The sequence below is a fragment of the Poecilia formosa genome, unplaced genomic scaffold, assembly GCF_000485575.1.
Source record: "Poecilia formosa unplaced genomic scaffold, Poecilia_formosa-5.1.2 Scaffold29, whole genome shotgun sequence".
Taxonomy (NCBI): domain Eukaryota; kingdom Metazoa; phylum Chordata; class Actinopteri; order Cyprinodontiformes; family Poeciliidae; genus Poecilia; species Poecilia formosa.
Window position 1 is genome coordinate 3562489 of NW_006799968.1, and position 71695 is coordinate 3634183.

The 71695-nt window shown below is 38.3% G+C and overlaps 2 protein-coding genes and 1 pseudogene across 6 annotated transcripts in view; 1 reads left to right on the forward strand and 2 right to left on the reverse strand.

Moving 5' to 3' along the window:
- Nucleotides 1-7162: 7162 nt before the first annotated feature.
- Nucleotides 7163-7637, forward strand: LOC103136028 (high choriolytic enzyme 1-like; annotated as a pseudogene).
- A 5453-nt stretch (nucleotides 7638-13090) lies between these two features.
- mctp2b (multiple C2 domains, transmembrane 2b) lies at nucleotides 13091-60136 on the reverse strand. Of its 3 annotated transcripts, XM_007549092.2 has the most exons (22): nucleotides 59939-60136; nucleotides 46124-46657; nucleotides 39731-39848; nucleotides 36943-37085; nucleotides 36583-36659; nucleotides 35636-35750; nucleotides 35142-35168; nucleotides 32821-32988; nucleotides 32511-32641; nucleotides 31636-31822; nucleotides 28962-29055; nucleotides 28777-28879; nucleotides 28585-28687; nucleotides 28307-28408; nucleotides 28126-28200; nucleotides 25245-25364; nucleotides 19628-19741; nucleotides 17734-17775; nucleotides 15832-15941; nucleotides 15627-15736; nucleotides 14728-14825; nucleotides 13091-13853 (listed from the first exon to the last, which is right to left on the reverse strand). In XM_007549092.2, exons 2-22 carry the CDS (start codon nucleotides 46646-46648, stop codon nucleotides 13806-13808), a joined length of 2610 nt encoding a protein of 869 aa, XP_007549154.1. In that variant the 5' UTR covers nucleotides 46649-46657; nucleotides 59939-60136; the 3' UTR covers nucleotides 13091-13805. The 3 variants fall into 3 exon arrangements, with proteins under 3 accessions (XP_007549154.1, XP_007549156.1, XP_016525521.1); XM_007549094.2 differs by lacking the exon at nucleotides 35142-35168; XM_016670035.1 differs by lacking the exons at nucleotides 46124-46657; nucleotides 59939-60136 and adding an exon at nucleotides 42786-42921.
- Nucleotides 60137-63597: 3461 nt separating this feature from the next.
- LOC103136021 (myocyte-specific enhancer factor 2A-like) overlaps nucleotides 63598-71695 on the reverse strand; it is a 49736-nt gene continuing 41638 nt past the window's right edge. For all 3 annotated transcript variants that reach the window (XM_007549096.2, XM_007549097.2, XM_016669932.1), the window contains 5 exons: nucleotides 70970-71023; nucleotides 69260-69405; nucleotides 66416-66548; nucleotides 65798-65900; nucleotides 63598-64519 (listed from right to left, as the gene is read on the reverse strand). In XM_007549096.2, the coding sequence (XP_007549158.1) occupies nucleotides 64165-64519; nucleotides 65798-65900; nucleotides 66416-66548; nucleotides 69260-69405; nucleotides 70970-71023 (791 nt within the window). In that variant the 3' untranslated portion in view covers nucleotides 63598-64164. The remainder of the gene's footprint in view (nucleotides 64520-65797; nucleotides 65901-66415; nucleotides 66549-69259; nucleotides 69406-70969; nucleotides 71024-71695) is intronic.

Consider the following 71695-nt stretch of genomic DNA (forward strand, 5'->3'; position numbering starts at 1 on the left):
CTATCACGCTCTGCCGCGAGTTTCCTCCTCATGCTAACTCTCCCCCCGGCAAAATGGTACGGAGCCGTCACTCTCACTGTTGTCTTTACTTTGTAGGAAAGAAACAGCGAGATACAGAAATGACCGAAAACTACTTTATTTAGCAGATATTCCGGCTTTGTAAGCAGTACGACTTTTTTTTTATGGATAAAATTTATCATATCTAAAACAAATACCTGCGCTATAATTCTACAAATGTATGAAAAACTGTCAGTATTCTGCTAATGTCGAAAAAACACAATCTTCTTATTGCGGTATTAATTGAAAAACGTAATTAAAATCACACTTGAAAATGTTCGTTCACTTGATTGATAAGTCATTATAAAACAAGCCGCTGTCACTGTCTCATTCTCCTACCACTTCCTGTCATCTTCTTCTTTGTTGTTCCAGCGGCAACATCCGGTTGTTGATCTCGTGACTCGTCTGATGCGGAAAGATCATTTCCATTACAGTTTTGCGAAATAAACAAATTCCAATACAGCCAAAATAAATAAATAAATAAATAAATAAATAAATAAATAAATAAATAAATAAAAAAGCAAGATACTGCCTCAACCTAGCACCATAACTAAGTATTGAAACATTTGTTTTTTCATGTTTCGATTAAGCAAATTTATTTTCCATATATGTCAAATTGCGCAATGTCATATTCCTGGAAGATGCAGCCAGTTATAGGGATAAAGGACAAATCGGCATCAACATCGGTATCGTTCCATGTTACTCGTTTTCTAACAAATCGTATTGGCCCAATAACTAAAACTTTCAATAGGGGGTTGGGATATTTGCTTGGTCACGTGATGCAGGTCATGTGATGCAGCGCAGTTGGAGGTAGGGGGGTTCACGGAATGAGGGAGGCAATCTAGGCTTTCTGATCATTTATTCAGTGTCAAAATGGTATGGAAATATTAAATATGATATTGGTAAATATTGATTGTCATTTTATATAATTGTTTTGTTTAAATAAACGCTAAATGGACTAAACTTCTAAAGCACTTTTCTAGTCGATGATAGAAGCTGCTCATCCAGAATCAGTTTTGTTGGTCAGGTTTGTGAACACAAGCAGGAATTTTCACTTTGGTTCCACTTTGCGTCATTTTAAATAAAAATGCATGAAATTTGGTGGGAAATAGTGTTACCTTTTTTTGGTAACACTTTATTTGAACTGGTGTGTATAAGACTGACATGACACTGCCATAAACATGATATAACATCTGTTATAAACAAGAAGGAGTCTTTATGAATATTTATGACTGTTGTCATGAAGTATTATCCCTTAAATAATGACACTTTAAATACAAAGTTGGATTAAAAGCGTCAACTTAGCATTATTTGGTAAATAATTACATTTTTATGAAAAGTTACATTACAATTAAAAGAGTCAACTTTGCTTTAAAAAAGTGTCACTATTTTTCGAATGACACTTAATGACAGTCGTAAATATTCATGAAGACTCCTTAATGTTTATAACAGAGTCATGTCAGTCTTATGCACATGCCTTCAAATAAAGTGTTACCAAAAAAAGGATTTTGTTCTTGTATGTGTGAATTTTTTAACAGATGAAGAGCTAATGATTAGATTAGTGTAAATATGCATGATATAAATCCCGGCTCACTCTGCTATATGTTCAGCAGTGAGAAATCCTGGTGGAAGAAACTCCTCATGATGAAGGCAGAACGGCTGTAACAAGTGTTAACCGGGTCTCTGCAAAGACAAAAAACCAACAACATTCAACATTAATAGGTTTTAATTTTGCATTATTGTTTTTCTTAGAATATGAATACCTATTTATTTTTCTAACAGGGTAAATATTACATATGATCAATTGTCAAAATAATAGAAACCAGCCTTTTAGCAGGTTTTTCCAATGTTAGATCGTATTCATATTAATTAAAATATATTTCTGTTAATGGATTTTAAAACTCATTAACAGAAATGAATTTTCTGTTAATGAAAATTGTAAGTTAGACAATTTTTACATGTGCATGTTGTAATGTAGACCTAAGGCTGACTGTAAATGTTTGTGATCCTAAACTATTTAGGGTCAGAGGTGACCTAAATGTTGTGTATTTGATAAGCAACTGATCATTTCTGTAGTTTCAGACTTAAATGTTAATCGGTGGAGAGAAACATGAGTCTGGACAGCTTTAAACAGCTGACTTATAAATAACTATCAATAAAAATCAAATATTTGATCGGTTTTATCACGTCTCACCTGCATATTTCTTTAAAATTGTGTGTTGATTGTTCATTGAGTGTATTTTTTTGTCTAGTTTGTGCATGAATTGTGCTGTGTAAATGAACTGGTGTTCGACATTCAGAAAAAATCTTTACCTTTTCTAATCCGTGGTATGTTCCTCTGCTTAATTGGAAGAAAATATGCACCATGAAATACAAAGTTATAGTTATTTTTAAAGGTTAGTTCTCCAATTTTATATCATATCTGGGGTTTTTTCCCCATAAGCTGTATTTTCTTTTACATGAGTGCGTGATTCTGTCTTTTTTTTCCCCTGAGGCTGTAAAAGAAGCAGAAAAAGAAAACTGATAAAGAGGTCTGCCCATAGCAACACACACACACACACGCACACGCGCGCCCGCCCGCACACACACACACACACACTTCACTTCCTCCAGCTCTTAAAATTCAATTTAGATAAGACTCGTTCTCGTCTTGGACAGACGTTTCCAAAGAGGTAATGCCGATGCTTTAGTTGGCTCAGGTATGATTTTCTCTTAAGGCTTAATTTCTACGACTATCAGATCGCTCCAGCCAGTTGTGCCGTCGTGTTGCTGTCTGAATAGTTGAAAAATATAAAAATGAAAGGGGAGGGAAAAAAAGATGACGCTTCTGCTGAATGGAAGTGTTTAAAAGCTCAACATGAAGCGCCTTACAGGAGTATTTTACGGAGTCAAGTCAAATAAAAGCTGCGTTAACAACGTCAGAGCTCAATAGATGTCCTGTTTTCTTCTTCTCTTTGAGTCTGGTGAATATCAGCTCTCTCTGTTATTTTCCATGGAGTTGCCTTATGGCTTTAACCGTTTCTGACTCTTCACTCAATACTGTTCAAAGAAATGTTGGTATAGACTGAGATTACACGCCTTCATGTTTGGTTGGCAACATATGTCTGGTGTATATTTATTGCCCCTCTTATGTTTCTGTGGAAATATTTGAATAAAATCAGGTGGCATCGTGTTATTTGATCTAAACATGATTGGTGAAGAAGTCATTAAACTTTAATGTTTATGATTATAAGTTTGGAAACGTAATGTCCTATCTTTATTACTTGGTTTTGGAGTGCAAGTAACATAACCTACACATGGTGGCTTTACATGTGTCAACAGAGTAAGTTAGATACAGGAATGTGAAATATCAACACAGTAAAAAACATGAATAATTTTTTTCCCACTTCACAATTATTATAATTCACAATTATTCTCTTCTGTTTGTCTCAGACATATGACATACATACAGTAAGAAACAGGAGCTTGTTTTAAGTCAATAATTCCTCAATATTGATGAAAAGGTTCTAGCTCCATTGGTAGGTTATTTCACTTATAACAAGACAGTTTCATCATAAGTGGAATAATCTACCAGTGGAACAACTAGTGCTTTTCCTTCAATATAAAGGAATTATTGACTAAAACAAGCTCCAATATTTTGCTGAAAAGTCACTTGTAAGTTAGTTTTGTCTTATTCCCAGTCAACGTAGATATTTGCACTGAAAACTAGACCAAAAATACTTGGTGAGATTTTATGTTTTTGCAGTTGCAATGTAGCAAAATTTATTCTGTGTGTTTTCTATGAATCAAATGCCTCCATGTAAAGATTTTGTCATTAATTTAACAATATGGACGCACAGATAAAACATTGCCATCATTGGATCACTATCAATGAACCAAAACGAGAGACTTTACGCAACTATTTTATTCTATTTTTAAAGGCTACAATATAAATGAAAGAAATGCATAGATCAGCTGTAACGCTAATAAACATTTTTCCACTGAAGATCAATCATTTTCTACATGTTATTTTGATATAAAGATGGAAATAAGAAATAAAAGTCACACTCCTTGTATTGTTTTTTTGTATTCGTATGAATGCATTTTTGTGATTTATAGATTTTCCTCCCATCCACTAAGAGAAATGTGCTTTCTTGTTTCAGTGAAACTATTTTGATACAACAAAGCATTCAAAGTAAACGGATGACGTCAGCTGAGTGAATGCTTTGACGTATTCCAACAATGCAAAATTTTCAGCACATTTTTAGCATGATACATGTGAAATATGAATAAATTCAAGAAGCACAAACGTGCCAAGCAGAAAGTGCTACACATGTACTTTGCTCTGTCATTTGTCATGAGACTGTCATGAAGTTTATCCCTCTGTGTTTTTGAACAATCTACAGAATTAACCAAAGGAAACAGTTTCCACGCCTCTGTTTGCCTCCCTGTGTTAAACAGCCTTAAGCCAAACACACATGTTGCATGTAGAGTAAGTTTACATCTTCACCATGCACCTGAAAAGTGATAAGAAATGTTATTTTTCAATATTATCACTAATCTACCTGCCCCAGTTGAACAATTTATTGTGTACATGCAGCTACAGGTCACTTTGAGCCTTCACCAGTTTCATTTAATTCCTTTTTACACTCATTTCTTACCTTTAAACAAAATGTCATACAAACACATTTTTTGTGTGCCAGTTTATTTCATATTACGGCAAAGAACTTTATTTAGTTATCAGCACCAGAATAAAAAGCTGAAATGTCATGTGTAAATATGTATCTGTATATAATTTTCTGTCTTCTTTCATTCCGGTTCTGACCCAGGCTTGAGGCCCGATGACTCAGATGAAATATGAGAGTTTGACCTCGTGGGAAAACTAAAATAACTTTGGGGTGCGTCTTGCAGCGAGATGTTTATTAGTGTCACATTACCGCATTTCCATAAAGGAGACGATTAATAGAAAATAGAAGACTGGTTATGAAAGAGGGTAAGAAGAATCTGGTACAAACTGATGGTCGGTCAATGCCAAATACCTCAGGCAGGCGACTTCATTTCGTATCTCACAAAACGACTGAAACGCAAAAGGATGACGTGACAAGCGTTCTTGCTGAATGAGGTGAATCTAACTGTGCTCTCTGTTCACGCATTATATTGAATTCGCCCACCCCCCTCCCTGAATGCAGCTTTTGTTAGAGTTTGAGATTTGTGAGAGGCGAGATCTTCTTCTGCAAACATGCAAACACTTGTTCTCCATGGAATTCCTTCGGCGGCCGACACCGAGCGGTGTTTCGAGACGACGTGGACTGACGCGGTCTGCAGGGGGGCCTGCAAGTGGAAAGATGCTGTCCATTAGCTGTCAACAATGACCAGTGGGTTTACCCTCCCATGGGACTAGTAACCAAGGCATCGTCTCATCCCGAGTCTGGCTTAGAGATCACACAGGCCCCCATTGTCTCAAGCAGCCTGGGGTCTTATTGTAGCGGCGCCTCTGGGAAAGGACGAGCCTTCACGTCCGCGATCCGGTAAAGAAAGGCCTTTCTCCTTGCCGAGGGCTGGATAACTGTATAGAGATGAACTTGGGGGAACGCGGTGAGGCCACGGACTGGATTTGGAAAGGGGCTCTCCATCGTCCAAACCTCCCTCTCCCTCCTCCCGGGTTGACCTCCCTTCTCCACCTCTGTTTAATAAAGCTTGGGCCTTGGTCATTATTTTGGGCAGATGGAGATGGGGGCAACCCGTGAAAGGAGTTGGTGTCACTCCTGAGGAGAGGATGGTAGGGATGACAGAGAAGAAAAAGCAAATCAGAGAAAAGATCAAAAGCAGAAGCTCGCCTTTCACTCGCCTGAAAGCATTTAAGAGGATAAGGAGCGATCGGGCCTGGGGTCTCCTGTCCTCACTGGCAATTAGACTCAGCTGATGGAGAGAATGGCATGAATGGCAGGGTTCAAGGCCCTCTCTAGGACTCCCACAACGGGAAGGAGTTTTTTCCCCGACGCCTCCTTTATCTTCCTCTCCTTTCAGAGTGTCAGAAATGCAGCTGAAATATCTCTCCAAAAAGACGGCACAATCCCCAATGCCAAACCTTAATCACAGTGGCTGATGAGATTGAGAGGGGGAGGGGCGCATTGGAGGAAAAAAAAACCCACACACACACACACACACACACACACACACACGCATTCTTTTCACGATTCATCTTTATACTTTTATGTGAGCCCAAGATTCAAGGGCGGCATGTTAGGTTTATATGTGCTAATTAAATTGTACAAATAGGGGTTTATACTTTAATGGCAGAAAGACACACGTTAAGTCATTGGCACGATGTTTAATTACCTGTATCTCATTGAAAATACAGAAATAGTCAGAGCTATACAAAAGCCAAACAAACTGGAAGCCCTTTCTATTTCAACATTCCCAACTAAGTATGGAAATTTCAAACTCAAAAGTATCACGCAAAACAGACGCCTGAGTCTTTTAAGTAGCACACATGCACTCAAACATATCTGGTGATTGTGGGAGGCACAATGGGTATGGTACAATGGCTTGGACCGCTTTATTGAATTTAAAATTCATTTTTGAGGGCTACAGCCACAGCAACCTGTCCCACAGGAACCTATTACCATCCTCTGCATATGCAGGAGTATCAAAAGGCCGTCGATCAACCTCACAAAGGGACTCGATGCTTTTGATACAACTTCAACAGCTTGTCAAATGAAACACATGGGGGATTTTCATTATGCAGGTCATGAAGAAGAAGAACGTTTTGAGAGGATGGGGAGTTCACCCAAATTTGATCAGAGAAGGGTGCGAGAAAGTCATTTGTAAATTAAAGGAACATGAAAAAGGCCAAGGTTATCAGAGCTAACTAGCAATCGAAAACAAATATTGGACAAAATGGACAAAAGACCCTTAGACGACATGTTTAAAGACTAGGTTTGTTTGCGGAGTCCTTCCTTTACAGGTTTACTTTAGGCCTAGTAGAGCAGACCACCACCCATCCTCCTCCTGCAGACACACCTGTACAGGACGGTATAAATGTCCTGGACTGAACAGAAGCAGACATCAAGCTTCAAGGAGTCTCTCCACAGCAGTTCTCTCCAGAAGCTCCTGAGTTTCCACATCGACCCTGAAGATGACTCCCTCCACCAGCCTCCTGCTGCTGCTGCTCCTGTTCAGCCTCTCTCAGGCTTTTCCTCTAGAGGAGGGAGGAGAGCAGGAAGAGAAGAAAGTAACTGTGGACATCACCACCAAGATTCTGACCACCAACACCGGCTCAGACGAAATGCTGCTGGAGGGAGACAGTGCTTCCTAAAAACAGAAATGCCATGAAGTGCTGGTACAACAGCTCTACGTGGTGGTTCCTTATGTGATTGGTCGAGAGTTCACCAGCTATGAGAGGCAGACCATCGAGACCATGCATGAGGGCCTTCGCCAGCAGTACCTGCGTTCGCTTCCAGCAACGTACCAACAAGCGAGACTTCATCAGCGTTGTGAGCAAACAGGGACGCTGGTCTGAATTGGGCAAAACGGGAGGCATGCAGGAGCTGACTTCTAGGGAGCAGCAGCAACTTCTGATTTGGTTGAAGGAAAAGTAGACGGGTATATGATTCAGTTGGAAGATAAAACATCTCCGATGTGAAAGGGAAGCTGTGGGTTAAAGGAGGGTTGGATGTCAGTTTGGATGTGGCCGGAGTGACGGATGAAGACCATGTTCCTGAACTGAACCTATTGAAAGAATGTGTTCGGTTCGTTTGCTCTGTCCAGGCTTCCAAATATCTGATCCTCCTTTGGCTTGAAACCTGTGATCATCTTCATCTCTGTCCACTCTCTGATATTGCTCCTGTTTGCTCTCCAGATTCTTTCTGTACTTCTCTCCTTGCTCTCTCTAATTTTTGCTTCTGTATACTCTTTAATAACTCCCCGTCTCATTCCTGAATACTTTTTTCTTGTCTAGTAGGTCCTTTAAGTCACTGATGATCAAGTTTGTTATTAAGGAAACATCTCCTAAAAAGGAGAAGATCTAAAAAAAAAAGAAAAGTAGTTTACATAGTCAGTCCTCTCCATGTGGCTGGCACAGAGCAATCCACTCTGTAGCCTCAAAACAATCCTACAAGACTTCCTGTGACGCCTTTCTCACAGCTCCATTATTTACAGGTTGCTTCTGAACAATTAATTCAGAGGGGATAAAAAAATAAGATGAATCTAATTTTCCAAGAGGAGGTCTTGCTTTGGAAATGCATAAATCCTTGACATTTGCATAAAACAGTCAACATTTTGTTTCCTTTGGTAGAGCAGCTGACAAACTGTTGAAACATTGGCAGAGAGCGGAGCATGATTAAAAATCACCAGATACAGAGTCTGTGGGTTAGAAACAACTGAACTGATGACTTTACATGTTGGTCGCTGCCAAAATATCACTGGTGAACTCTCTTGGTAATAACATGGACAGAAACGTACAGTTCAATATCTGGGCTCCAGAGACGACACTTCACAGCAACGTGTCCGACATAACGGCATCTGTTGTTGACAAGCACTGCTAATCCACGTCCTTTACTTTTTCTACTTTCTTATAAACACTTGTTTTTTTTATTACGTTCACATCTGGGTCTCGCAAAACAAATCGGAGAGACTCTGCAACATTGTTGGGGAGGCTAATTCAAAACAAAAGCAGAGACAGCCACGAGGCTTTTGTAAGATGACTGAGCTCACTTATTGAGATTGTTTTGTATCTCCCCTGTCAGTCAGAGCTGCTGGCGGCTCACCGCCTCAGGCTCTTCTGGGTGGAGGACTTTGATGTCGGCCTGCTGCAGGACAACACAGTCATCCCACAGGCTCCGGGCAGCAGCACAGCCGGCACACATTGCGGCTGTAATTTGCCTGGACCCAGAGACTCCTCGTGGAATTTTTGACACTGTGGGTTTGAGGCGGCGGGGGGCAGGAACGAAGGGGATCCACACGATCAAAACCAGGCTCATTACTACAAGCAACTAATGACTGATGAGTGGATAAAAGGTGAAAGAAAAAAGAGAGGTTCAGCTAAAAGTCAGGATCTATTCTGGAAAAATATCCAAGCTGAATGACTGATTGGCAGCAGCGATCTCTTGTTAGCAACCGATTGTTTGAACCAAAGTGATTTTACAGATTTGAATTTCCAATTTCCAGAAGGCTTGTGATATGTGCAAGTTCTTCCGTTGTTGCTCAGAGTCTTCCATGCATAAAAATCAGTCATTTGTAGAAGTTTATGTTGTAAAAAGTAAAAAAAAAAAAAAGGAACATAACCACAGATTCTTGTTTGGAGAGTAAAAATGACAAAACAAATAGAAGGTACAGGCAATCTAAAGAAATATTTAACTATTAAGAAGCTACTCATCAAATAGACTCTCTGAAATACTTTAGTGTGCGATGGGCAGCTGCTATGGGCACCAACTCAAAAACCAAAGAACCCCACATAAAATTCTAACATGTTTATCAATGCTACTGTGAAAAATTCTTTCTCCCCCTTTGGATGTTCTCCTTTTCTTCACATTTATGTCTCACATCATCAGATAAATCTAAATATCATTGAAAGATAACCTGAGTAAATTCAAAGTGCAGTTTTCAAATGATGGTTTAAGTTTTTAGAGGGAAGAAGCTATACAAGCTGTTCCTAAGTGAAATGTAATTTCTTCCACTTTTAAATCAGGAATTATTGCAATTAGCACAACTGTTGTGGCATTATTTCACTAGCTTGATCCAGGAGTAAGAATCATTAAATCTTTTACATGGCAACATGAAGTCGGCCAAAAAAAATCTCAAAAGCAACACAAAATGCTGGAGTTGACTTTGGTTTAGGAACGGAGTCAACTTCAGCCAATCACAGTGACGTTGGTAAAAAGTGGTTTTCCTGTCGACATTTCTCCACATTCATTGACATTTGCAGCTTGCCGAGTAGCAAGCAGTTCCCTTAAACCGAACTGCATCAGTAGTTTACCATTTGGTTCAAGTATTTCTCTCTGTGGTCTCTACATTTCCCATGACTGAAATATTCATTTCGAAGTATTTTAGTCTTCTGCCACCTGACTGGATAACATGGCAAAGCAAAGCAAAGTGTAGATCTAATTCAAACCAGATCACACCTGGTGTCTGTGCTTTGATAATCTGGTCTCAGGTTTTTATTTGTGTTTGAGAATGCTGAGGGTCAAACGACCTTTATATTGAAGCTGTTAAGGATCCTAATTACTCAGTTTTTCCCTCAAAGCACAAAATTGACATCTCTGTGTGGATCACGGTCTCTGTTCCGCTGTAAGGTGAACCATCCATCGTCCATCAACTCTGACCTGCTTTTTTGTCGCTTTTGAAGGAAAACAGAACGACGCTTCCCCCACCGTCGTTCACAGACGTGGACGGTCTGTCAAAGGTGATGTGCAGCTATAGTTCTCCATCACACATGGCTTCCTCTTACAGCTGCGACACCGAGTTTAATAATGGCTGCCAAACAGGAACCATTTTTTCCTCTCAACTCCTGGTGTGTTAGCGGATAGAATGGGGGTCAAAGGTTCATGGTTTTTTCCATCAATGAAGCGCTTTGGTGTCGTCAAAACTTACAGATGTCTAACAACGGTAACACACCCAGATTTTTCCAACTTTATCTTCTTTCTTGGGAGCCGGCTTGCATGAAAGCTGGTCAGGTTTACGTCAACGCCTCATTTTAATCAAGTTTTAGGCTTAACATAAAAATAAACACATGAATGGTTTGGCAGTCGTTTGCAAGAGGTCAGCAGCAATAACGATGATGGTAATAGCTCTTATTATCCACACAATTATGCTATAATTACATATCTCTTGTGATGAGTGGCGATGTTACGGAAGAGGAATACATGATTGGACAGCTGCGATCCGCTCGGCTAAACTGCGTCGCAAAATTCTTACATGCATTCGAGTTGGAATTATGTGAATTTAAATGTGCATTATAGTTTCTTGATACACGCTACATGACCCTGCTAGTGTTCATAAAAGTGACAAAGAGCTAGTTTGAAAGGGTTGAGAGAAACTAAGCACCAAGCTCACCAGACAGCAACGTGAAAACCACTATGAGTAGTTTCTACTCATTTCACTTGGTTTGTACTGAGGAGGCACAGGTCAGTTACCAGGACCAGGATACACCAAGTATTGAAAATGTGAAAAATGCTGCACTTTTCAGTCATATCTACAGTTTATTATCCTGGCAGTTTTTTTCCCTCTGGCATAAGAAAAAAACTGAAACTTGAACATAATTTAAAATGATGTTTGGTTACTTATACTTTGTCCAGCATCTCACAAGTTTACTTTGTCTGCATACAATATAAAGTAACGCAGCAGGTGTTGCTGAGCACTGCTGGTCATCTGGATGAAAGAAGGCTACTACATGTTTCATTTGCTAAGGGCACTAGCCCAGGGCCCCAACTACTTGGGGGACACCAAAGATTTTTTTTAAACAATGTACTGTATTATGTATTATATAACTGTATTATGTATATTATATAACTGTATTATGTATAAATACATACCATGCAATATTAAAGTAATTGAAAATTGTGAAGTTATAGTAGATTGACTTTGGACACAACCTGTAGCTACTGACCAGGGAAGGTATTAAACTAAAACTACACATCAATTCACACCTGTTCATATACAGGACAACCTATTAATGTAGTAATTTATATTAGTGAAATAATTGTTCTGTAGTTACACAACTCCAAATAAGGGCCCCACATCCTCGTAAATCTGGCCCCATCTGTGTCACTTTACCATTTTACACCCACATGGTTGCAGGTTGCAACATAATGTGAACGTTTGGTTTGAAGAAGTTTGGGGGATAAAAAGGTCATATCATTATCAATTTTATTTATTTATTTATTTCAAACATGCAAAAAGTAATAAGAAAAAAATAAAATAAAAATTAAAACAAATTTAATGGTCAATAAAGTATTTTTGAAGTGAATGTGAATTTTCATTTGTGTATGTAATAGCGTTTTGCACATACGCATAGGAATATGCAAGTCCTACTGCATCTGAAAACTTTGTCTTGCATTCAGTTGGAGGTGAAACTATTAGATTATGTTATACCTCTTTTTTTTAAATCTTTGTGGAAACACTGTGGTGTTTTTTAATTTTTTACTCCATATGATTTAAGTATCCGGGTAATAGCTAATGTGTATTCAGTCTCTGTATGGTTTCCTCTGCAGCGCTCCTCTCGGCTGAATCTTCTCCCACCTTATAGAACATCACAGTAAGTCTACGGAGACCAATCAGCCGCTGGTTGTGCGGCTCATCGTAACGCCTGTGCCACATCACATTAGTCTCCGTGTGTGAACCATGATTTCACTTGGCAATTCAGAGGCGTCTCGCTGCCTATACATATTCATGCCGAGCCTATAAGTGGCAGATTGAGATGTCCTTCCGGTGTCCGTGACAGCAGGTTATTAATATTGAACACCTAAGTCAACATTATAACTAGACAAAGCGACACGCGGGTCACCGTGTGACACGAGCCGTCTTCCAGGAAGTTGGACAAATTTATGGCTATCTTTGGGGGGGATTTTTGAGGAATTAATTTATGAATATACTGTGATTTATTTAAATTGTTGCTGATTTTATTTGTTTTTTGTCGTCTTAAAAAAAAGTAGTTATTACCAAGCAAAACCTTGAAACACCTGAGCCACTTTCTCTGAGCGAGAGGGTCCTCCTCCAGGAACCTGGAGTTTCGCCTCGTCTGCTGCGCTTGATGGGACGCAGGCTGCAGGCGTCTCGTCACGGCAGCTGAGAAGGGGTCGCCGGGGTCCTCCCGCTTGTGGCGACGCCCAAGGGCCGTCGGCTCAGCGGGGATCCCGGGGTGCCAGCGAGGTCTCGCGCAGAGCTGCGCTTCGCTTCATGAAAGCCTAATGAAGAGTTGGAGGGAGGAAGGGGAGCACTTGGGGGAGGAGGAAAAAGAGGTGGGCTTCTGAAAGTGAGCCACTAGACGCCCACAATCCTGCAACACAGGAGAAACGAGAAACGGCAAGCAGGAAGCACTTTCAGAGAAACACACAGCTCTGATGCATGCATTTATTGCTACTGTAACCAGAAGGACACAGCGTGTTTATGAGTATTACTGGTAATAAATAAGGTGCTGCAGCACAGAATCGAAGGACAAAACAAAGAGTGACAGAAACCGTAAACTGAACGCAGGCACTTTTCTTTGCATGCAAAACATTCATATTGACACAATTAAATAAACTTTAGTGATTACATTTTTGCATTAAATGTAAAGATCTAATACATAACTGCTGACTTCTATATAAAAACTATGATTTAGAAAATGACTTATTCTTTTCTAAAACACAAAGACATTCACATTCGTCCCAAAAGTTGCATAGTTTTGTGTTTTTCTTCCCAGATAGAGAAAAAAAAAACTTACAAGTGTCATAATGCACCTACAATGAAACATACAGCAGTCACTAACTGATCAGTATTTAAAAGTAAAACTGTACACATGGTAAAACACCTAGATTCATGACAAGTATGACCATAAACTGCTTGAGAAATGCACAAACGGGTGCATTTATTAATTCAACTTTCTTTGGTAGAGAAACGCCGGCCGAGTTGAGCTGGGGAGATCAACGAACAACCTGCGAGCAAGACGAAAGGTGAGCCTCCCTTCTTTTATTTTCTCAGACGGAGACACAATCCTTCGTATGGTGGCTTTCTGCACGACGACACCTGGCAACGGCAGCATCAGGACCGCCATGGAAAATGACCTTCTTCTTCTATAGGATCTTCTTCTTCCGAGTAGTTTTCAGCTCACTGTACTGAACCTGCAGGAAGTCGGAACATAAATTATCTTTAGTTATGTGTTAAATGAACAAAACAAGCAAAGAAAAAAAAAAGCACCAGAGACATGAGTAAATAGATTCAAAGCTGTAATGAATTCAAAGCGGTTCTCCTGAGTTCAGCCGTAACCTGAGGGGAAATATTACCAAAGCAGGGAAAGTATTCATCATTTCCATGAATGCTAATTAAAAACACGAAGCTTCTTTCTTCTTGAAACTGAGTAGCACAATATATATATTTCTTACTCAGCAATGCAGGGCGATATAAAAGCATTCTGATGTTATTACAAAAAAAGTAAGCAAGCTTGCTCAATGAGGAACGGCATTGCTAATGAGCGAGACGCCCATCATGGTTGTATGCGCGCACAATGACACTGGAGCATCTCTTTGCTACATAGAGTGTCTCTTTCACTCAACTATGTGACCCAAGGGCGGCGAGGAAGGAGACAAACAGAGTTTAACAGCTTAGAGGGAAGGAGCAAGAGAAAAACAGAGAGCAGAGAGGATAAAAGTCCAGAAATAAAAAATAAAATAGAAGCCTGTATGTTTCTCGTGAGCAGTAAATGAATAAAAAGTGATAATATTGCTTTCGCACGGCTAACCGGGACCTTGAGTCGCTCACAGCTAACTTGTGCGGCTAAAAGCGCGAGCAGGGTTTACAGCAGAAGACCGCCACCAGGGATGTATCGCGACCAAAACACGGGTGAAATTACACAGGGCCGCATAATTACACAGAAACAGAGCTAATTATACAGACAAGAGGGGGAAAGGAAAAGCCTGGGAGTCGTCGTGCTTGGAGGGAGAGCCGGCAGCCTCTGGGATTTCAGGCTTCCTGGCTGGCTGATCCCGCCGAGCTTACCTTCTGCACATCTGAAGGCACCCTCGACAGGAAATCAAGCAGCTCATTGTTGTCGATGCAGTACGGGTTCCGCAGCTTCTTGGTGAATTTATTGATACCTAAAACAAAAAGTCACACCAGCATATCATTAGGACTAGTCTCTGGTGGCTGTGCGCTTTGTTTCCACACAAACAGAAAACGCTCGGAGGAGAGGCCGTCCAAGAACTGCTGCTCTCAGCGCCGCATGAACACTGTTTTTTTATTTTTATTTTTTTTTACTGGGGATGCGCTCGCTTTAGGACGGCAAGATTTCCAAAGTTTCAGACAATTAAAATAAGTAAATTATTTATTCTTTTGAGTCATAATATTTAAATGATAGAAAACAAGCAGAGAAAGACTCAAATGGAACTTAAATGGGAAATAAAAGTGACAAGAGAATGAATTTAATTTGTCTGTGCAGTTTAAAGTGAGAATGCTCACCAAAAATACAAACAACTTTTAGAGTTTTTACAGTTTTCAGGTTATAATCATATATAATCATATATAATCGTATTTTATTTGGGTTAAACAACAGAACAACATATATATAACAGGAAGCAAACCAAAAACAAAAATCTGAGAACTGTTGCTTCCATTTGTTTTACACTCTGCATAACCAGGATTCACTGCAACTACAGCTAGAGATTCTTAGGTCTGGACTTTGACTGGGCCATTTTAAACACTGCTGCTTCAGTCTTGGCTCTGGCTGTATGTCTGTCCAGTGTTGATCATAATAACATACACTGAAGGTTGTGGTTGGAAAATGATGAAATGGGAAAAAGGTTAAGGGATATGAATACTTCTGTAAAACCCTGGACAGACGTTCTGTAAAACGAGAGGAAAAGCCATGATAAAGATGCATCAACACATCTGAAACTTACCCCATAACAGGACTATGTAGCGAATGGGGACGAAGTATGTGATGACTGCAGCGGTGATGAAGACCACGAGAGCCAGGCCAGACAGGAACGGCACTGACCAGTTAAACGTGCTGAAAGTTGAAGTTAAAATGATTTTTAAAATTAAAAGCACTACAGAAAATTCACAGCAGCGTTGCAAATTCTGACGGATCTGAGAACTTCTTACTTTTTAATCCTCTCTCCCAGGCAGGCGACCTCATCCAGCACGGTCTGGACCGTGATGATGATGTCTTGGACCATGTGGATTTTATCCAGTAGCCCCTTCTTCTCCGACTCCTGTGGTAGAAAACAACACCATGCTTAAAAAAGGTCAAGAAATAAAACTGTAATGAAAACTGAACAAAGGCTCCAAGACTTGTTATTATGATGTTACTGATGATAATTAACTTTAAAAAAGGTTTTGATTTGCTTTCTTTTAATTCATTTTACGATACATGTGTTAAAATTAACTCCCCAACTAAAGAGCTAACAACGTTCAATCCAGAATTTACAAAATTTTGAGTAAAACACGAGCAGGAAGAAATCACATAAGCTGCTTCTCTCATATTACACTTTGAGAAAATAGAGTTTTCTTACATGAAGGTCAAAAACAACCTAAAGTAAAATAGCCTAAAACATGTTTTTTTTAAATCAAAAATATTCATCCATTAGGTCATAACAGGTTTGTTATCAGTCATCACAAAGGAACTGTATTGTTTTCATCTGTAAAACTAAATAAATGTAAGTTTTTTTGATTAAAAAGATTAGGTCCCGACTCTGAGCCTGGTGGAACGCCACATTTAATTTCTTTAATATTGGAGTTAAGCTGTTTTTGTTTTCCAAATAACCACTAAGGAACAGCACTTCCAACAATAAGGTTATAATGTCAAAATGATTAATTGTATCCCAAAGCCTCTCAAATGATTCTCTGCACTGCCTTCTTTCTAATCTTCTGTAGCCTCTTCAATATATTTGAGTAGCAAAAGTAATAGAAATTAAAGCTGAATACATTCAGAGCTAAACAATGAGTTTAAATCTGAACCAAGAATGAAACTGATGTAAAAGTATTTTCCATGCCTCTTTAAATGTTGATGCAAACTGAACTGCTTCCAAAGTCTAAAATAATGCCACATCCTAACACAATTAAAGTAATATTGGTTGTAAATGAAGATGATTTATTTAAGCTTTAGCTTTCAGGGTGATATGTGATCCGTGCGAGTAGGTTTGAAGGTGTAGCCTCTCCAGAGCGCAGGAGGACACTGAATTACGAAAAGAGATGAAGTATTGTCGAGAAGCCACTCCACACTCTGAAGAACGGTTTCAAAGTAAACAGGAGAGACGGGGCTCTTGGAAGATCTTTGTTCGGACCGAAACATGTCCACATCAAAAGCAATGAGACTAACAGATGGTTAAACATCTAAAGAAAGGACATGGGCCGACGCAGGAAGGATGTTCTCCAAAAACCACAAGTTAAGACAAACGGCGCTTTGCCTCAGCAAAATATCCGTCAGCGCACTGAAACGCTCAGGCCGCTTCAGGGTCGGGTTCCCAGTGGAATCCTGATGAGAACCGCCATGAATCAGAGCCACGCAGGCCATTCACAACATCAACAATAAACCGCTGTCACTCTGAAGACATATTCCACCGCCTAAAAGCATTTCAGCACAGTCAACACTAACTTTCAGAAAGAGCTCTATAGAGGCATGTCTAAGTGCTGTCATTAGTTCTATATTGATGGTATTATGTAGTTTGTTAAGCTCAGGGACTTTCCCAAATGCAGCAGACCTTTTCCCCCGCCCCTCCATTTCCATATGAATGTGTTGTGACAAGTGGAAACAGGTTGGTGAGATCTTCATTAGGCCTAAACGTCTTTTGGTTTCAAAAGGAGTACAACTGGTGGTTGGCAGGAATCAAAACGCCGCGGAAGATTTAGTGCCGAATAAAAAGCTTAGCAACACACAGCCATAGATCAGAGAGGGAGATACCTCTGTCAACATGGGGTGGGGGGAGAAAATCATAATTCTTTTCTATTCATACACAAGTCGATGCTGAGCTGCTAAAAATACACCCGACTCAAAAGGTACGATACCTTTTCATCATCCTCGTCCTCATCCGCCAAATCCATGCCGTCCTGGAAGACAAAACAAACACTGAAAGGTGAGATTCAAAGGATTCATAGATCAGGATAAAAAAAAAACAACAACAAAACTAACATGGTGTTGGTGTAACACTGGAAGCCTGGACTAACTCCTGCAGCTGAGCGCTGACCCTGAGATTAGCCCCCTGAAACGCTGGGCCCTGCGGGGTCGTCGACCGACGGGACGCGCTGGATTTTTCTCAGGCTCAGCCTCACATACCAGAATATATCAACAACCCATAATCATGGTTTTAACATCAGCGCTGCTCATAAAATTCAATCCATTAACTGAACTGAACCAATGGATTTTAGGTTAAAACTAAAACAGGGACCTGACAGTGCATCAGAAAGTGCATCAGAACGTGGAGAAAAATGGTTCTCAGCCAAAAGCTTCTAAAAAACGTTCTGAGAATGTATGAATATATAAATGATCAAAATAAAACAGCTGTGACAGATTACGTATGATTGGAATAAATTATATTTCACTTAAAAGGATGTGAGTGATGACTTCTAAAGCAGATTAATGGGTAACTTCTGCTTTTCTCAATGAATATTTCAGAATGATTTTGTTGTGATGGTGACCAATCATACGTCTCGATCTCATTCTGATTTAACATTATAATAATAATACAAAAAAAACAATAAAGAAAAGTCAATTGAACATCTGCCAATAGCAGTGATTTAATACTTTTTGTTGAGAAACTTTAAAATTAATTACAGGTTACAGTTAATTAATGTCAAGATAGAAATTCAGAGCAATGTTCACCAAAGTGGTGTCTACAGACAGCTTACTTCCTGTTTTATGAAACATGGAGTCTGACTGCGTTAGGTGAGCTCACATCTGTCACATCTGGTGGGAAGAGGAACAGCAGCACGTATCCAGTTGGTTTTCTGTGACTTTACTGCCAGATGTCATTGTTCTTTCAAAGCCAATTAAAATAATACGCCTCAGTGAAGTCAAATAATTTTTAAAAATGATACGTTTCCACCATAGTTTCTGTAGTTAAACTCTTCTCCTAGCTGAGTCACATTTAGCCAAAATTCTTTTAGATATTCTATTATTTTCATATTTTTGATCAGAAAAGATTAACTCCTTAATGAGAGATGGATTGTTGTAACTGTTTTGCTTTGATATGTATAGAAAAATTAAGTAAATACAAACAAAACACATTAGCTGACAAAGTATTTACTTAATTTGTAATAATTTTTGTATTTCTTGGTCAGAAAACTAAATTAAAGATGCTACGTTATTCATTGACTATTTTCTTACATGGAATATTTACAAACCCTATTTAGCTTCAAAATCGTAAACATTTTTACAAGTCACAGTTAATCACAGTGAGAACATCCTTTTCTGACTTGTGACTCAATAGTTTTTCCTGCTGTCTCTGGACTCGCATCAGTGAAACTGAGAGATCCAAATCCAGAAAAAACAAAAAACAAAATAAAAACACACAACCCTCTCTTTTTGCCAAGCTGACTTTCCAAAACAAAAGCTGAGCTGCAGTCCAATTACAGCGAACCAGAGGAAGGACAAAAACTCGGGACAGGGAAAGACGAGTTAGTAAAGGGCAAGCTCTGTAAATGAGCTTTGACTATAATGCGCTGTTATATTAGCCTATTTAGTCGGATTTCTAAGCTTTTGTACTCTGTTATTTTTTTTATTAAGACTCGGAAAGCCATATTCAAACTGTTGCTATGGCAACGTATGAGCTTCTAATTACGAGCACAAAACACGGTTTGGGTGGCCTTTTTTTTTTGCACATAATGAAGAAAAAAAAAAAGAGAGCAGAGAAAAGAAGTCATCAGGCTCTCCCTCTTTCTCTCTACATATGTACTGACTCACCACATCTTGACTGAGTCGTCCGGAGCGAACCTGGAAGTAGTTCCAGGTGATGAGCAGAACCAGGAAGAAGGGCAGCATGTAAAAATCCCAGTACCACACCGTGATGAGAAAAATCTGCAGGAGGAACCAAACGTTAGCGGAGGCACAGAGAAGGGGGAGGAATCTGGATGTGACACCCAGAAGCCAACGGCTGATCTGACCCGCTCCGGTCCCACTGATAAAGAGCATTCTGGTATTACCTCAGCCCCGACGTTCATGTGGTGCTCAGTTGGACCAACTCAACCCCTCGCTTACGCATTGACCATAGATATATAAACCTAATTGCTGTTACTCATCCTGAGCACAATCGAGCACATTGAAGGAAATCGCTTCAGAGCAGCCATGGGGAAGCTGCGTGGAAATGTCAATACCATCCATTATGTCATCCAGAACATAGATATGGGCAATTTATGATATACACCAACACAAAGTAGAGTACAGTGGAAGGGAAATATATCATGGCTTTCACAATTATTTACGAATAAGAACCTAAGAGAATGTACTGAACTTCTTCTACAGTGATACTCCTAGATTCAAACCAATGGTAAATCAATTACCTGCAGAAACCACCTGATTGATAAGCAAATAGCAAGATGTTTTATACCCACAGCAAACACAAGTGAATCTGTTTACAGGGCAACTTGTGATCTATTTGGAAGAGTGGCAAGAGCACTTAAACATACAGCTTTAGTTTAGATCAGAGGACAGGCATGTGTTACAAGTGTCCTAGCCAAAGTCCAGAGAACTTTAAGAAAGAGAAAAAAAAATCTATAAATTCAAATTAAATTCAATTGAAAATTTGGGGCAAGACTTAAAAATGTTTACACACTGCAAAAATAAAAAAGGGTCAATTTTACACATTACTGACTCTGGAAAACAGAATGCTCTTGTTTTTCTTTTAGCAAAAGCTCCAACAAACTTGTTTGGTTTCCCTTCCTCCCCACAGACGAGCAACACTTTGTGATTCATCACATAAAATCTCCCTCAAACTCCACTGAAGTCTGTAGTGGCCAAGTGTTGCAAGGAACTGTGTGAAGCAGATAAAATGATAACAATGTAATCTGGATGTTATTGTTTGAGTTGAAGATCTGAATCAAACTGGAATAATCCTGCCAGAGAAGCAACCTCGGCCAAAAAGCAGCAGTGAGTTAAAATGTTTGAGAGAGGCTTACAATTCTGTTTTTTTTTTTTTTTTTTTTTTTATAAAGCTAATAAAAAAAAAAAATAGGTGAACATCTGCTAAAGACATCGCTCTCCTGGACTTAAAGCTTATCAGATCAGACCGCTCCCATCCACAGCCGCCAACACCAGCATCAGCCTCAACGTGCCGAGTGCCAAGCGCACGCTCCTCCGTGTTATCACGAGCCAAAGCGGAGCCTGGGAGACGAGGTGGATGTGGTTTCACGCTGCCAGGGTTATGTTTTATTAGGAAGGACTTTGTAATGACTAAGGGCTTGGAGGGAAAAAACCAAGTCACGCTTTAGTGGAAATGTATACTCAGACCATAAAGATCGGGGTAATTGTAGCTCATTTCAACTTGAGAGGCATTACACAGACTTCAGCTGTAAAAATAAATAATTAAATAAATGGATGTGGGAATATTATGCACATCACAGGAAAAACTTTAGGAGTGAAAAAGGAAAAGGTTGGTACAGATTGGTAGAAAGAGTTCCAGATGAATGTTTGTGAAAAGAGTTTGCATGTGTTGGGAATCTTTTTCTGTACATCCACATGCAGGTTGTTATACAGTCACTATTAGAGTTCACAGCCTTATTTTCCTACATGAAGAACATTCATGTTATTCAGCAATGAAGTACAAAATAGCATAACTTCAAGAACTGCCTCAAAAAACTGTCAAAAATAATTTAAAAACAATGAAGAAATCTAAGATTTATTTTAGTACAATATTTTTAGGTATATTTTTTAAAAATGTTCTTTATACAGTAATCATTTTAGAGTATTCTTTCTTAATTGGTCTTATGTCTCCATCATGAAGACCAAAGAACGCATCATGCAGGTCAGGAAGGAAGTTCTGAAGAAATGTGCTGCAAGTCTGCGTTTGTAACTTATAGCTGCGTTTCCACTACAAATTGCGGTGTTTGCATTAAATAAGAAATGCAATTATAATCACATGTGAATAAGTTTGTTCACATGATAAGTCAATAAAAAACACCAAGAGTCTTCAACTCCTTCCCGTCGTCTTCTTTGTGGTTTGTGCCAGCGGCAACATGTGATGCCAAAAAAGCGTTTCTATTGCAGTTTTACAAAATAAACCAATTTCGAAAAACAAAACGTGTTTTGGAAATTGCCGTGTTTCCATTAAGCAAATTTATTTTCGAAATGTGAAATTGCGCAATTATATAGTCAAAGGAAACGCAGCTTGTGACTCAGTTTGGTCAGAAGGAACACGCCAGAACTCCAGCAAACTATTGTGAGAAGCTCGTGGAAGGAAATCCAAATGGTTTGACTCACATCATTCAGTTTAAATACCAAATGTATCTGAACCTCTGAGTTTGAAAAAGTTACCAAAAAAATCTCTTCAGCATGTTATGTTTTCTGGCATTCAGCAAATAGAAATCACTTTGGTAATTTTAACTAACTTTAAACAAGAGAACTTTGGTCTGATTTAACCTTAGACAACGAGGAAAAAATGCGTATGTGTGTTTTTATTCAGTGTATGTAAACATCTGGTTTCAACTGTGATAACATGTTGCTGTGCACTGTTCAACCAAGTTTATGGTGTAACTACAAGAAAATTGGAGGGATACCTGAAAAAAGCTGCAAAACACCTGAGAGTGATTTGAAGGTCCATCTTCCAGCAGGACAATTACACTAAACCCACCGCCAGAGCTACGGCGGCTTAGATAAATGCGTATTCGATGTGTTAGAATGGTCTAATCAAAGCGCAGATGTAAACCCAGTTGAGAATCTGAGGTAAGACAAGAAAATTGATGTTTACAGAAGGCATACATCCAGTTGGACTGGGTTTGAGGACAAAATTTTGAGTCTAGATGTGCAGAGCTGGTAGAAACACACAATAAAAGCAGCTGTAATTGTTGTGACAGGTGGTTCTGTAAAGTATTGGCGCATAAAAGTAAGCGTCAGATTTTTATTTGGAAAAACTATGAATTGTACTATTTTCCCTCATTTCACAATTGTGTTGCACTTTGTGATGCTATCAGGTAAAGTGCTACATAAATCCACAGAAGTTAGTTGTCATAACAAAGAAAAAATATGTAAAAAGGATATATAATGATATATTATATTCCATGTACTTCTCAAGACTTCATGACAGTCCTATCCTTACATCTCATTTCATCTACATTATCACTAGTTTTTCAGCTAAAAAAAGCTTTAGCTTTTTAGCTCATTTTAGCTCTTAAGCTGCTGTGACACTACAAAAACACAAAATCTTACCAAGTATTTTTGTCTAGTTTCTAGTGCAAATGTATTAGCTGACTTGAAATAAGACTAAACTAACTTACAAGCAAGTTTAAGATGTAAGAGCTTATTTATGTCAAAAATCCCTTAATATTGATGAATAAGTTCTAGATCCACGCCAACATCATTTCACTTATAACAACATTTTCCTATGTTAAGAAGAAATAATTTACACTATAGCATTGTAAGCAGTGTTCTTCTTAGCTGTGTATTTTTCATTGCCTGAAAGTTTTCACTCCTCTTCAACAGTTTGTCTATACATGTTTTACAGATTATCGGTTTTTTTCACCACTTAAGTCATTTTAAGGACTTAAAATGCTCCTGTAATTTTCACCAAAAACATTCAGTTTACAGTATTCACAGCGTGTTTTCACAGGAAATGCATGTTTTTCTGGCTCACTATGCAACGCATAAGGAATAAAAGTATGGCTAGACGAGATGAGCATTAGAGTTCACGTGTTTTCCGCCTCGGCTCTGCCGCACACCACTGCTAATTATTCTCAGATCCTTCAAGAACCATAGAGATCCTCCCGGTAAGCAAAAGGTGGAAAAATAGTTGGGAAACCAAATGCAGGAATTAAACACTGACAACAGTGTTTGCATAATGAGGAACACATTTAAAAAGTGACAGATTCACAGTGAACACCAGCGCAGACAGGAGGCAGGGGAAACCGAGGAAGTGTCGAGGGGTTACCGTTTGGTAACAGACGGCCCGTTTCGTTTCCGATTCTCAGTAAATTATGAAAAACAAAAAAAGGCAAATCGTTTTTATGAATCGTTTTTTTAATTATTATTATTATTTTTTTTAGCTCAGCAGTTTGGAGGAGGAGGACGGCGGCTGCCGGGGTTAAGGCGTCGCGCTGATTTACAGTGCGTTTCAGCTCCCTGTGTGACAGCCGGCAGATGGTGCAGGTGGTTCGTCAGCGCAGGCTGCCACGCAGAGCGAAGCTTTGATTCATTATGCTTATGTGGTGGTATTACTGGGCAGCCATTTATTTCTTCTCACTGAGGCTTGACAAGGCAGTGGGCATCAGTGTGAAAACATGACTACAGATGGTGCTGTCTTTCAAACGGAGGACGTGCGTGTTGCTGTACATCGCCCCGATTTTTTGCCCGAATAGCTGTCAGTTAAAACTGGAATGCCATGGTGGAAAGTCGGCAGTGTGGAAGAGGGAACGCTTTGTCTTCGCAGCTAAAGTGCATTGTTTTCCCATTAAATCTCGCGTTTTAATACGGCTTAGACGTTTCACTTGCAAGAGGCTGCTGATTAAAGCCCGCGCCGACCTCTGATCCCTCCCCGTTTGATGCATATTATGGCCATAAAAGACTAAATGCATGACTCAAATCAGATTACAGCTCCACTACAGCTCCTGTTTTTCACAGTAAACTGAGCAAACTGTGCTACTGGCAAGCAAACTGTCTCCTCATTAGCCCTGCAGAAGGCTTCCCCCACCACCTCCCGCCCTCCAACCTCCGACTGAGAGCAAAACTTTAGCGCCATCTCTGGGATGGGGAAAGTAAAAACAAAAAGACCTTTCAATGACCCTGATTGCTTGAATTGTTAATGAAAAACGCGCTCTATGCTATTTCCATCGACTGCGATGTGGGACGGAAGGCAACGACAAAACATCTGCCCACGCTCGAATTTCAAAGTTGAAACTGTATGGCCGACAATAAAAAGAAGGAAAAGGTTACTTTCTGTGTTTCTGTCTTCACATTTATGTTACACAGAATGGAGAGGTGGTCATATCTCTGAAGAGCTTTCTAATCGAGACTCCAGCTGAATAACGTAGGGTCCGAATCAAAATGGAGCGCAGAACGGACGGAGGGGTTAATGAGTTGTCAGGGAGAAAATAGGCCATCCCGACTCCGCTGGGACCCGGCTCTCTCACAGCTGAGGCTTAACTCTGCATCCAGGAGGAAACCGAAAGCCGACCGCTCAGACAAGGAGCTAGCTAGCAGGTTTTTTTCTTTCTTCCTTGTTTTTTCTTGTGCTGCATTGATTAAGAATCTCTCGGGGAGAGTTCAAGTAAGGGTTGGCCGGGGCTGCGGTCGTCTTCCGCAGCCTCGCAGGGAAAACAAGAGAGAGAGAAAGAAATGCAGATAGTGTTGTTGATCAGCAGCTGAAGCTCCTCACCAGGAAGGCCAGCAGGCTCCTCTGAACGCTCTCCCACTGGAAGCAGCTTTTGATGTACTGCAGAGTGGACCTGATAGCCGTGTAAAACACCTTCACGCGCGCCACATTCCTGGCCAGAGCCTGAAAGACACGGATAATAAAACACACACAGAAGACAAACACATTAAGTTGGAGTAAAAAAATAATAACAAAAAATACATCCGAGGGTCTGGTTTTCTTTGGTTAATGTGGGACTTTGTGAGATATATTTGACTTGCAATCAGCAAGAAAACATCAGAGAAACATCAAACTGGTTTTCTTTAAATAGTAAATATCTCATTACTTTTGACATAAGGCAAAATTAACATAAATGTAACTCTTTTATGTTACATAAGATATATAAGCTTCCTGTAAGTAAATAACTCCACTTGCAGATTTTTTCACTTGTAATAAAAACAATGTTAAGTGAAAAAAATCTGTCAGTGGAACTGGTACTTTTTAAAATCTATATTCAAGAACTATTTAGTTTGCCTTAAAGGAGAACTGAAATGCTTCAATTGGTAACATTTCAATTAAGTTTTTTAAACTTGATTTATTACATTTGATTAGCTTGACTAATTTAAGACAGTCTGACTAAAATAATTTATTTTACTTCAAATACAGAATTCAACATAATTTTATGGAAAGTTATTTCAACGTTTTAAATGGTTCCAAATAATAATAATAATAATAATAAAAAAAGTAAATGATCTAAAAGTACATTATCACCGACATTAAACATAAAAATTCAGCTTGAATTTAAATAATATAAAATGTGTGTTTTATGATGTTATTTCAGATTGTCCAAATAGGAGTAAAAATACCTTCATGATAATGAGAAAAAAATCTACAATTTCACAAATTAAAGATTTGAAATTTCATTGTGAAAACATAAATTCTGGCTAGTATGAACTATGCATACCAGCCAGTTCTTTTAAAACTTCTTCACCAATATTAGTTGTTGTATTTATGAATATCTAGGTCTTTATTCAGGCAGCAACCTGATATTTGCACTAGCAACTAGCCAAAAAAGAACGTGTTAAGAAGTTGTGTTTCTGCAGCGTCGGTAAAGAAATGTCAGTAATCTGACCTGATTTTGGCAAACGAGACTTTGAACATCAAAAGCGACAGCAGACCTGCATGGTGCGAGCCCAGTCTGCAGTTCAGAAGCCAGTTCTGTGGTGCTAGTGAGCAACGTATTGTCTGACAACAATGAGTCGTTGTGGGAAGTGCAGACAGTCAGGCACCCAGTCTCGCACCCTGTCTTACACACTGTATATCAAGCTAATGTAGCAGAACAGCAAGCAAGAATTCACTCCACGTTGGGCTCAATTAAAACGCAGAGAGCAGCTAATTTAGACAAATGTCTGCAGTGATTCAAAGTTAATCAAAGAACAAAAGACTGAAGTCTGTTTATATCGAGATTTGTTAGTGATTGAAGTGATCCCTTCCTGATGACAGAACTAAAGTCATTTTGTGCTTTGTTGAGATTTTATGTGATTTGACAACACAAAGCAGAGTATAGTTACACTCTGCAATGAAAACTTGGAAACAAATAACTTAAAATAAAATCATGCATCATTTCCTTTAAATTAAATTAAATGCAAATTGTTGCTTCAAAAATTGTGTGTAATTTAATCTCAGTGCAAGTTCAGCTGTTCTGTGAAGGTTTGAGGTTTGTTGAAGAACATAATAAAATATATCTATATATAAATGATTATATAGAATAGAATGAAATAGATACATTATGGTATAAGCACATTTGAATTTTCAAGTTTTTTCAACTTGAGAACAGCAAAAGTTTTCAAATACAGAGTAAATATCAGATAAAATGGACACTTAAAAACACAAACACACATTTAAGAAATACATTAAACTCCAATGTATGAAAAGATGAACAGCTCTTGTATATAATTTGCTTCCCAGTTAATATTGGAACTACTTAGATGGATTTTCACCGTCCTTTTATGAAAACAGATGATCTTAGTGAGAGTTTTGGGGACATTGTGATGATGGAAAATAAATAATACAATACAATACAATTATACAATATTTGACAACATTGCAAAGTTATTATGGTTTTTCAATATTCTGAATGAAGACCAGTGTTGTAGCAGACGGGCAGGAGAGAGAAACCAGAGCCCTCTCCTCCTGCTGCTGCTATCAGCTGCAGAGTGGGTAAGCAAACATTTAGCTGGATTTTTGTGCTCTTCAGAATGTTCTGGTTGGTCTGTTTAACTAATTACCAGCTCAAATTTTTATTGGACTAACCAACATTTTTTTTTTCCCAAGGGTGTGATTACACTCGGCAGAGCGGCTGAAACGATAATGTGAGGGTCCGTGTCTCCATGAATACGGCAAACCTTCACAATAAAAGCCTAGAAAGGAAACTGCAAACCGCTTGCAGTTTCCTTTCTGTTCACATGAACACAACAGGAAATGCTGGTTGTGTTGTGTTCAGATTAAAGAAGACATTCTGAAGCCTGCTGCAATAAGCAGTTAATCAATCAATTGCATGATGAATTAAAAATATCTTGATAAAATCCATTCTGATCATAATTATGTTTTTTGAAGAGCAATGTTGTTTACAGAGATATCATAATACTTTTTGTTTATGGTTTCTGTGTTTTTCCTCCCTTTTAGTTATTGTTTTTGGTTGTTGTGTTTTATTTTGGATTTTTAAAATACACTGCAGGTCCAGTATGAAGTGTTCTACACAAAGTTAACGTTGGGAGGACTGAATACAACTACAGGACATACTTGTCAGATTTTTATTTGCAAACCTTTTTTTAAAAACCACTAGCAAGCACTGTGTCTGTATGGGAAATGATAATTTTAATATTTGGTCAAAGCTGGGACGAACCTTTTTGGAAAATTTCAGATTATCCTCCATGAAAGCCCTCTCCTTGGGCTGGAAAGTTCTTATACTTGCTTTGACCTGACGAGAAAGAAAACAGCAGAGGATTGGACGGCATCAAGCTTGTGTTTCAAAGGCTTCCTTCACGTTTCATTGTGTCACAAGTAGAGGCTGAACTTTCACTTACAGGGTTAAAAATAACCTCCAGCTCTAGAGTGATGCTCCCCTTTAACAGTCGGCCCAAGTCCTCCTTCTTCAGCATGTAGACAACCCGTCGTCTATTCTGGATCTGCAGGACAGAAAGGCCACGAGGTGATGAACTCAGCCATGAACCCGAACAGCAGTCACGCTGGATTAGATCTCAGAGTCTCCTGTCCGCTGAGGTGTTATCACCCGCTTCACTTTAATTTAAGCCCAAAGTGTAAATAGATTGGCCTATTGTCTGCGTCAGAGTCGAACGCATACCGAGAGGAGCGGAATGGCGACTTTTCCTAGAAAGTCTGGCGCCTTGTCGCCATCGTCATCAAACACGGACACCATGAGGACCTCATGAATGTCCCTGACAGGCCTGTGGGAGCGGAACGAGGAGGTCAGGGACAGACGGAGCAGGAATCAGAGTCATGTTTGTCATTATTTAAAACTGAGACTCAAACTAACAGAGTGAAGACTTGGTTCCACTCCGGATTAAGGTTCTTGTAGACTGTGTGGGTCTGCAGCCGGTCGTTGCCCAGTTCCAACACGCAGAAAGGATCACTCTTTCCTGAGGACAAGAGCAAACACTGAAGAGGGACAGCAACAAAACTAGCTGCAAATGATAAAATTAAGTCTAAATATGTAAATACCGTTTAAATCAGCAGCGATCAGGTCTGCGGCCTTGATGACTTTGACTTGAAGTAGACCGATATCCCGCAGGTTTGTCAGAGATCTTTGCAAACTCTACAGAGACGAAAAGCAGACGGAGTGAGCTGTAGAAGCATAATGATTAGAGACATGCACCGATCCGATAATATCTGTATCACTCCCCATATTGAAAAAGATTCTGCATCAGGTATCGTGCAATTATCAAATTAATTTGGAAGTTCATTTATGTCTGTGTTCATAAAACAGAAAGGTTCTAAGTAAATGCAGTAGTAGTTTTCTGTATCGCATCGAACTCAGCCGATACTAAACTTCAGATACCTGCATCGGCATCAGAAGTGAAAATAGTGGATCCATGCATCCTAATAATGATTTAAGGAAAAGAAACTCAGCAAACTTTAAATCATAATGTGTTATTAATAGAGATTTACCAACACTACAAAAACACAAAGTCTTACCAAGTATTTTTTGTCTAGTTTATAGTGCAAATACTGGAAAAAAGACTAAACTAACGCACAGGTAACTTTCCAGCAAATATATAAGAGCTGGTGTTAAGTACATAATTCCTTAATATTGATGAAAAATGCCAATTCCATAAATGGAAAACATGTCTTGTTATCAGTAAAATAACCTGGCAGTTGAAGAGGGACCTTTTCATCAATATTAAGGTTTATTTACTTGTCTTGATGAAAAGTTACTTGTAAGTTAGTTTTGTCTTCTTTCAAGTGAACCAAGATATTTGCACTAAAAACTACACCAACAATACTCAGTCAGGTTTTTGTTGTTGTTGGGTTTTTTTTTGTTGTTTTTTTTTTGCAGTGAATGGTTTTGGTGTATTATTACATACAATAATAAGAAAAAAAACCCTTTTTGTTTCTATAACCAAAGACATCTTGGTAATGCAACATTAGTGAGTTCTCTCTTCTTCTTCTGCGTCTCTCTTCTCCCACCAAACCTTCAGTCAGGACAAAGTTTTCACAACATTTCCATACATGGAGCTGACAGTCAACCCAAATAAATACTCCCTGTGACAGATTACAAGCAACATTCAAGTCCCTGCAATTAAATTCATACTTTTAGGCATTAAGTGTAACTAGCCTTGCAAATCTGACACTCACAAGCGCCTATAATAGTTGATGTGAAAGCTTCTCCCAACAACGTTTAAGCAGATTGCAATAGGGTGCTTTCTCCAAAACAGTAGTTACCCCCTTCTTGTCTTTAAACACGAGCAAGTATAGTTTACCCAGACGACAAACCTGGACTCTCTGCCTGTTGTATACTCCTTATTTCTACAAAGGGACATCATTCTGCCTCCAGGTTGGACTTTATTAAATGTTGTTATTCTGAGTTCACTTTATGATTGACTTACTGCTGTTTAAAACTGCATGAAAAACCATTTAACCCACTTTTTTCATTTGAAATGAAACAGATTATTCTTTTCAGATCTTTTCTGAACATGTACTGCCATCTACAGAACAATTCCTTCAAGTTTTCACCTCCATCATTTATTTATTGAATCTTTTTTAAACCCATTTTAAGAAATCGATTAAGTGTCCCTGGTTTCTTGGTTTGGATGAGATGTCTGTGATCATCACTGTGCTGTTTTCAAAAAATAAATATAAAAATAATTGGAAAGTCTCCAATGTTGTTCAGTGACCTTTTGATTCCTCCTGAAACTATTGGTTCAACTGGCCAAACATTCTGGTAATGGTGGGGTCAACGTGTGGACTTCCCTTCCTGCACAACGAAAACCGAACTGAACAAAAAGGAATGACTGCCAAATTTCAACTCCTTGATAGTGTTTTTCCATTACTGCTCTAATTAATTTCCAAGTTTTTATATCTTTATTTGCATTTCACATTTTGCATCATGTTTTTATTGTTTTATGTGACCAAACATTCAGGGAGGGACACACATTGCAAATGAACTCTGGCTATAAATGTTAAAGTGTTTGATATTTGTTAATATTTAACATTTTCCTGTATACAAATAAATAAATCAATTTCAGTTTAAAGGTAGTGATTCACCTTCTCTCAGAAAAAAATAAAACAAACAAAAACAAAACAGAGGCTGCTATTTACCGCTAGTGGCTAACCGCTAATGTGTCAAAGAGTTTAAACAGGTTTGACTCGGCCTGACGTTGCCTCTGCTCCTTGTTTAAATAGTAATAAAACCATACAGGAAGAAATATGTTTGTAATATTGTTGATTATAGTTCTTCAAGAAATAGGATTCTGTTAAATGTATTTACAAAGAACCCCTGAAATTCCCCAAAACTCTGATCAAGTCTGGAAAAAGCAACAACTGAATCCCAAAAAACTGCAACCTGTGATGACCATCACCTTTTCCTAAAGCTGCATCCATCAGCTGAACTGAAACATTGACTAAATGTAATGTTTGAACTGTTGATTTTATGTTGCATGACATTGTGCTTTTATGATGTAAAGCCTTGTTGCTGAAATGTGCTAAACAAATAAAATTTGGTTGATTGATTGACTGATAGATTCAACCAGTCATGTTTTCAGGCCAAAAGAACAACAGTGTTCAGGCAACAAACGGAGGCTGCGTACGACGTTCCAGAGGTGTTTTAAATGAAGTGTTTAGAGTGTGAACAGCAGAGGAGTAGGTGGGTGGTGAAGTGCACAGTCTGGATACTGACGTAGTTCTCCTTCTGGTTCTTCAGTTCCTGCGGCTCATCGAGCGGCGCGGCGCTCAGGTCTGAGATGGAGACGCCGCTGCATGTGTTTCGTGTGATCAGGAAGACCAAGGTTCCTTTGTTGGGACTCAGGGACTCCTTAAACAACGCCCGCGTGTTCAAAGGGATCTGGGTCAGGTCCACTTCACACCTGGACGGGCACACACACGCAGCAGTTTGATTACAGAAGTGAAAAGTTAGGGTGATTAAAGAAGCAAAGGTTCAGCAGTGTGAGCTAATTATTCCAAAAAATAGAGGCATAAATAATTATTTTGGATTTATTTTAAATTAATTAGTGTTATAGTGTTTAATTTCTAACTACCCCAACTGATCCTAATCCTGTACAATTAATTTTCCAAAATCTATATTATAGCACTCCTTGTTGATATGTGCACCAAGATTTTTAACAACAATCGTGTTAATACACATTCAGAAGAACACATTAAAAATAAAGGCAAAGGGAAATGAGCAAGAAAAGAGCAGAGAAAAACTGGGGAAAAATTTATATGTTCTGAGAAATTCATTATTTTTGATAAAGTATTTTATATTAAACTGTTTTTTATCTGATCCATATAGAACAACTATATAAGTTGATAGCATTTTTTTTTACAATATCTTTCCATTTTCAGACAATAGAGTGAACAGAGGTGTTCAAAATGTAGGATTCTGCTTTTTAACCTAAACCGTCTTTAACTTCAATGACTTCCTCCCTGCCTGTGTTCCTGAATCCCAAAGGCAACAGTTTACGCTCCATTTCATTTTAGGGTATCAGAGGAAAGGCAGCTGAATTAATAGTTTTTGGAATAATAACAATAGTAACTTGGGGAGTAGAGCCTTACATTGCCAAACGCTCCTCGCTCCTTCGTGATTCTCTGGACCAGAGCTCCACCTCCAGGATTTGTGGGCCTTGCAGGAACTGTCTCATAGTGAATCTCTCTCTCCACTGAGGATTGGTCACTTTGCAGTGATTCTGAATAAAAAAAGAACATAAAACATAAAGGAAAACACTTTAATTTCTAACAAATTACATTAGAAAAGCACTTAGCGATAGTGTATGGATTTGCAAGAAGGGGAAATAAAGACTACTAGAAAGGAGAAACAAAACAAACAAGGAGAAAGATGTTTATGGAAGAGATGTTTTTTTTGTACCTTGCTTTTAAACTGCTGCTCTCCGAGTTTGAAGCGAACAAACACATCACCAGTCTGATTGTCCAAATTCAACCCCCGACCTTCAACCAGCGTCACCGAGACAAGCGACGTCCAGATCTGACTCTTCTTCATCAAATCCGATAACTGAGAGTTCTGGGAAGGCCCTACCTGTAAGAGGAGGTCGGTATCCGAATGAGAAAAATGGGGGAACGTGTTTGAAGAAGGATGGAAATCAGGAAAGAGAACAAAAGATATAAATAAATAAAAAATCAAGCTAAATTAAATATCCAAGAAAGGCACATAAGCAGCACAGATGGGATCAGAAAAGACAGAAACAAATGAGAAACCAGATTACTGAAAATTATATCCTTATTGTGAACACCTCGCAAAAATATATATATAAAAACTGTCAAATTTTTGTGGATGTTGATTCACATTTTGGGTTTTAAAGAATCCATCATTAAGGTAAGCTTAATTAATTTTATTGTCCCTGACACCTAACAGAAAAAGTCATGAACCGAACCAGAGCTGATTACCCGAACAAAAGTTTACCTCTATTCTCTTCTAGATTTCTTCCTCACAGATGGATTTTTACTATCAGTCATGAAAAACACAAATAGTCACAGTGTGGAAACCAAAGAAGCATCACCTGTCACTGTTAAGAACATAACAGTGTTTTAAAAATGACAGGCAGTGAGCTATAAGCAGCATGCCGCATTACCTGGTTAACTAATCACATAGACCAACTAAAATTTACTCATTAAATTCACATGTTGCACCTACTACTTTTTTATCTTAAGAATGTTTCTGAGTGTGAAAATAACATCGTAAGGAAGGAGTCACTGCTTAGTCAATTTTAATCAAACTCTAATTTGTTGGCCTAGAAAGTCCGGTTTGTTGGAAAAGGCACCGATGTAAAATCAAACTCTGGTCCGCCTAAAAACCTCCCATTAAAGTGAAGTCTGGTGCAGTTCGAATGCATATGTGGATGCATGTGGACCAGAGCCCGCTCCAAAAGCAGGAAGTGGACTACAGTGCAGGGCATTCTGGGTAAAAACAACCAAACCAAACGTGTGAATATAGCGCTGGCTGGAAAAATGACTCTTCCTGCAACTGACACCACTTCTATGTTGTTCACATTTCATGAAGGACGACGTTGCACTCATGTCTTCTTTAGAGGTTTTTCTGTTGTTTCCTTCAGTGGTTTTTGGTGCAGTGCCACCACAGGTGAGGAGGGGAACAGGGTTTTCAACTGGTTTGGATCGTTTGACACAGAGGAGTGTGAAATCAATCCAAGTCTATGAGGTGGGAAAACACCATGAAAAATGTGGTCTCTATTGCCACAAATGGCTAATGAGCCACACTTTGGACATCCCTGAATCAGATAACATTACACCGTCACATTGACATCATGACACTGTGAAAGTGTTTTTTAAAAGTAAAAGTCATCAAACACCTTGCTTGATGACGATCACAAACCCTCTCTGTCTGCCAGGTGATGAACAGCTGATGTTACTGTTCTGACACTGGCTAAAGCAGAAAATCTTCCACACTGCATCATGTACACCTGTTCAGTTACACAAGTTACATAAACAAGAGTGTAGTTAATGTGCATGCACATAGTCTCAAGAAGACCACAAGAAGACCGTCTCATGCTGCAACAACAGATTCATGCACTATGCTAAGCCAGCAGCAAGAGAAGCTACAAGACATGCATTTAGAAACTGCTGAGAGTTTAATACCCCTTTGTCACGGTGAATTCAGAACACAACGGTCAGACTTCTTCTCCACTATGGTCAGGGGAAAGTTTGTAATTGTCTCTTGTGCTAATAAACTACAGAGCATATAATGGGTGACAATGTTTTGTTCTTAAAAGTGGAACGTTGAATGCACAAGAAAATCTATTGGCTAAAGGTTAATATGGAAGAAAGATTATTGATCAATTTGCAGACTTGTATTTCAAACACACACACAGATTAAAAGAGAAAACCGAATTAAAATTGGTACAAAAAGGTGTGATTGCATATATCCGTCACATCTTAGCTAAAGAGACAGATGCCCTAAATTATGGCAATTTGCTGCCCTCTTGTGACAGACATTTTACATTAAAAGATATCTGCCAAAATACACAGTGGCTGACACTGTTTCTTTAATTTAGAGCATGTCTGATTAGAATGAGGTAAAGCCAAACATGATTGTTCTCTTGAGCTTTTTACAGCTGATTCTGTATTATTTTTTTTTTGGCAGATACCCGTCATAAAGCTGACCAAGTTGATTGTTGCTTATTGTCTGTCCAGTGTGTTCCCTCCACCATGCCTTACCCTACTACTTCGTTTTCTGGGCCACTTCTGCTGACAGGAGCATGCATGTTAAGTGCAAAACAAAATGGCACTGAGGTTAGTGGGCCATACAGAAAACATTTAAAATAAAATAAAAACACATTCAAACAGACACAATTTTTAAAAAAGCACATTTTCTCCCAAATCTAAGGTTTTATGTATCAGGACAGTTTACAAAACTAATTAGTTCTTATTAGAGGTTTGGTTTTTTACCACTGTGTCTTTGTACATAATGTAATATTTCCACTTGGGTTACTTCTGTCAAACAAACATTGCTTCAAAGTCTATTGATAAAAACTTTAATGATAGACTAAACCTTTATTAAGGATTGCTTTTTTAAACATTAAGAAAAAAAAACAACTACAGAGAATAGTTGTGCTTTTTTTCCACCATGCCTGATTTGTGGTAAATCGAACGTAAACAGACATTTCTACTTCCAGAACACATGCAGTAAATACATGAAGGGCTTGCCATACAATGCCTTTCTTGCTGCTTCTGTTTCTGTAAGTGATTGTCATGTTGACCAGCAGGAAGCCCATATCTTCCTCCAGAGTGTTTGGGTCATTCAGCGTGAGCGACAGTTCATTGGACCTAAGGAAAGGTCAATAAAAGGTTAAACAGTTTAAGAGAAGTACAAACAAATAAAACCAAGAGTACAAAACCAATAGTTGTCCTGCTGGAAAATGTAGGTTTGCTATTTACAATATTCATATGAGTGACACATTCTTGGTTGCACTGCATCTTATTTAGGGATGGAGAAGTAGATAAATACTTATGCATACCAAACGTTTTAGATTTATTTTTGTAGCATTTTGAAAACTCTGCATCCTTTTCCTTCCACTTTAAAAATGTGGACTATTTGTGTTCATCTGTCAGATAAAAGCAACAATAAAAATACCTTAAGGTTTGGCTCTGTACCCTATGTCAAAAGTTAGAAGGAATTTACAGGGGTAAAAAATTTGATTTGATCTACTCCATCATAAAAGATCATGTTTAAATGTATTTTTGATTTTACATTTACTCATTTTATAATGTAAAATATAACATTATAGGAATTGTAGTTCGCTTAAAGAAGAAAAACTGACTTTCTCTTTGTTTCTGCCAATAAACTTCTGAGGCTATTTGAGTAAGCGTAATAGGTTAAAACATCTTAACGCAAAGATAATTCACAACTGTGAGGTACCATATCTACAAAGAAGTGATAATAAATGGTAACACATGATGGAACATCCTCAGAAATGCCCACCAGGGGGCACCATTTATCTGGATTCTAACTACACAGGCAAATACACTGAAACTGCCAAAGGTGTTTCCCCGTTTTTACTGGCAAATGCTGTTATGAATGAAAGAACAGTTTCTACCAAGTTCACACCAAGACTACTCCCCTCAGACATTCACTGCACTCATAATTCATGACACTTACTTGTCAAGTTCTAAATCGCTCAGGAGAACGGAGGCTGAGCCCATAAAATCATCTGACGTCAGATCGCTGTCATACACCTGTGTCATATCAGAAAACAAAGTGTTAACCCCGGAGAACAACAGGGGAAGTCACAGTTGCTGAACTTCACCCACAACACTGACTGTGGAAACAATTGTTAGTCTGCAGAGCTAATGTGCTAACCAAGCACTGCTTTTTCATAAAGTGTCTTATTCTGTTTGCTTATTGAAACATTTAATTCCCACACAGCTAAAAGTAACTCAACAGAGGCCAAGCAGCGTGTTGAGCTTTACGAACGAGTTCCAGCTGACCCCTACGACTGACTTGCGAACGAGGCGTTACCTTGACATAAATCTTCTGGTTCAGATCCTTTACTGGCACGGCGAAGGACTCGTTCCATACAGGGTTCAGGTTTTTCTGGATCACTTTGCTCTTAAAGATGCTTTTCCCATCAAACTTGAACTTCACGTAAGGGTCGCTAGTACCTAAAGAGCATTTTAGGGCACACACAAAAAAAAATAGAAAGGGTGAGAGGAGACATTTTTGAAATTGTAAATTAAAGCTGCAACACAAAATCTTATAAGGTATTTTTGGTCAAGTTTCTAATGCAAATATTCTGTTAGAAATGAAATAATCAACCAATGGAACAAGCACTTTTTCCATCAACATCAAGGAATTATTGATTTTAAACAAGCTGCTCTATCTTGATGAAAAGTTGTGTGAAAGTTTGTACATTTGAAATAAGGCAAAACTAAGATATTTGACTATAAAGTAGACCAAAAATCCTTAGTAAGATTTTGTGTTTTTTGCTGTCTGCGATATTTGAGAATCTGAAATTAACAATTACAATCAGACTCGGTGCTTTCATCCAGCTGTTTTGGCTTCATAAATCTACTTTTCATTATGAAGTTAAAAACAGACTTGACCTAAAAACACAGAAACCCCACCAAATACAGGCCTGCTTTTGTTTCATTATGTCTATATAAAGTTATTCACAGTTCTATTGTCTATACAATAGACTTACAAGGAAATGTACCGATTTCAAGTAAAGAGGAGGCCTGGGCTGCTCACTTTATTTCTCATGTGTATGTGGAGCATGTGGGGTTTTTTCTTTCCTCCCCAGGCAGCAGGACCACAACTTCCTGCTTTAAAAGCCAACTAAACTTCAGCCGCATGAAACCTGATGGCAGTTCAAAACGCTAATCATGTGCCATCGCTCGTTTTGAACTCGGTTTCACATGCAGGAAGCCAACCTTGGAGTTCATGCCAACATTTGTATGGCTGTAGTATTTCCTCGTTGTTTTATGATACTTTCACTTCAGAAGTTCCTCCAAGCTAATCGTGAAGGCTCTGTCAGCTATGTGAGAAAGAGTGGGGGCTGCCGCCAACCAATCGTAGTTGGAGAACCTTTCACAGATCAGCAAGTGCCAATAGAAAAGTTGGTTTGTACAAAAAATGTGTTTGGCCTAAAATCTGCCATGCTGCCTCCTGTTGCTCAGTGCTAACACAATGATGGACTCAAAGTTCAGCAACAGCTGATGTTAGTGAGGTTGTATAAGGAGTGTTATACGCAACTATTGACTAAGCAACTACCTGTTGCTTAGTCAATCCTCTGAGAGCAGATGCATCAGTTCCCAGATGACATTTGTTGTCAAACACCTTAAAGAATGATTTCCATCATTAGCAACAACTTTTATTTATTTTTATGTTTTTCAATGCATTTACACAAAAGTGAGCAGATTTTATTGGTATTTTATCAATTATGATTTTTTTTGTAACTACTAACTGAATCCCAACTGCAATCAGACGTTTGTGTGAACGGTTTACGTCCGCAAAGCGACCCGCATGTGCAGAAGAAGAACGCAGACGTCATGCAGCAGCGAACTGATTATGGAAGTAATAATAGATGGAGCTGTTTACGGATCGAATTTGGCCTTTTGTGGAGCATTGATAGCAACAGGTTTGCCAGACATTGTCTATTGTAACGGGTGTTTGTCTTGAAATAGCAACACCCAGGATTTGTCTGACTTATTTAACTCGACGGCTTATCTGGTGTTTAGGCTTGATCACGTCTGGCTCTGGTTAACGTGCATCTTAAAATCAGCAGCAAACGACTCAAATGTTTGTGTCTGTAATCTGATCAAAATAGAAAAAATATCCTTAATGTTTGAAAAAAAGAAAACTTTTCTTTTTTTACCAACGCTGTATAGAAACAAACCCATCTTCATTTCCTGCGCTACCTTCACACTGTGTGTTCACGTGTAAACAAACACCCGGGCAACCAAGGGAAAATGAATTCAAATGCGTCCCAGGAGCCTCAGGTATTCGGTGCTGGGTGTGGCTCAAACAGGTTCTTGTATGTTTAAGCTGTATGCAGATCTGCCAAGGCGCAGCAGAAACCATGCAGCGTGCCTAACACCCAGGTGTCTTTATTGTCCCTCGACTCAGTGGCACCTGTATTCAAACGAGCATTCCTGGCCCCTATGAAGGAAACGAGGCTGAGCAAACTAAGCGGTGGAAGCAGAAAAGGCGCACCAACCGCGAGGGGAGCCGGTATACTCAGAGAGGTTCGAATGTCCCGTACAGTGGATTCAGACGATCGGCTCATGTCACACGAAAAGCAAACAGGCTGGAAGAATAAATAGTCAATATTTGCTCCTACTCACCGGTCCAGACATGCAAGTGTCAACGCAGCTCAAAAACAGACTGGCGTCAACTGGAAGTGACTGATATGTGGCATAGATGCAATATAGGCATATATGAGAATGAGTAGGTCCCAATCTATGCACACTCGTGAGGAACTAAACACTTCATATTTCCACCATCAAACTTCTCCATTTATCTTCATTTGCTTCCTTTTCAACCCAGTTTCCTTGTTGAAAAGATAAAGGCATCACATTCAGATGGCTGTTTAAAAGATTATCTAGGGTTTTTTTCTGCTTTTTCGAAATCTTTTCACCTCCAAAATGTATGCAAATACCAAACCGAGCACTAACTCTTTCTCCCTAACGTCTCGTGAAATGTGTGTCATTATTCTGCAGAAGGACAAAGTTTAAAACGGGGAACGGTTGAGCGGGTCACGGCACCGTCCGCTTCAGTTTGTTTATTGGCAGCAGGACAAAGTCATTACCACAGCGGTCTCTGACAACCAGGTTGTGTCCTTCCTTTAGGGTGATGGACAGCAGATAGGAGCGCGGAAGATCTTGGACGTTGTTCGACGGACTTTCGGGCTCCATCACCAACTCGGCCTGGACAGAGAAAGCAAGGGATTTCTTAAAAAACAGAAAAGTAGCTTTAGCTTTGAAAACAGTGTCTCAGAGTGAACAGCAGCATGAATAAAATACAGAATATTATTTAAATAATATTCTAAAATTGAAAAATAAAAATGGCAGCAGCATATAAAACCTTTAAACCAACCAGCTTTGACAACACTTGGCTTGAGAAGTCATTTAAAGTCTTTTAAGCTCTTGTTTTTGATGGCGTTTGGGTGTCTCAGGTTGCTGTTTTCACCTTTTTCAAAGTCGATCATAACAGCATGTTGTATAATGTATGAAAAACAAATGAGGAAACTTTGTGGAGAACAAACATGCCTCAACTACACAAAATATTACAGAATGGAAGGAAAAATGATACCTGGTTGAAAAAAATAAAATAAATAAAACTAACCAAATAAATCAATAGGGACACTGCAAATACAAAATCATGCTAGGTATTTTCGGTCTGGTTTCTAGTGCAAATGTCAATAATTTCTCAATGCTGATGATAAAGTTCTATTTCCAATGGTGGATTATTTCCATTATAACAAGAGGAAAATGTTTTGTTAGAAGTGAAATAATCTACTGGTGTAACTGGTACTTTATTTAAATCAATGCTACATGATTTACTCAAAACAAGATCATCTAACTTGATAAAAAGTTACTTCCATCCATCCATCCATTTTCTGAACACCCTTGTCCCTCAGTGGGGTCGGGAGGGGTGCTGGTGCCTATCTCCAGCTAACGTTCCGGGCGAGAGGCGGGGTTTAAAAAGTTACTTGTGAATTAGTTTTGTCTCATTTCAAGTGTACCAAGATATTGGCACAATAAACTAGACCAAAATACTTGGTTAGATGTTGTGTTTTTGCAGTGTGTAAACAGTCTTGTGACAAAGACTGTTTGTCTTTAACAGGACAAAATATGCCAAATTTTCAAAGAGAAGCCTTCTGGGATTCATTTTGTTGCTTCTCTAAAATACCATTTTCAGTCTGCCTGTGTGGTATATTTGCTTTACTTTAAGTCTTTAACAGATTAAACTAAAAGAAATTAGGACTCACTGAGTCTTTGTGACAAGTAAAGCCCCTTCAGAGATAATTTAAGTATTTTTACAAGAGGCCAGAATTGTTGGTATGCAGGTTGACTCCATGAGTTTAGGATTGTTTTTCTTTAACGGAAGCCAAAAGGAAGTTACTTAACAAGCATGTGAACAACTTCAAAATGTTGGAAGACTTTCAGCTCCTGGAAAATGACGCATTAGAAATGAGTTTGGACTCAAAAGTTTTGAAATGTTGATTTCAATCAGGAGCAGGCCCATAAGCAAAAATCAAAGTGAACAGCTGTGTGAATAAAATACACGTTTAAATAAGATTCTAAAATTGAAAAATGAAAATAGCAGTACTGGATAAAACCACTGACAAAACTTGGCCTCGTAAGTCATCTAAAGTCTTTTATGTCTCATTTTTGATGGCATTTGGGTTCATATTTTATAGACGTGAACAGACAAAACATGCACAGTCACTGGATAACTACAACATTAAACCACTGAAATGTGAATGGAATAATATTCGTCTGTGTTTGCTTATCAGTAGGTTAATAAATTAACAATCATTAATCAGGAAAGGCAACAAAGGTCACAGAGACCAAGGTACAAAGGTCACAGCCTGATTTGTTTTCTATGTGTTCGGTCGGTCAGTTTAGGTTTGTTCTCAAATGAGTCTTTTTCTTTTTTACTTGGTTACCAAGTCAGCGACTTAAATCCTGAATATAATTTAAACACAAGCCTGATCTCCAGTCTCAAAGGTAGCTAATAATTTAGCTAGTGGGTAGTTAAAGAGAAAATAGTTCTTAGTTATTGAAGACAATAGCACACTTTTAGAGCGATTTCTGACTATGAATTTTTAAAAAATGACTCAGGATTAACCAACCATGACTAATGCCACGGTTGGGAAAATTGTGTTGCTGTTTTTCTTTTTGTGAAACTTACATCAATGGTCATGACCGGAAAATCCCCTCTGGTTCTTGTTATATGACCCCCTCTTCATCTTTGCTTCCTGTCAGACTGTGAACTCGTCTCCTTTGCTGCTTCCAGTTAGTCGTGCTTTCTGCTTTTCGGCACAAGAGTTTGTGCCGTTTTGCACTATGCTCTTGTTTTGTGCTCTTGATTTCTTTATTACCTTTTGCGATTATGTAACCCAGCTGTACTTTCAGCCTTATTCACTCTCTGCCCGATCGCTCTTGCATTTTAGTCATTTTTAACTGAGTATTGACTTATAAATCATTGAAAAGATGTAATAAATTGAATAATTCTAAAGAATTGCACTGGCCTCATTTCTCAAAGAGGCCAGAGAGCCCTCCTTAAAACTTTGTATTTTACAGACAGATTTGCACCACAAAACAGAACCTGCTAGTCAGGAGTCTCACCACTTGCTTTGTTTTTGCATTTTTATGGCTATTTGATGTTCCGTAAACTCACTCCAATGGTTGCTTTAAGCAGTTTTGCATAACTTTTCTCTATAAAACAAAAAACTAATTTTTGCGTCGTGACCAAGAATTCAGTTGTCTTCAATAAACTGGTTCAATGACGAAGCAGAACGATGAACATACGGCTTCAAAAACTGAACACAAGCCGAAATATGATCTATAATCTAAAACCATAACAGCCAAAATATAAACAAAATATCACTTTCTAAATAATCTATATTTCAACTGAGATCTTATGACCTCAGTCATCCAACTTAAAATCATCTGCTATTCGTCAGTGTGCAAAAGACCTCCATACTTCATATAAACACCAAAAATGAAACCATTTAAAAAGGAAAAAGAATCACACTATTTTCACAATCTTTCAAAGAAAAACATTTCACAATACGTATTGCATCCATTAGCCAAACATCAAAAGCTTAAGTTGCTCAACAGCAAAGTTACACTTACATTCCACATGGCCTTGTCCTTTGATAAGAGGCTGCAGAAATCAGGAGTTTTATATTGTACAGATAAAGACGAGACATCCTTTCAAAGTCATATGACACTAAAGGAAAGTGTTTTTTAAAATACATATAGTTATAGGTAATAAAGGACTGAGGTAGTTTAACAACTACTGGGTCAGGTATTGATTCCTGTTTGGCATTTCTGCCATGGACACAAATCCTCTGAGCAAGTTATTAAAAATTCCTGAGTCCCAGGGAGCAAACAGACTTAACCCTAAAAACGTACAACGAAAAGAAAGAAATCATAAGAAAGAGAGGATCCCTGAGATCACTTTTTTCACTATTGTTGTGAGGGAATGTGTTTACTTTGTACTTTTACTTTGTAAAATGACAAGTGTGTTATCATTTCCTGTGAACTTTGCAATAAACATTTAGGCAACTGTATATTCAGGCGTAAAATGGCTGCTGCAAACTGGGAAAGAAGTTCAGGACCCACGTTGGCTGCTTCGTGCAGAAAGGACTCTCCGATAATGAGGACAGGATCTAGTTAAACACACATCCATGTAACAAACAGCACCTTAACAAGGCATTCAGTCACTCCAACCTGTTCACATTGTGTGATGTCAATCAGCTGATCATATGATGAATTAGAATGAGATCAGTCATTTCCTTTCTGATGATTAATCGTTTCTGAATGGCAATTTTGTTTACAGAGAGTTCATGATACATTTATTTTTTTATTTTCAGTTGTATGTGGATTTCATTTCCTTTCTGTTGATTGTTTTTGGTTGTAGTTTTTTATTCTGGATATTTAAAACATTTTCCAGTTCCAGTGTTAAGTGTCCTTTACAAAGTTAACGTTTATTGGTATTTGAGAGGGTATTAATGCAATAATGCACTTGCATTATTATGCCATTATCAGTATATTTCTTGAAAATTGTCTGAAAACAAGAAAAAGATTGTTTTATCAAAATATTTACTGAGGAAATAAAAAAAGCACAAAATCGTACCACATGTTTTTGGTTTAGTTTTTAGTATAATGTAGTGCAAAATATTGGTACACATGAAATAAGACAAAACTAACTTACAGATAACTTTTTCTGCAAGATATCAGAACTCATCTTAAATCAATAATTCCCTAATGTTGATGAAAAAGTTCTAGTTCCACTGGCAGATTATTTCACTTATAACATGTGAAAAATGTATTGAAATAATCTGCCAGTGGAACAAGTGCTTTTTAAAATCAATAGTAAGGAATTACTGAATTAAACAAAGCTCCTAAATCCTTCTGAAAAATTAGTTTTGTCTTATTTTAAGATAACTAAGATATTTGCACTAGCAACTAGGCAGACAATACTTAATAATGTTTTGTGTTTTTGCGGTGGATGCACAGTGGAGTTGTTGGTAACACTGTTGTCATGCAGCAAAACAATCTTTGGTTCAAATCCCAGTCTGGGGTCTTTCTGCAGGCCTCCTGCCCAATGACCGCTGGAGACAGGAAGCTCCATACTCTTTTCAGCTCCATCCATAATTCCATCAACTCTACCAGCTAGAGAAAAGCGTTCCCACAGAATGATGCTGCTACTACCATGTTTAACTATAGGGATGGTGACAAGCAGCATCAGTTTTCCTCCAAATGTTTGCTGCATTCCTACAGGAGGTGGCTTTTGGCTTTCTCTGAACCATTTCTAATTCCTTTCCACTCTTTGATTTATTTATTGATTTACATCATGGTTAACAACAACCAAGTAAGGTGACCAAAGCACTTCCACTTTGCCACTCATCAAAATTAGGTAATCAATTTTCAATGGAGACTTTCATTTTCTTTAAATGCCTGCATCTCCATGTAATTGAAAAACAGACTTACCATCACTTCCTACAACAAAAAACTACCCAAGTCGTCCACGTCCAGCGTTTACACACTCTCCAAGAGTTGGTCTGATAAAATGTGAAGCATGACATAAAGACGACTTGAGGAGTCAAATTTGAACTTTCTGACCACAAGCTTAAAGACTACATTTGGATATGAGTCAATAATTGTAAACGCAAACATGTTTCATTGCATCGGCTGCAGAAACTGTACACCAAAAACACTAAAAAATATATATCCCCGGTTGTTATCCTTGCTCTGTTGTAAAGCCCCACTTAAACCAGACCTTCAGGCCAAAACATGTCAGCACATCCGCTCAGTGTGTGTAGCTCTAGAAACAATTCAGCATTCATGATTAACTATTTAAAAAAATGACAAACATAGTTTAGGAAAAGCTGGTCCGGAGAGAATGAGGAAAATTAATAAATAAAAGTGAACTACTTCATTTTGAGAGGGTGGATTTACATTTAAGCTCTCTGTAAATCAAAGCCCCCCTCTTTTCATAAAAAGGGAACTGCGAACATAAAACACCTCAGTTTTAATATTTTGTAGCTAAAACTTGAAGCCTGTTTTTGTGAAGAGAAAACTTGCACAACATTTCTTGTCCCTGTTTAAAGGAAAACCAATTAAGAATGAAGCCATCAGTCACACAGCCACAGTTTACACAGAGCTGCTGTGGACTGTTGGTTTTGGGTGGAGATCCTGCACCACCAGCAGCTTATCCAGCGCCTCCAAGTTAAACTCTCATTTTTATGCAAATACACCTGATATCTTCCCCCACACCAATGTACACAACAAAGTCTTATTTCATTAAAGTATCTTATTACCTTCATCCTGAAAGTCTAGCTGTAAAGTTCTTCATTGTAACGTTTATATTCACTGTTTTTTAAAGCTTGTCTTCAAATATGTTTCAGATTTAATTCGTCGTTGTTTGTAATTTAAATGCAGTTTATTTTAGGCCTGTCACAATAAGCAGTACATCAATTCATCGCATAATAAATTAAAACTAATTCAATAACTTCCACTTGCATGATTTACGCTTTCTCTGTTTCTATAAAAACATGAAACTTCATCATTCACTTTATTTATTGTTTCTATTTTGTTTATTTATTCTGGATATTTAAAATGTTAATTAGAATATAAAGTTTATTGATCTCTGATCATGTGTTATTGAATTATTATATCGTTATGTTACTAACAAAACAATATTATTGCAGTAACTTCTGGGACACTTTGTTGTCCAACAAAACTTGTTACCATGACAGCCCTGGTCTGTATAGGATATTTAATATTTAGTTTTTTCATATATTTATTATTAGTCTACTTTTAAATGAACAAGCTAGCAGTTTTTAATTTGCTGCTTTCTGAAAACAAAAGAAGTTTAAACCATTATCACTCAGTACACAAACTCCACTTATCTCTGAAGAGCTGATTCGTATCAGTGTGTTTTAATTAAAGAGCAGTTAGCATACCTGTGTGTTGTCTGGTGAAGAGTCCTCTGCAGGCCCGTCTGGTGAGTAAACAGTCATTATCTCTGGCAGGGCCAGCTCCTCGGGCTCCATGCCTGAAACGGCTCTCTGCTGCGTCTCCATCGAGATCGTCTCTTCTCCAGAGAAACCATTCACTGCCTCCTGGGAGAAATCCCAGTCTGTGGTGTCTGCAGGCATGCTCCGCCTGTAGACGCTCTTGTTGGCTGCACTGGGCACCTGCAGGCCACTCCCACCCGCACGCCTGTCCAGCTGTGACGAGATGCTGTTGTGGTTCTGAGAGTTGTAGAGGTGGGGCTGCGTGCTGGAGGCGACGCGCTCGTACTCCTGCCTCATGTCCCTTATGTCCGGGACGGACGTGCTCATCCGGTTGTCCATGATGTGGTTGGGTTGGAGGACATGCTTGGTGGGACTCGTCTTGCCCCGGCGCAGACGAGGCAGGACTTTCTTCCGGAAAATGTCCAGCTTGCTCCGCTTCTTGGATTCCATCGTGGGCAGAGGTGTGGGCATCAATAACAGCTGGAGTGAGAAACAGAAACACGGAGGAGCATTAGGTTTAAGCCAACAGCCAAAACGACTTTCAACGTGATCCTCAAGCCATTTCACACTTGAACAGAGATCGGAGCTGCAACAGAAACAGCTGCCACACAAACAGACAACAGAAGGTAAGTTTCCACTGCAGGAACTTGGGTGATTTTTGTGATTCCATTTAAGGAAACAAAACCACATGGAAGATAGAAAACAGATTCTGTAGAAAAGCACAGATCCAAGTCTTGAGAATTCTGAATTGATTTGAAACGCTCAGAAATTAATTTTAAAATGCGTTAATGTTTGTCTTCTATGCTAATATTTGCAAGTGTGCTTTATCTTGCTTTACGCTTCTTCTGCCATCGTAGGAGGCCGCCTCTTTCACTGTATGTATTTGGAGTAATTCTTTGGTATTTTTTATTTTTAAAAACTCCAGGCATCTGGCCGACTTCATCCTGGTAACTTTGGTTAGATTATTGTATGCACAAATCTATTTTTTCCTTCTATCAATCACATAAATTACACAGAATCTCTGGACCATCAATAGAAAAAAAATGGTTTCCGACTCAAAAATCGTCTTTGAATCGAATCGGGACCCTAAAGACACTGAAATATTCACATCTCTAACAGAAGAAGGAAGATATCTGCCTGAAAGCATCTCTGCTCATGAGGTGGGACTTCTAGAATCAACCTAATCCTTGGCCTCTTATTTATAATTATGTCCTCTTTTGTATTTTTAATTTCAATCAAGATTTAAATGCAGCAAACTATTGCTGAATATCAAGGTGTTTGACAGAAAATACATTCAAATATGTTGACAAAGTCCTGTGGAAATATTTCAAGAGAAGAAAAGAATTCCACTTTCAGCTGAGATAGAAAAATACAAAAAGTTTCAGACCCCAGAATGGGAAGGGTCACGTAGAAAAGGAAAGAAAATTCAGCCTGGGGAAATTCATGTTTCAAGAATTCAGAGTCAAAATGCATCTAAGGTTCTTTTGAAGGTGGTAACAAAGATTTGTACTGCCCAAAACCATTTCCTCGCTGCATGTAAGAGAGCAGTGTGCATAAACATTTATTACCAATATGGTAATAAGGCCTTTAAAAATAAAGACTCTGCAGTATGGATTTTAAATGTGACAGTCAAATGTGTTTGACTGATTGACATGACAGAGACGACGGACAGTTTATGTTAGGGGTTAATAAAAATGTTTAATTTAATTTATTCATCAAATTATTCATTAATAATCTCAGGAAATAAAACCGATTAGTTTATTATCATTCAAAAATATTTAAACTATTTTTCTGAAATCAGAGAAAATAAATATGAAAAATATATTTAACAATCACAGTGTTGGCATTTTAACCACTTTGTGTTTCCATCACGATATCAAGACCAAAATAGGAACTGATGCTTTGTTTGTTTTATACACCCCTATTGTTAAAGTTTTCTCATGGTTCCAAAACACTAGCCAGCACCTTTCTAGCTAAAAGCAGAAGTCCAATTTAAGCTCTGAAATAATGTACTATAATACTGAGAACACTCCAAGAATGCATTCCTTTCATAAGCCTTCAAAAGTGAGTTCTCAGTCAGCATCATAGTCCTTCCCTTTAAACAGGTTTTTACTGACAGCCATCTAACTAAGCCAGTGCTCCAGCTGCAGGGTCATAAACCTTGGACAGGGTTCAACAGCCTGAGCAGTATCACCTGCAGGATAAAGGACCATTTCACAAAGAAAGCCTTTCAAAAACGTCTGATCAGAGTAAATGTGCAACATGATGTGAGTTAAAGAATAAATCAGCAGTTTGCTTTCTCAACTTAAGATGAAATCCTTTGCATTGAATCCATCACAGATTAATAATTAGTTGCTGATTATTTTCTCATAAAGCATTTAGTTTACAGCCAACATGAATCCCTTTCATTTGCCTTGCAGATCATTAAAGTATGTTGGAAATGTAATGTAGGCACCGATCAAACCTTTTTGCTGCTACTGTTTTTAAATCGCTTTCTTTTAATTAAGACGTTAGTGACAGACATCTGATGTTCTAACTAAACTAGAAGATCAACTCTTGCCTCAGACAACAGTGAGATTTTACAAAAAGCACAACATATTGTTCAGGAATCAGATAAGATTGCTGTGCCGACAGCTTTCATTCTGCATCAACTTTCACAATGTTGATTGGCAGGAAACAAAAACAAAGGAGTGGAAAATGAGGAAGAAGGAAGGAAAGAAAAAGATTCAACAAACTATTAGTGGTCTGAAGCAAATATCTGCATCCTCATTCCAGAGCAGACGTCTGCATAAATTAAATATTTTATTCATTTATGAACAATTGTTTGAGTGATTTGCTGAAAGAGGAATTTAATTCTTGTTCAAATAAAAGACTTCTCCCGTCCTCTGGCATGTCTCTTGTTTTTCAGGGGGGTTTTTTTTGTTTGGTTTACACTGCAGTCCACCAACGCATCAATAAAACATGCTAAAGCCAAAAAAAAAAAGAAAAAAGAAGAAGTTAATATTTAGCACAATCACTAGACTGTATGTCTGAGTTTCTGTTTCCTGGGTCAGGATGTGAGGAAAGCAGCAGGAAGCGAGCCTGGCGTGTGATTATGATCTGCAAAATCTGGTTTTATTTACAAGGAAGAAGGTTGAAAACTAAACAACATGATGCCTCCCTCTGACTCAGCTCATTTCAAAACGCAGCGATCGATTCATGGATTTGTGCGTATTGCCCAGAATCGACTCCCTTTGTCTTACAAAACACACAGCAGCGTTTATGCATCTAATAAGTGTATTTAGAAATCCAGTAAATACTGTTCCAACTCCATAAACATCCATGAACTACATTACATTAGTCAGTGTAATGCGATGCACAAGGGTAAGGAGCAGGATTTACTCTGTTCACTTTGCTTTTTACCAAACAGAAGCCGAAGAGCCGAGAGAGAGGAAGGAAAGGAAAAACTCTGCAATCTACAAGAAGATCTTCAGCCTCAATTAAGGTCTGCATTCCACCCAAGACGTATTAAATCCATCTCCTCTCTGAGATTAAATACCCAAAAGTTAAGAGGCAAACTCTAAAACCTATAAGAAATTGTTTTTATATATTTGCTTCTTGTAAACAGCTTAAAAAATCCCAAATATTACCACCGGCCTCAGTCCTCAGTCAGGAAACTAAAAACTGTCACTTGTCCTGAAGCTCCAGAGCAACAACCCGATGGCGATGCCAGAGAGGTTTCTACTTCTTCCCTCCCGACTATCTTCTGGTGCATCAGTCAGCTGAGCGCATGTCACTGTGAGATTCCCACAGTATGATAACCTTCAGTAAGAAAGGGTGTTTCATCATAGTGAAAAAAGAAAAATTATAATCTATGATCTAATCGCTTATATTTCAAGCAGAAGCAATTCTGCAAAATAAATAGGTCAGTATAGTTGTGGCCTTGTTTTCTGCTATATGAATGACACCGTTCCTCAGTAAGCAATGCGGCTTCTAAACAAAACCACATAAATTGGATTAAAAAATGTATTAAAGTAAAGTATAAGATAGCAACCAGAAGCTGAAAATCTCTGGAATAAAATGCACAACTAGACAGAAAAACAGCAGCAGGCTAAGGAGATCAGAGTTTACTGCAGCAAACATCGGCAGCAGCGAGTCACAGATGAGGTCAAAGTGGTCAGAGAGCCTCACGATCATGAGCAAAATGTTGAGAACAAACCAGCTGAGGTCTGGAGGCCATCAGGCCTCTGCTGGGAGAAGATAATCTCCTCTTGCTATTCTGCTCCAGACGGAGTAGTTTATAACAGAGACGGTCAAAATGCATTTAAGCTTCTGAAAAGGCTAAATTTCACCACTGTTGCTCTGTGATTTCACACTGCAACAAAGTTTTTATTAAGGGATTTTAAACTGTTTGAAACTTGAGTAATTTTAAAACTCACTATGTAAAACTTTGCTAAAACTTGATCAGTGGTAAATTTCTAATGTCATCAATGATGTCGCTTTACAATGATACAATTTTTCATATGAGAAATAAACAACAAAGCAATAAAACCAGATATACTAACTGGTGATTCTCAATTTTACTGACTTTTAGAGTTCTGTACAATTTCTACTGACAGTTGTGAAAGTACATAAATATGTGTTTGATTCATTTCTACAAACTATATCTTACAGGGCTAAAAGACTTTACATTATATATGCAACTAATAATTATTTTAGTAAATTGATTATTCTATTGATTATTCTGACCATTAGTCGGATAAAAAATTGGCACACTATACATTTTTCATTTAATCTAGTAAGCATTTTTTTAATACAATATTAGAAATACATTAAAAGATGTAAATAAACAAGTAATTACATTCCTGTTTTAAATAAGAAAATATTTTTTTATTGTCTAGGATCCCTTTGGAGAATTAGAAGTGGCAGAACATATTTACAGACACAGACGTTTTTATCTTAAATGCAAATTGTACACAAACTTTGTACAGTTTTTGCTTAGCTACAGCTCTGAATATGTTGGGGGGGTTTTCAGCAAATTACCTGTTTTGAGTCTTTACACTCCATTTAACAATTGATTACTAATTTAATTGACGATTATTTCAATGATCGATTCATCACGATTAATCGCTTCAGCCCTGCTTCACATTAATTTGTACTACAATGCACAATTACATGTTGCGTTTTAATTTTTGTCGCAAGTTTTCATTCCTACATGTTTTTGCATCACTAAGACATATATTAAAAGTTAGCATTAGATAATAACGTGTTTTTACCTTTTCTGTAATTCTGATCTCCGATGTTTTCTCAAACAGATGTGAAGATGTCCAGATGTTTGTTATTATATTCCACTGTAGCTGAGGGTCTTCATGCTGCCCTTACAGTGTGTGCATACAGACTGCGTCTCGCATCTCAGTGCTTGCTGATTTAAAGCCTTAGGAAAGTTGCCTAATTGAACTTGTAAGGCCTTAAAAAGTGAAACTAAAAGAAATGAAAAGGAAGCATTTGATAAAGTGCTTTGCATTCTTTTGCCTAGCTTGTGAATGTCTGAGTATCTTGTAGTAAACAGTGAGACTTAAGTTCAACCTCATTCTTTCATGTCAGTCACAGCTCCAGGTAGTGCAATTCAAAGGCTACACACAACAAACTTCCTGTTTTTCAAAAGGAAATCAAAGGGACCAAAACAGGTAAAGCCTGCCTAGAGGAGTCAGCTTTAAGAGCTCAGATCTCTCTGTGTCCGTCCACTTGGTGTGACCAAACGTCACAGAGTGCAACCATCGGCCCAGCCCGCATCAGTCTTTTACAGCACTATGTATTATCTCATAAGGCAGCCAATGAACTGCAAAGTCATCAGTCTGTAGCTGGGTGTGAAGGTGGGTCAAGGAACGTGACAAACATGAATCCTGACAGCTCACACAGCAGGTATTACTTTCTGTTGAGACCACTGTCTGGAAAAATGTGGCCCCTTATCAATAGAAAACTCGTAAAACACAACTACCAACAGACAGATGGAGACTTACAGATGCAGCAGGATTTAATGATTATTTTTACTCTATGTGACGCATGTTTGTTGCAACATGAGTCCAACAATTGCTCCAAATAAAGAGGCATATTTTCTGCTTGGCATGGCAAATAAAAGGTTTTCACAAAATTAAATTTTATCACATAACAATCCAAACTATTCCTATTTCTTCCATCGCTTTTAGCGATTTCAAAAAGGAGAGTTTTAACAACTCTTCTTCAATCTTTATTTGAGAAAAATTGGGAAAGCGCTCATCTGCAGCATACATAATCCGGTAGAAATTAACACTGGCTGATTCTAAGTTACAACACGTCATGGTGTCTCAGCAACAGTTCAACCTATCGAAGACTACCATCTGCATCATAACATCACAGTGACTGTCTATTTCTTTAGAAATTCAACCGATAATCAATTGGCCAGCCAATATGCAGACACTTTTTTAGGTTATTCACTCGCTGTTGTGGGGTTAACGCTCACATCGAAAACAGAAAATAAAAGAAAGACAAGACCCACACAAAGCTCAAAAACATGAACTGATCTTCCATCACAGGGCCGAGAGCAGGACTGAAACGATTAATCGAGTTAATCATGATGAATTGGTAGGTGAAATAATCGTCAACTAATTTTGTGGAAATTGAGCCAAAATTGTACAATAAAAATTTACACTTTGCACTAAAGATAAAAAAAACCCCATCTGTTAATATGTTCTACCCAAAACTCCACAAGTGGCGTAATTTTAGCTTCACCTGGTTCAAATTCTGTAAAATATAAAAATAAAAATCTACAAGGCACATTTTGCTATCCAATTACCAATCAGATAAATAAAAAAATTATCAAAACATCAGTCCTACAGTGATGCTAAGTGGAGCAGAAAGGGCTGAGTTTTTTACATGATGATGTTGTTTTAACTGCAGATGCTTCTTATGCTATAAATAATCATATGTGCACTAAAAGAATTGCATCATTTGTTTATATTAATGTACTTTCTAATATTGTATAAAAAAAAGGCTTAAGTGCAAAATCTGCAAAACGTGCCATTTTTTTCGATTATCATCAGAATAAGTTAACAATTAATCGATAAGATAATTGTTAGTACATCTCTAGCTAAGTGCAATCATAGAGTAGTTAAAAAAAAGAAAACAAGGCCTGGTGCAGGGAGGGATATTTAAGAAAATATCTTTCTGCCAAACATATTTAAGTCTTCAGTTTCCTCATACTCTAAAATAAAGCAGTATATCCTGCTGACTAAACAACAATAGGCGCTGCTCCAACACCTTCAAACCTTCAAACACTTTGGTTTCGAAAGTGCAACAATGTTGGAAAGATAGCAATCATTAAGTCTGACAGTATGGAATTTACAGAAATAAACACCTTTCAGTCTGTAACCTGCTGGTATCTACAAAATACCTGTAAGGTTGAGTAGGTTCTGTAGTTTTTTGGTACATATGTAAAACTGATTTAAAACTATATTTGCAGCACTAATGTATCCAGTTACGACCTACTAACTAAACCTTCCAGGTTCAAAGCAAAAACATTCAACATCAATATAAGTGAATAACGTCATCTTGCACCACCTTCTGTACATAAACCTCTCCTTGTGCACACCAAGTGCTGTTGTCCTGTCACTTCTGTTTTTATCTACAGATTTTCAACATTTTTATTATTTTATCTTTATTGATTCCCAAAGAAGCAAATTTTACATTACATTTGACTTCAACCTCACAAAGCCAACTTCAACAGGAGGATAAGTAAATCATTACCTTGTGATAAATTAAACAAAGATACAACTCCACTTCCCCGAGAAAGATTTTGACTGTGGGAGTAAAAAATAAAATGTAAAAGAAGAAAAAACTGAAATCTAGAAATGTAAAAAACAAACCAAATACACCAACCAAAAGCACGATATTAAGTAATTATAATGTGTATCTATTACAGGAGAGTGAATTATCAGGGTGGTTTCATCAAGTTTGGTCTCTGAAAATAAAATCTGACCGTTTAAGGTTTCAAATCTGCCACCAAAGACAAAATTGTGATTGAGAGAGGCGGTTATTTTTCCCATTTTATACATGTTGAATGTTATATCCATTAAGTGGTCTAAGGTTGGTTTGTCCATTTTCTTGTAATGCTCTTTTTACTTCCTCTTAATAAAATATTCATCAAATATTGGTTTCTTTTTGAAACTTCTTGAGGTATTATGCCAAAAATACATAAGCTTTCTCTCTAAAGAAATATTCAGATTTTTAACAATTTTTATATCCTCTAATATTTTCATTTGCAGATTTCTTCTTAAATCGTATTTCTGGATCTATGATAAAGCGATCATTTACTTGTGTTTACAGATTGGTTTTGTTTCTTTGTTCAGTGCCAGAGTCGGTGAAAAAAGAGAACAAGAAAATGACTCCATAATATTGGGATATTAATATATTGTGATAACAATGTGGCTTGTGAATTAAACAGCAGTACTCTCAATTTTCTAAATATTCCTAATCAAAATGTCTACATCAGAAAGCTTCAGAATTTCTGTGTGAGCAACAAGTACAGCAGAAACCAAACACAAAAATCATCTTTCAGTATTGGAGTTATGAAATCTCATGATTAGATCATGCCAAAATAAAAATATATGACTTTTTATTATTTGGTTAGCAGTACATAAAGATTCATATTTTATTTCTAAAATAAACATATTTTTTTATTATGTTCTAATAATGCTTTAAAAAAAAAACCTTACGGGAGATTTAAGTGTGGATACATTATAAAAAATATACATAGTTACTTGAAAAGTTTTGGATGTTTAGAAATGTTTGAATCAGACTGAGCCCATATTTTAGAATAAAACATGCTTAAACCCCCTTTTGATATAAAACCACGGGAGGAGTCGGCTGACACACATTTCTACCAGCAGTGCTTTTGCTCAAGTCAACCTGCCAATGTGAGCTTGAGCCAGGAACAGTTCATTCAGTCTCTTTTACTCTTTAAAAATAGAACAAAACCAAAATGTGTTGCAGATATATTTAACCTTCATCTAACACTTATAACACCACTTCATGCCTCCTGTTGCTCTGCGATGCCAGTTTGATTTTTGAATCTCACATGTGTTCTGATTTGTGAACAGAAAAGAGAGGCCAGTGTTTTCAGTATTTTGACGGACTTACTTTGTGAGAAAAGGTGTATGATGGATGCATTTGAGGTCAGCCTTTGCAGCAAAAATAGCTGCAAAAAGACATGGAGTAACCACCAAGCAAACATCAAAGTATGCTCCTTATGGAGTGACATAACTGCAAAGAAGTCTTGATCCTAATCTGACTTAAATTCACATTTAAGATGGCCAACAATAAGCCACAGAAAGCATGTTAGCTGACCTAGAAGCAATGGATTCATGGTTGGATGACGTCCGTTTAATTACCCTGTGAAGACGCACTATCAGGATGTACAATGGAGGACTGCAGACAGCAGGCACTCCTTTCACTTCATTGTGTTTTACTGCCTATAAAATAAACCAGACAAAGGTTTTTGTTTTTTATGTCGGACTAAAACCACAACCAATCAGCATGTGTAGGAATCAAAGGTAAACATCCTCGACGTACAAACATTTGACGGTATCTAAGCGCCGCCGATTAGTAGCTGATCGTTCCTGCGATCATTTCTAGCCTGTCCCTCCCACCTTACACAAACACAGTCACCTGCTGTCTTTAGACAGAGACCATAAAGGTCAATGATTAAATCTGGCCATCCTGATGATGCCATCAGCTCGGTCGCTAACCACCACCACAGCCGTAAGGCACAGATTGAAGCATTGTGGAGATCGAGTGTTGCTCCAAACATGTTTAGTAACAGTCCGGTGCAGATAAATAACTGTTCCTGTTTGCCCCTGAAACACAGATAAACCTGCTGCTGTTCTCGTAGTGGCGAAGGCTACAAGGATATTCAAATACTCCAGATGTGACAAATGATACGAGTTCTGCGAAACCAGCACCGGTCCCACTACAGCTGAAACAACAGATGCATTAATCAGGGATGAAACAACATGTAATGTTTACAGTATTTGCATTTTTTCTCCTTGATCTCACATGGTGTTGTCAAGGACAGAAACGGGAGCATTCAGATTTTATGGAGAAGAAATTATTTTTCAAAATACGGACATAGTGTTTTGAATCTTTGTTTGGCACTAACCAATAACAGATGAAATCATATGACTTGCATATATTCTAATTTTAACTTATTGGGCAAAACAAAATGTATTTCCTTCTGTTAATTTCAAACTATTGTGCTATCATGGTTGGCTGAACCATGACTGAGTGTGTTTGAGTTTTAGCAAGTTACAAAGAGAGAGAGAGACTGAAACAATTAATTTTTTTCTTTTCTGTGCTCACTACAGTACTGATGACTGCCCTTATCAAATGTTCAGTGGAACATTTATCTTTCACAGCATTGATTACTGCAACAGTGTCTTCACAGGTCCTTCTCCTGGTTCCCTGTAGCTCAGAGATTTTCAAATACTTCTGATTCACTGAATGGCTTAGAAACACAACACATTAAAGATCTGTTGTCGTATCAACCTTCCAGACCTCTCAGGTCTTCTGGTTAAAGTCTACTCACCAAACCCAGAACTGGAACCAAACATGGTGAAGCAGCATTCAGATTCTATGCTCCTCTAATCTGGAACAAACTTCCAGAAAACTGTAAAACTGCTTAAATATCGAGTTCGTTTAAATCAAGACTAAAAAGTCACTTTTTTAGAGCTGCCTTTGATTAGTAATAGCTGAGAAACAGATTAAATCTAATCCAGATTACAAGTCATTACTTCTTTTTACTTTGCCACTGTTATGTTATATTTATTTATGTCTTTACAATGAAGAACGAACAAACTGCCATTATGGTGGAAATTTGCTACACATTTCCCCCTTTACAAATGAGGTCTGTGGTATTTCTGCAGGGTTTTGAATTGGTGTGACTTGCAGCAAACACATGTTGAGACCTGCAGCTGCAATAATCAGAGAGTTAGACGCATTGAAAGAAAAATGTTCTCGTTTGCATGTGAAGGCTGCAGTCAGAAAGGTCAAGGAGGTCAGCCTGGCCCTGGAAATCTCAGCTCTTATCAGATTCTCTTATAAAAAAAAAACGAGGATTCAGAAAAGAAAAACAGCAACAACAAAAAGCAAGGACGAGTCAATATGGTCATGATAAATAAAGAGACGTGAAAGTTTAGAATATTACAGAGTGATGAAACAACAAGCTCAGACAAAGAACAGGTTTGGTCCTAAATGTTGAAAATTTCAAAACTATTCACATCAAAAGTGAGAAAATGAACGTTTAAAATTAAAAAGAAAATGTCTGATCATTTTATTGGGACTTTATGTGATTGATCAACACTTAATACAGCATGACAATGTTGGAATGAATGGAAGAATGAAACAATTAAATGAAACAATGGAAGGATACAAGTTTCCCTATTTATTTTTTTAAAGAAAAATCTAAAAATTCTAGCATGCATTTGTATTCAGTCATTTCTACTGTGCCAATACTAAATAAAATGCGATGAAAACATCTGTGCCAAAAGTCACATCTGTTACTGGTGGAGTTCAGCTGTTTGCTAGGCAACAAGAACGTTAATAAAGCAAGAGCAGCAGAGATCCAACGTTCAAAGATTAACATAAAAAGTCCAATTTGCAGTTTTACCACAAGCAACATAGAGAACACACTATTCAGAAGGTGAAACACGGCAGTGGCATAATGATGCTACTGATCGATACTTTCTCAATGCTCCACATGTAAAATTTCATCCAGACAAATATGCTATTTTACCTTAGCAGCTCATTTTCAGACCTTTGCAGAAGTGGAAAACAATTGTTTTCACATGTAAGTATTGGTTGATTACCAACCTCCCAAAATTAAACATGCAGTGTTACGTAACTTTTATGTTTTTGAGCTTTACATAATGTTATGTTATTCCTTCATCAAAAACATACCTGGAGTGTCGCCTTGATTTTTTTCATGCATGTTTGTGAAATAGTTTAATCTCCCACGGCAACCATTCAGCTGTGCAAAAAGTCTGGATGGACCTCATCCCGCCTTCAAGGACATAGCTCCTCCTTCAAGCTGGAGTTCCCAAAACGTCTGCCTCACAGAGCAGCTCTCCCCCAGAACTCCCTCACTCAGCTCCTTCAGACTAGCCAGCAGCTATTAGCAAACACTGGCGGAACTGCGCATTCGGCTGAGCTCATCATATGAGCTACTTATGAGTGAAATGCTGGATTTAAAAAAAAAAAGTTGCTAAAGTGTTAATAGAGGAGCCATGTTGTGATGACTTCCTGAAGGCGGAGTTTCAGAAAGAGTGGGAGTTTTTAAAGAGACAGAGGCCCAATTTTAAGGCATTACATTGCAAAGTCAAATTGGATATAGATAGGATTTTTATGACAACTGAAGGTGATGATTGTGCTACAAAGTATAAAGTGGGACAATGTGCCTGGAAAACATAACACTGTCCCTATAAAGAAATGAGAGTTGATTTGTCAGTGTGCCCCAACATTAATATTATCTTTTGGTCAACTTTGGGAAACTTTATTTGGAATACACAGATCTAAAAGCCGTCAGCTATGGTTGTGTTTTTCTTTCATCAGGAGATTTCCACGTGAGGCGGCTTTGGCAATGGAATCAATGCGATGACAATAATCCTACTGATGTTCAAGTTGTGCTTTTCTACTCTGGCAAGGCAATCTGGCAAAGCAATCCTGAGCATTTTGTTATTACTAACCATGGAGCATGCAGACACATGTATCTGCAACAACGCTTGAGCATGTACTGCTCTCATTCCCAAATCAGGTCACTGTTATTGGATAAAAATAAAAAAAATAAAAAGAGGGGGGAAAAAAAGGCCACAGACCACAAAAGAATGCACAGCAGCGTCCCAGGATGAGTACTGGGTTAATCCCTTGCTAAACACCAAAGCTTCTGTTCACTACATTCTCTAAATCTTAGACATATTGAATTAGGGGCAATGGATCTGAATTTCTTAACTGTAATTTGACCCCCTGATGTTAACAAAGCTGTCATGCAAAATGTAAAACCTTGCATCTGTTTGTTTCTCGGCCGGTGGGGTTGAGAAACTGCGTTAGTGCTCGGTGTTGTCAGAGCAAGAGATGAAACGATTTCCTGAAACAGTTTCAAAGTCTGTGGTTCCTTCACACTGATATGAGGCAAGACATGTTCACAGCAAAGCCTGAGCAACTAAATAATTACACCCAAACTACGGAGCCACGGCGTCTTATATGCAAACACACTCTTTGTCTCAAACAGGAGTGTGTGTGAGTGCTGTTTATATTAAATATTTATATATTCTAGTTTGCACACTACTTCTTATATGCTTAATGGTTTTAACTAAAAAGCATCGACCTTGTCATACAAAATGCTAAATTGTAGATCAGTCAAGTCTCAGTGAAGTCTCAGGAGGGCAACAGTAATAAAAGCGAAGCAATATATAATGTATATTAGTGATTTGAGAAGAGAAAAAAATACATACAGCCTGCTAGAAACTATGTAGCAAGGCTTAGCTATTTTGGTATACATATATAAAAAGAAAAAAAAGAAGAATACTCTCACGGAGAAATGCTTTCATCTTTTATGAGTCAGCCGCCCTCTAGGCGAGGCATTTCAGGAAAAGAAGGAAAGTGCTCACCTGGCCAGCCTCACCTCGACGACCCTCACAGGTAACTTTCTACTCAAGAGGAAGTATGGAGAAAAGTCCTAATATTTTAATAGTTTACCTCGTAACGCAGCTCCGTAAAGCCTCCGACAGCAGTTCCTGGCTCACATAGCGACTGGCGAGCATCGTTTCTCTGTCAGGACGAACAGCTACAGGTCAGAACATCGGCGGTAGGCTGAGTGTCTGACGCAGGGACTTCCTCCTCTCTGCCCCGGAGCAACAGGAGTCAAGTACGCGACTCAGCAATACTGCGCGCGAGCTTCTGAAAAAGTAAAAGCACTTCCTGGTGAGCACTCACGGCAAAAGTAATATTTAGGAATTATTTGTGTGTATTTATGCGACTTATCTAATTAAAAAAAAAGAGTTTTAATCAATATATAATTCTCCCAACATTCCGACTACGGTCGGACTTTCTCAGGCGTTTTATCTTTTCAAAATAAAATCAATGACTTCTGGTAAACTCCGACTAACCTTTGTTGTTCATAGTGATAGTAAAGAATTTCATTCTCACAATTAGCTTACCTGTACAGTATGACAAATCAGCTCCAAGAGTAATTCAACTCAGTCATAAAAAATAAAAAAACAGTTTCAGTTTGATTTTAAAGTCAATATGGTGCCTTGAAAAGCATTATCATGCATTTAACCTTTTAACCTTTGATGTAATTTGTTGGGATTTATGTGACAAACCACGAAAAAGCAATGCATCATTTTGAGGTGGAAGAGATATGTGATGTTCAATTTATTATTATTGTTATTAGTTTTATTTTCAAACAAAACATATGAAAAATGGTATATTAGTCAGCGATTGTCAATACTTTGTGGAACAGTTTTACAGTGGCTGTAAGTCACTTCTGTCTCACTCAGTTTTGTGCATCTACAGACTGAAAAGTTGGTCTATTCATCTTCTCTAAATACTTCAAACTCAATCAGTTTTGAGATAGAGCATCTGTGAACAGAAAGTTTCAAGTCTTTCCATATGTTATCCATGGATTTATGCCTGGGGTTTGACTGGGCTTTAACTAGCCCAATGAAAGTTTAACACAGGATAGCTAAACAGAGAAGCTATCCTCTGTTTAGAGGATGGCTCTAAACAGCTAAACACAGAATAGATTGGAGCTAAACACAGGATAGATTTGTCCTGTTTTTAGCTCCAATCATCTTTCAGAAAACATCCACACAGCTTGATGCTATGACCACCAGGTTTCACAGTGGGGATGGTGTACTCAGGGTGATGTAGTTTCTTTCTTCTTTCCATTCTTCCATAATGGCCAAGTTGGTAAAACTAGAAGTTGCCCTGCGCTGTGGATCTCTGCAGCTCTTCCAGAGTTTCCAGAGTTAGCTGCTTCCCTCGTTAATGTTCACTGCCTGGCAAGTTGAAAGCACCAGGTAAAAATGCTAAATAATTACTTTGTAAATCTCTCATTTCTGTGATTTAATCATGCAATATTTTCATGAAATAAAGTAAAAAATAAATAAATAAAAATAATTTAAAGGTCTTAATAAAAGGTCTGAGGAAGGAGGACTGTTTTCTAACTTTTTGAGTTGAATGTGTTTTATTTTTGTTGGACTGGAAAATGTTGTTGATCTTATCCAAATGAGAACTCCTTGCTGTTGTTAGCTAAGTTTTATCGCTGGGTGGGCAATTCTGTTGAGCGAAAAGTTGCTGGAAGTTCGTGGCCCAACTTCAATGATACCAAAATCAAGGTATAGGAAATATGTTGTAGCACACATTTTCCATTTCAGAAAATCCTAAAAACTAATGCAAAAGTTTCCATCAGCTCCATTTACTGAAGGATCAACTGGCAACTGAAGTCCGGGGCAATATAAAATTAGTCAGAGGGCTGCAAACGGCCCCCGCGCCACACTTTGGACACCCCTTGTTTAGGTGGAGGGCCACGTCTTGGTAAGTTTGTCTTACATCTTGAAAACCATTGATTATTTTCCTTCCACTTTACAAATTAGTCTCTATTTTGTGTTGAGCTATCACTTAATAATCTAAATAAAATGTAAAAAATGTGGTTTTAATGTGACAATGTGAAACAGTGTAAGGAATATGAATGTCAGCAAGAGCTAAGCTAGCACCGCCAGCTGCCTGCGTATGTAGATGTTTGATCAGTGTGGCACTAGAATAAGACCGAGATAATTATTAGTGGTTTTGAGGGGAAATGGTGTCCATATTTTTATCTGTAGAGGGCATCTTTTTGGTCTATCTGAGGCAATGAATAGAGGGCAAAACAATCCTGCAAGCTAAATATAAAACATACCTTCAGTAGAACGTAGAACATGATTTACACGTGGAAATGTTTTGTGGCATTTAACACTATTCTCATCATTTCCTTTGCACATTTAATCTTAGACCAGCTCTAACAGAAATCTGAAAAGTGTGCAGTCACCCAGCCCCCTTTACACTCTTTAGTGCATCATACTTTGCTTCTTTAACTGCTTTTGCACTCACATTTTTCGGCACATCCAAACAGTGAAACCTTGTCATTGGGAAAATAGTTGCTGTAGAATAACCAGAGCAAATGTTGTGGTCGACTCCTTTGCAGCATTTGCACCATTTACCACATTTACCACTGTGCACCAGCCCACACTGCCCCAATTTCTCGCTGTTCCGCTCGTGCTCTTGTGTGTTTTGGCTTTCTTTTTAACAGATGGAATAAAATAAAATAAAAATAATCTTAAAGAGTAACACCGGTAGACTGGAGGACTCACTTTTAAAGCATAATTCCAGAACAGTTTTTACAAATAAAAGCTGTGCTCTACTTTCATTGTTAGTGTATTTTAGGCGAGTTATTTTCATGGTTCCATCCAGGGAATTCACCTTAGTGCGTGTCCAGTTTCTACCACATTATCAGATAAAGCCTGATGGCATATTGTGTCAGATTAGATCAATGTTTTAGCTTTATCTGCTGCTTCTTGTTCATTACAGAATGTCTCTTTGCACATCCAAACATCTCAGACAAAATAAAAGCTGATTTACTTCATTCAGACTTTACCTTTATGCATAGTGCTAGTCACATTTATTCGTGTTGTTGCTAAAAATGTGTAAAAAGTCTTAAAATAAATGTATCATTTATGGCAACGGCATAACCGTACGCTGCAAAAACGCTAAAAGTCAAAGTTTTAATTTAAACACATTTTTTCCATAAGGAGAATAAATCCCATGGTAAGACGTGACTGCTTTCAACTAAACCACTGGCAACACAGTTGCTGACATAAAGGTATGAATTACTTTTCATTATTATTATTATTATATTTAAGTGGATCTGAGTTTTTATGGGTCAATAATTAGTCATTTGTGACATGATATAGAGCAGTGGTTCTATATCAGAAGTCCCATTTTTTTTTTTTTTTGTCTGAAAAGTCGCTAAATAAATCAATAAAGTCACTGAGTTGGCAACGTTAGAACCTCACACATGCAGACGTGACTTTTTGGGCGGGTCTGTTAGTCGTTCCTCTCCACCAGCAGAGCTAATGGGGACAGTAGCTGAGGCAACACCGATTAGATAGGTGGTTGCACATGTTTCAGTGGTTCCCAGTTTTGGGCTTATCACCCAAAACTGGGAACATGTGGGCCGATTTATCAGTGCACCCCAACTACTTCCTGCCAATAAAACTGGCTGTTGCTGCACTTCACTACGCAGATTAAGAGGGAATATGTAAACTTTATGAAACGTTAGAACTCTTTACGTGACAATCATAAAACAGACACAGGAGCCACATGTAAAGGTATATTTTTGCAAAACCTGGTGGGAGTGTGAGACAATACAGACAATTCTGTGTTGCTACAATACATGTGATACATGATGGAGATGTTATGTACAAAACAACAAAGACGTGGTTCAGATGGAGCCGGACGGCGATAACGCTGATGAGACGTTGTGTTGCTGTGGGGACGGTACGGTGCTTTGGCAGAGATATAAATATTTATTTATTTTTTTTTAAAGGAAGGATTACAGATGTGGGACATGGAGGGAGTATTGCTTCAAATGTTTCTCGCCCTGAGAAGTTCAGACATTTTTCGGTTCTGACGGCGATGCTTTTGTCACGACGCCGTCAGACAAAAACAGACTGATTGCACCGCAGCTGGGGATTTATCGATCTAATTTTCCGCAGATTGTCCAGATTAAAAAAAAAAAAGAAAAGCAGGAGAAACAAAGAGAGAAAATAAAAGTTAATCAACAGAAAGCGTGGATGAGATCCGTGACTTTATTTGCATAGCAAGTGTCCCTGCTGTGTTTCGTCCTGATGTCCACGTCATTTCCCGTGTAAACGCCGGGCTTTCTACGTCACCCAGCTGTCCATTCTCATCTGTTTCACAGTCGGGCTCTCGGCGCCGTCTGACCGGGCCGCGGGGAGCGGGTGGAGGTCCGACCGTCGCTTCTGCTGCTGCTGCTGCTCCTCGCGGTCGCTGCCATCCTCATGGGAGCTGCAGGACGAGCCGACGCTGCTGGTGGGGGACCTGCCCAGGTCCGCCTGGGAGGACAGAGAGCCAGGAGGAGGGGGAGTGGGGCGAGGGGGGGCAGGGTGATGGGTCATGTACCGGGGCTGGGAGAGGTGGTCACGTGGTGGGGAGATGGGCTCCGCTTTGATGTTGATGTTGTGGCTGGTGCTGATGGAGAGGTTGGAGTTGGCAGACCTGCAAAATATAAAAAACGCACAGAGACAACCAGGAGAGTTGAGTGAAAGCGCCATCTGGTGGCAAAAATGCTGAACTTTCTACAACAGTCTCATTCGATTTTTGTTTGCTTTAATCCCTGAATGCATTCTTATGCTCATCAATTGAAGATGGAATTTTAATCCGGCTCTCAAAACCTCTGAACCAGGGTTGTCCAACATGCAGCGCCCGGGCCTTTTGTAGCTCTCTGGCGGATTCTTTGCGGCCCGTCTGACCTAAATTTTAGAATCAGGAACCTTTTTCCTCACTCAGGGTAATTTTTTTTTACTGGGAAATAATGCAATCAAAACAACATTAAGTGCAACAAATAGAATCTAATTTGTAACCAAAATTTTTGTGATCATCTTAATTTTGGAGGAACTAGAACCACAAACATTTACCTGCTTTTACTGAGAGGAGAATATCACAACACAAACAAGAACACCATCCGGAACTTTAGAAACTAGATACATGTTACAGTAGTTTATTAATCTGTTTTCTACAAAAATCAGACCATTTTGTCAATTTCAATAAAATTGTCATTTTTTTAGCATGTCACTGAGCAGATGAAATAAAAAGGCACAAAGAGCTTGTTTAATTTTTTTTTAATGCTTTAAATGAGTCCAAACTTTTTGCCATGAGGGCCAAAATCATTAACCTGAAAGCAGATGAGGTCACAATAATTATGATTTTTTATTTTTTTTACAAACAATTTAGAGCATCACTTTTTGCCGTCATTGCTTAAAACCTTCCAAAATATGCACTCGTTTATTTTAACCTATATTTCATAATAATTATTGAAAACTAGATATGATTTTAGAATTTAAAAAATTATATTGTTTGATTGAAATACATATTGTATTATTGTCATTTATTTTTTTACATTCTTTTCTCATCTTCCTTCAAGTTTTAGGTCTCCCTAGCGCCCGCTGGTGGCCTATAATGTAAAACACTGCTTTACATCATAAAAACATCAAAAAGTCACCAATTCTGGAACAAGCAATAAACATTTTGTCAAATGCCGTCATCAAAATCATCAAACAAATACACATCAAATATATTGATATGTCATTACTAATCACAGCCAGCTCTAAACTGATTAGCCTTAGTTTAATGGAATTCAGTGTTTCTGCAGTCTTGCATTTTTCTGGAATTTTGTTCCAGATTAGCGGAGCGCAAAAACTGAACACTGTTTCTCCACTAACACAGATCCGTTAGAACCAAGACCCATTCCGGTATCGAAAGCCTCCAGGCGCTTACCCCAAGGAGCTGAGCTGGTGCTGCTCCCAGGGCGTCATGGAGCCCAGAGAGTGATCCGCGGCCGAGCCGAAGCCCGTCATGTCGGCGCTGTTCAGGGAGTAATCTGGGCAACAGAGAGACAGGATGCGTTCAGCGATGGCTCTCAATGAGAGTCAGAGTGAAAACAGAAGCATTCCTACTGTCTGAAATCCTCGTTTTTGTCACGTTACAACCACAAACCTCAATGTGCTCTGTTGGTAATTTATGTGAAAGATGTTAAGTGGAAGGAAGGTGAGAGGATGGTGTCCGTGTGTTTTACAAATACAAATCTGTAAAAGGCGTTTCTGCAAGACTGTATTAACAAAACCCACTGCAGTCTGCAACATTCAGGTGTATTATTAATATAAATCCAATATAAATCCAGCTGTTGTCTGCCTCAGAGGTTTATTAGAGAACATTATCATTTGTCTTCCACTTCACACTTTTATGCTACTTTGGATGGATCTATCAGCTAAAATCCACAAAAATATAAACATAAAGTGTGTTGTAAACTGACAAAAAAAGGGATAAAGTTCAAGAAACTGTATAGAAATGATTAATAATGGAAACTATTCTGGTCAGAAAGAACCCAAAACAAACCTGCAGCGCTGCTGTAGGCTGAGCTGATGCTGGAGTAACCCAGACCCTGGTGAGTCAGGCTGGGTGTGGCGATGGAGACCACTGGGGTGGAGAGAGGCTGAGCGGACTGACCGCCACCCAGCCGCTGGTTGCTCTGAAAATAACAACAACAATAATGACATTATTAAGTAGAAGAAGAGTATGTTTATGATGAGATTTCAGATTTTTTTTCTGTAACCCTTTGCAATGCAGTCACAGAGTATGCAATACCCCGTTTCAACCACATGGTGTCAGTATAAACCTTTTTTTTGTCTGTTTGTTGTTTTTTTAAAGAAACAGGCTTGGCCTTTGGTGCATCTGTTACTGACCCAAAAACATACTTATAGTTTAATTAGTTTTGCCTTCATGTTTTTCATGCTTGTTGAAAATAAATTGATGACTTATCATTTTCTTAATTATTTGTAGCTTTGAATGTAACTTTGTACCATGAATGTAGCTACATTTTCCCTTTTTAACACAAGAAACCGATTATGCTTATTGAGCAACTACTAAATGCAGACTAGTGAGGTTTGTAAAAAAGATTCTAGGAAGAAAAAAATATATACATTTTTTGTTGAATTTTGTTCTTAGAATCACGTCATGATTTACTTTACAGCATAAGTTTATAAAGTAAAGCTTTTGCTAGCTTAATGCTACACATAGCACAAAGCTAACTCTGTTACAGAGCACTAAAAGTTTCGTGCTGTTCCCCCCTGAGCTGTTGGCTGTTGTTGGCGTTCTGGGCTGATAAAGTGAGTGATGACATAATTCCAAACGATGTCACTGCTGAATAAACACACACACACACACACACACACACGCACACACACGCACACACACCCCCACACACGTGTGTGTAGAGGATTAAAAACAACAAAAATAAAAATAGGAAGCTACAATGTTCTAAAATGGATCTCTCTGCTTTGTCCGCGATGTGTCCGACTCTACTGCTGGAGAATCTCTAGTTTAGCTATTGCAGTAATGAATCTGACGCAGCCGGACATGCTCAGTTCCTCCTGTGCATCGCTTTGCTGAATCCAAGGCGGTCCTGGTCCGTGCAGAACAGCCGAGCATGCATGCATGAAGGGGGGAAGTGAAAGGCGGCTTTGGAAATGATCTAATCAAGAGGGCTGCTTCTTAAAACAGTAGAGACTTCCATTTTGTTTACGGTTGTTGCTTCACACCACAGTAAACCCAATAAAGCTCAATGCTGTGTGAATTATGGCCAGGAGAGCCGTGTCGGAGGAGTTACCAGCATTATGTCTGAAGATGCAAGGTTTCCAGATAATCCAAACTTATTGCAGCCTTACTTTAGCATTTACAATACTGACCAATCATTCCAATGGTTACATTTGACTCTGGAAAAGTATCTGTCGGAGAAGGCTTTAAAACTGAAGCTATCACATTGAAAACATATTCAGTACTTTATGTGGACAGAAGCTGGTATATGATTCTCTCAGTACCATGAGATGAAGTATAAACTAGGGCTGGGACTTTAATGTGTTAATTTCAGTTAATTAATTGAATTTTTTTTCTTTTTTTTTTTACATTAAAAAGGTTCTGGCCAGGACCATTGTATTTGCACGTTTCCGGTACACCAGTAAATCTGACGCACAAGCAACATCTGGAAACAACAGTAACGTTGAGCTCATGTCTCTAAAATTCAGTAATTTCACAGCAAAAAGGGTTTTTGAACTGAAAATGTTGCTTCCCTTGTTAATGTACATTTTCAATTAAGTAAAAAAAAACTGATCACGATTAATAGTGACTAATTAATTACAGACCCTTAAATTTCTAATCAATGAAATAGCTTTATTGTCTTGAAATGCAACATATCGCTGGAGAATTTTTAATAATATTGGGAAGCCATTTTCTGATCCCATATTTAAAACCTGATGACAGAACTTGATGGCTAAGTGTGAGTGACGGCTGCTAATGTGGAGTCATGGGTGTTGATTCCTTCTAAGTTTAAAACAAAATGCTGACATTAATGACTAATACTGGAGAAACTCTTCAGGCTAAATGTGGATCTTATATGCAATTTCCTATGATAACAACAGACTTTAGGATTGTTTAACAAGAGAAAATCTTACATTCCTCAAAGAAGTACGTTATATAACTCAGTTTATTCCGATTTTTATGTTGTCTTAGAATGTAATAAGAAAGAGAAAGGCAACCAAATGAAACTGAATATTTATATATTTATGCCAGTTTAAAACTCAAGATGCTACATAGATTCATGACACATGAAGTGAATTATCTCCAGCTTTTGTTTCTGTTCATTTTGGCTTACAGTCAATGACGGAATGAAAATGACAGACAATTAGAATGCTAAATGAGACAGATTAAATAGAAATAATAAAAAAACGAATGCTCAGTCGTAACCCATGTCCTGGATGTAGCTATGTCTAATGTCTCCATGCCTTGTGAATTTTCCCCCAAACTCTTGAATGGGTTTTATTTCACAAACCCATCAAGGCTGCAGTTTCCCCTGTTGCTTTGGGTCTTTTTCAACCACTTTTTTCCCCCCTGCCACTCGACTTTCCATTAATATGCCTGGACACAGCCAGCTTATGACTTTTTGTGGTTTGCTCTGTGGAGAGCGTCTGATGGACGGCTCTAGACTCTGGAATCTTCCTCGTGAATGTGCAATATTTTCTTTTTACTCATAACATACACAGTCTTGGGGTTTTCATAAGCGGAAAGCCATGATAATCCAAATCAACCAGGAACGAGGAGAGCGATTGGAACGCCCTTTTGCTCGAGGGTCACCTGATGTGACCTCAGGTGTGGGTGGGAACGTTTGGGACTCAGGGGAATCCATACCAGCATCATTCCTTTGCAGTGAGGGATGACCACCCGCAGGTCGCCTTTGTGGCCACCGCTGGCATGGTGCGGAAGAGAAGGAGGAGATTTGGCGGGTCCGGTCTTCCCCAGGATGCCTCCACCGCTGGAGCCCATGAATCCGTTCACTGAGAAAGAGACGTCTGATCAGTGGCGGAAAGCAGAATCCGAACGGTCTTGTTAAAACATCCCGTTTGTCGGTTCTTAAAAGACTCGATTGGTTCAGGAATCAGGAAAGAAAGACTTTAATATCATATGTACTGAAGTCATCCTGTCCATAGCAGAGCTAATCCTGAATGGAGACAGAGCAGCTATACATTATACAAGAGATAAAAATTAATAATTCATTCTCTCTCTCTTTCTCCTAACATTATGTAATAACGTTTCCAGGATTCAGCTCTGGTAAAATTGTTGCAAGGTTTGAACAAACACAATATTTATGCATGTGAAGAAGAGTTGTTCATAAAGACCCTGGACCTCATAACAGCTTATCACACTCCAGCAGCACTCTGGGTAAATTAATGCGATTCTTTTGGCACCGCAGCATCCCAAAATCAGTCCAGCTTCTCCGGCTGCTGGCACACAGGAATCTATGTATGAGTAGTGAGGAGGGCACACACCTCCAAATTGCACGGTTGCTCTGCACAGAGTTTGACTGCAGCGAGAATCAGGACTTGTTTACGAGAAAGGCTCATAGAAAGTATGCATTTAATTCATATTTATTTATCCAAACCATAACCATGTGACTAGCTTGTTGTGTATAATTTGCCTCAGAAGTTATTGCGATAAACGATAATATTGTTGCTTTGAGACCATTTTGAAGTAATATAACTGTAATGCAAGAACACATTCTCAAAGATGAATAAACTTTAAACACTAACGATCATTTAACACAGGAAGACGTTTTAAATATTCAAAATAAATAAACAAAACAACAGAAACAAGAAATAAAATACATTATGAAGTCTCTGTTAACAAAACTGTCCTTCAAAAAAATGGTCTAGTTAAGACCAATGAGCCAGACTGAAGACTTTTAGAACCCAGTTTTTGGTAGAAAGAGAGAAGGAAAAAAAAGAAAAGCAATAAATCATGGAACTGAAAATAATCAAAGGTGTTTTAATTTGTCATGTGACGTATTGATTCATTGCTTATTGCAAAACATTTTCTTGTATTATTTAAAGGCACTAATAATCCCATAAAAATTACAAAAAAGGGAAATATTTATTTTTCTCAACAAGACTGAAACTGTTGAACGGTTTGGTACTCCTTATATTTAGAACAGCTCTGCAGCCTGAAACCAGATTTAAGGCAGTAGCTCATGGTAGCACAGCTTTGTCTTGTACCTCATAGCTAAATCCTGATGTGATCACAGAGTTGTGCCAAGTAAAGGCTATTGTTGATTTCACAAAATGGAGGCTATTAAGTTCTTCTCCTGGAGGGCGCAGTGCAGCCTAAATCAGAGCGACAGAGTGAAGCAGAAAGCATTTAGGAAGCCAATACACACTGACTCAGTGGTCCCACCCTGAAGCTGAGATGTGATAAACCGGAGGCCTGATGACGTCATCGGCAGGACACAACCCAAAGACAACAGACCTAAATCCTACACGCTTCGACTTCAACGGATCACAGGAAAACAACGTGTCCGTGTGTGAAAGCGCTGTGTGTGTCAGAGCATGTTTATAAGATACATACCAGCTGCTCCAGAGCCATTGTGCAGAGCCAGATCTGAGCTGCCCTGCAGGCCACCTAATGGTGAGCACACACACACGCACACACACAGAGAAATGTGTTTTTAGAGACTTTTTTCATGATTTTTATTCATAAGCCACATATAATCTTTTTCGCAAACCTTCGTGCTTCCTTGAAACGTTTCATTTCTTTAGAGAAATTTCAAGTTCAGTCAAATGTTTCACTTCTAAGGTGCACAAAGTGGAAGCTGGTTACTCCAGTAAAACTCAGCTGTTATCAAGCTGCCCTTCCAGTTAAATACATTCACAAACGATTATTCATGAAAACATATTCACAGACACACAAACACACCAAGCATGCTCAGTATTGTTGTCAGACATTGCATGCATCTTTTTTATTTAATTCAGTCCACGCACACACACACACGCACACACACACACACACGCACCCACACACACGCTCACACACAAACACACACCAGTACAGTGGTACAGACCACTGTACTGAACCAATTGAATATGAACTTGTTTTCTTTGCATTATTTGAGGTCTGAAAGCACTGCATCATTTTTGTTTTTTTGCTATTTTGACCATTTTTCATTTTCTGCAAATAAATACTAAATTTTTGCTTGGAGTTTTGGAGACATGTAGTTCATAGAAGAAAAGAACAATTTTCATTTTGTTCATTTTCCTCAAACATATACCTATAAAAAGTAAGATCAGAGAAACT

Bases quoted from the DNA above. Each gene is read 5' to 3' on its own strand.
- mctp2b (XM_007549092.2), bottom strand. From the start codon at position 46,648: ATGCCCACACCTCTGCCCACGATGGAATCCAAGAAGCGGAGCAAGCTG. The intron at 39,849-46,123 runs GTATGCTAACTG...TTCTCTGTCCAG, and splicing joins CTTCACCAGACAACACACAG to GCCGAGTTGGTGATGGAGCC. The intron at 35,751-36,582 runs GTAAGTGTCATG...ACCTTTCCTTAG, and splicing joins AGCGATTTAGAACTTGACAA to GTCCAATGAACTGTCGCTCA.